The sequence below is a fragment of the Euleptes europaea genome, chromosome 1 (assembly GCF_029931775.1).
Source record: "Euleptes europaea isolate rEulEur1 chromosome 1, rEulEur1.hap1, whole genome shotgun sequence".
NCBI lineage: Eukaryota > Metazoa > Chordata > Lepidosauria > Squamata > Sphaerodactylidae > Euleptes > Euleptes europaea.
In genome coordinates, this window is record NC_079312.1 from 106265117 (window position 1) to 106337205 (window position 72089).

Below are 72089 nucleotides of genomic sequence, written 5' to 3' on the forward strand. Positions count from 1 at the left end.
GGCACTGGCATTTAAAAAATATCCTTTCTGCATCTTTTAAAAAATGTAATCTTACACTGACAATAAAAAAATCCCCTTTCTGCTGAAAACTGCATTTACCATCCTTCCTTGTTGTGGTACATTGTTTTCTTTCACAAAGTAAAGAAGGCTTTCTTTGCAGAAAACCTCCTCCCTGACCATCCCTGCAATCTTTGAAAATAGTGAAAATTAAAACACACACACACACACAAATCAATCATCTAATTGCAATGAGGCATACCTCTTTACGCTGGGTATTCATGGTAGGGTTATCTTAATTAGTACTACTAAAGGAGCCCCTAGAGGAGGAGGAGGAGACAGCAGCAGGGGGTTGGGGCATACACGTCTTGACTAGGGCTGTTGAAAAGAAATTCGGTAAAATTCAGATTCAGCAAAATTCAGCCCATTTTGATTTGGGAAATGCCAAAGTCCGAACTCTCCCAATTCGGATCCGTGCAATTCAGCGTGAGATTCGGAGTTCGGGGGAAAATTTGGCCGTTTAAAGCCATTAAAAACACATTTGCGCCTTTCCGTGGCTTCGGGGGGCATGTTTGGAGGTAGAGGTCCCAAACTTTCAGTGTAGCTTGAGGGGACCCTTCTTGTTAGAACCCCCAAGTTTGGTGACAATTGGGGCGGGGGTCCCAAGTTATGGGGCCCGGAAGGAGTCCCCCCAAATCGGCCCATTGCAATAAAGCCATTACAAACACATTCACGGCTTTCTGTGGCTCTGGGGGGGGGGCTTTTTGGAGGTAGAGGCCCCAAACCTTTAGCGTAGCTTGAGGGGACCCTTCTTGCAAGAACCCCCAAGTTTGGTGACGATTGGGGAAGGGGGTCCCGAGTTATGGGGCCCGGAAGGGGTACCCCCTCCATCCATTGGAATGAATAGAAATAAATAGACCGTTTGGACTCGGAGTTTGCAAAACCATGCAAAGCAACACATGCCGAGTGGTGCCGGGGAAAGACTGATGCAAACCGCACCGTCGCACTCAACCCCAGGCTAGGGGCAAAAAACAAAAGCAGAGCATAGCACATGCTCCCATAGAGGCGAGCGGGCACACACCCTCTGCAGAACGGGCGAAGCCCCCCCTCAAACCAGTACGGCTCGGCTCAACCCCAAATGGGAAAAAAACCGAGGAGGAGGAGGCACGGCCCGGGTGCTGAGCGGAGAGAGACTCGCTTGCCACCGCACAGACTCAACTTTGAACTTTAAAACTTTAAAAACAGAACACACACTCCCACAGAGGAGAGCGGGCACACACCCCTCGGCAGAATGGGCGAAAGCCCACTTTGGCTTCCCCCACCCACCCACAGAAACTGTTCCCCCACCCCACACACAGAGAGAGACTCTGCTTGCCCACACACAGGAGAAAAGGTATAGAGAAAAAAACCCCAAATCAAACTGTGTGGATGTCTTCCAGCAGGAGCACCGAGGAGAAATAAATCCAATCCTATTTTGGTAACCACCAGCAGCTCGGCCTAGTCAGGAATTGGATCTCTCAGCATAACCGCCACCAAATTGGAAGGAAATGAATACAGTCGGGACGGGAGTTTTTAGACTCTTCTCCTGGCCATTTCAAAAGTGAGAATCCCTGCTCCGATTGGCCAGGAGAAGACCCAGCTTGGCCACCATTGGCAGCGGGAGAATGCTGCTTACTAATTGACGGTTATGCTGCTGATTCTGAGCCCCCAAATTTGCCGAATTTATTCGGCGCGCCCCAAACTCGCCGAATTTGGCTTGTCGTTTTCCCGCCTTTTTAAAAATTTGGTTCCATCCGAACTGAAAACCGCCAAATCAGGGGACATTCGGCTGTTTTTCAGTTCGTGACGAACTGAATCGACAGCCCTAAGTCTGACAGTTAAGGTACACGATATGCGTGTTTATGAGCTGTCTCCAGGTCCACAACTTTGATCAGAGTAACTCTTCAGCTTCAAGGACGTTTGCTTTAAAGCACTAGAAGCTGGTTTTGCTGACCAGTGGTGGCACAGGTGGAGGAGGGGGCACTTGATGCCCCCAGCCATTTTCCTGATCCTAAAGAAATCTCAGTGGGAAGTTACTAATATAAACGTGGAGCTGCACATGGGGTAGTGTAAGCAAACACAGTTTGATGCAGACTCCTCTACAGAAATTTCTTGTCTGGATCTTGTCTCCAAAGATGATTGGCTGGGAGGACTTACCTTCTGATCCCTTGCAAGAATCTGATTGGAAGGGAGAAATGTTACTGCCTGGGAAATCAGGAGTATATATATATTAAAAAAGACACCTGAGGCTACTGATGGTAAGCATCCTAATACGAAAACCAACATGGATTTTTTAAGGGTGTTTTTTGTAATGCCTAGTCCCAACAAATATTTGTTACCATTCAGAAAAATCGTGGTAGTTCCCAAAACAGCAATTCTTGTGTACCTTTTCAGTTTGGTAGTTTCCGAATGCACACTCCTAAATGCTGGTACAGCGTTTATTGATATCTATCCCAGTGCAAAGACTTTTATCTCCACTCTGCCTCATGAAGATCTTTGGACTTATTAAAGTACTGCAAAGTCCAAAGTCCAAAAACAAAACATTAGTTTTGTTTTTCACAAACATTATAACAGTATTGTTAACTTTCCTAACAATGTTACCTCTGTTGTGGATTAGGATCCCCAGTGGTGAAATCAGGACTTTCAGTAATCTTGTTTAACTTTCTGAGAAGTGTGCAGTGAAGCAAACAAAAAGCCTACATAATGGGGTTTTGTACTGAAGTCAAATTTATAGCTTGAGGGAAAGTAAAATCAATCTTATTATATATGGCTGACGATCATAAATTTTCATTATCTTGCATGACAAAAACTACTTTAAAAAAGAAAAAGGATTTCCTTTTAATGCCTTACATCAGCAAGAGACTCTACTGTCAGATAAAAGTTCACAACGTTTTCATTTGCCATCTACTGAGCAAGTGGATAGAAAAGCACCCTTCATCCACTTCAGTCAAGGGTGTTGGAGCAGATTTCTAAAACCTTGGCATGGAGCAAATGAAGAAGCCAAGGATCCCGCATTGTGCATGGGGAATTAGCTGTTTGCTATTATAAAAATGAATAAAACAATGGTTGAGTTTTCAGCTGGAGAAAAAGGGAGTCCTAATGGTTTCATGTTGAATATAAGAGCTCTACTAGAACAGACCAATGGTCCATCTAGTTCAGCATCCTGTTTCACACACAGTAATGAATAGTGGTGTGCAAAAAAAAAATCAGGGAAATTTGGATTCAGGTATATTGGGAAGTGAATTTTTTTTTGGAGTCCTTCACTTTCCTGAATACTCATACCAGTATGGGATTTTTGTGGGGGGATCAAAAAAAATTCAGCTCAATTAGAGCCTATGGGGAATTTTCCCGGGTCTTGAGGGGGGGCTGTTTTTAAGGCAGAGTCCTCCAAAAACCACCCGCCGGTGGCAAAGAGAGACCTGGCAACCCTAGGCTATAGGGGAAGAAAAGAATAAATAGGGGGGAGGGAAAATTAGATGTCCCCCATAGGGCTGTTGAGTCGGTTCATCCCGAACCGAAAAACAGCTGAATTTCCCCTGATTCAGCGGTTTTTAGTTCGGATGAAACCAAACTCAAAAAAGGCGGGGAAAATGGGGAGCCGGATTCAGCGAATTTGGGGTGTCCGGCGAATAAATTTGGCAGATTCAGGGTTTGGCGCAGCAGCATAACCGTCAGTTAGTAAGCAGCATTCTCCTGCAGCCAATCAGTGGCCAAGCTGGGTCTTCTTCTGGCCAATCCATTTGAGCGATTGAATGCATGAGCCCAGCTGCTGCACGGCCCAGGAAAAGAAAGAGAGAGTATCTGTTTGTGTGTGTGAGAGAAATCCCCATGGGGGGGTGCTTGTGCACATTCGCTCCTTTCCATGGCTGCAGGGGGTGCATTTTTGGGGGTAGAGACCCCAAACTTTCAGCGGAGCTTCAAAGGACCCTTCTTGCGAGACCCCTCCAGTTTTGTAAACATTGGGTCAGGGGGTCCCGAGATATGGGGCCCGAAATGGGTCCTCCCCTTAATGTGCATTTTTATTCAATTTAAAGCACACATTCTCTGTGGCTGCAGGGGGCGCATTTTTGGGGGTAGAGACCCCAAACTTTCAGCGGAGCTTCAAAGGAACCTTCTTGTGAGACCCCCCAAGTTTTGTAAACATTGGGTCAGGGGGTCCCGAGATATGGGGTCCCCCCTTTTCCCTATTGGGATGAATGGGATCAGTCAATCCTGTGTGCATCTCGAGAGCAGCAAATCCAAGGCAAAACCTCCCGTGCTTAAATGGAATTGTATTGGATTATCCAGTCCTCCCAGTCCCTCCTGATGGAACAGAAGATATCCACAGTAAGACCCCTTTTGGGGCTTTAATCTATAATTTTTCTCCTGTGTGTGTGTGTGTGGGGGGGGAAGCAGAGTCTGTGTGTGTGTGGGGGGGAGGGAGCAGTTTCTGTGGGTGGGGGGGAAGCCAAAGGGGGCTTTTGCCCATTCTGTCTGGGTGTGTGTGCCCCCTCGAGTCTCTCTCTCCCTGGTTTGAGGGGGGGCTTCAGTTGTGTGTCCTCAGGTTTTCCCTCATTCATAAGATCGGTTAGGTCTATTTTGATGCTTGCTCAAAAATTGTTTTCAAATTGTGACTTAAAGAATGCATTTGCCTGGTCCCGAGTCTGATGCAAAAGGGGAAATTCCACCCCCTCCTGCTCCTGATGCTTAGCTAGCATGCCTCTGTCCCTTTCCATGGTTTGCAAACTCCCAGGCGTCAGGTGTTGCTTTGCATGGTTGCAAACGTGTTGCTTTGCATGGTTGTGTTGCTTTGCATGGTTTGCAAACTTCTTCTGTCCCTTTCCATGGTTTGCAAACTCCCAGGGGTCAGGTGTTGCTTTGCATGGTTGCAAACGTGATGGCTTGCATGGTTGTGTTGCTTTGCATGGTTTGCAAACTTCTTCGCACCTGCCCCACCCTTGCTCCTCGCAGCTCAGCTGTTTGTCGGGGCTGGGAGCTTTGAGTGGGCGGCAAGCTCTGCTAATTGCAAATGCACATTAAGGAGGGGGGACCTCTTTCGGGGCCCATATCTCAGCCCCCGCTGATCCAATCTTTACAAAACTTGGGGGTTATTGCAGTTATGTTTAGATCCAATTTCTTCCTGCTTGACTAGTACAGAGCAAACCAAACCAGAGAGAAGAGAAAGGTAAAAGAGAAATTATACTCTGCTGGCCTTGAAGATGCTAGTCTGTGTGGGACCATGGAATTGTTGGTGGTGGAAGACTGGCTGTTTATGAGTGAAGCCTGAATTCAAGTATGTTGGGAAACTGCAAGGGATGGACTGCTCCCTGATGATGAAGTTTTTTCTATTTAATTGGTATTTTTTGAAAGTTGGGAGCCTCAGGGCTGAGAATATGGGACATGAAAACTTCAAATAAATACTGCTACCCATGTGCCAGGTGCTACATAGACCCAATAAGCGCCAGTTTCTTGGCAGACCAACTCACACCATCTATCTAACTGCACTTCAAACTATTCCATCTTAAAATCAACTTTTCTCTAGACCCTAAAACCATGTTATTGGGAATGATACCTGAAACACTGATCAAGAGTCACAAAGCTTTATTTAGCTACACGATCACGGCAGAAAGAGTGGTCCTGGCATCAACGTGGAAACAAAGAGATATTCCAGAACTGGAAAAATGGACAGGAAAAATGGCTGAATTACAGTGATGGCAAGACTTTCCAATTTGCTGAAAGGAAAATCAATGGAAGAATCTCAGAAAGAATGAGAACCATACTTTTAGTATGCTACATTAAAAATATAAAGTAATAGATAGAGTTAACAGGGAATATCAATATTGTTTAGTGGAATAATCAATATAGGTAGAAAGAAGAATTGAAGTAAGAAATAGATATGTCAAGGGTAGAATCAGAAAATAGGTATGCTAAATGTAGAAAAGGCGATAAAATACTGACTCACCTGGAAGATGGAATACACTGGATGTATGAGAATGAATGTAAGTTGTATGTGGTTTTTTGGTATGTTATATTATAAATTTTCTAATAATTTTTTTAAAAGAACTATTCCATTTGTACCATACCATTTATCCGTCCCCTCTTCCCAGCTTGTATGACCAAAGGTTAAACCATAAAACCAATACATCACAACTGATCAAAACAGACAAACCAGTATAACATGACAAGATTAAAAAAAAACAGATCAATAAAATACATATACCTCATTAAGTCTGTGACACATTAAAAATAATATGTAACAATGGGTCTATACAGTTTCTCATAAATCAACAAAGTTTTAGGGAGATAACTATTGTCGGATATTGAGCAACTGCTTGGGTTGTTTCTGGATCAAGATCTGTTTCGATCCAAGCCCTGGACTCCAGTGCGCACTGTGCAAACTCTACTCTAAGGGCACTTCCTGCTACACAGCGAGGCACTCCTGCCATCCTGCACAGGAACTGAAGAAGTGTATGGTCAAGGGTCCCAAAGACTCCATTTAACCAAATGCCTGCTCCAAACAAGATCTGAGGGATTATTTTGGCATTAAATGCCACAATGGCCGCAGGTACATACTGACCTCCTTTTGAACAGAAAAACCTTAAAAGAGCATTTGTGTTGGTCTTAGCAATTTCAGTAGCTGAGTGAACATGGGCTTTCTAAGTGAGATTATAACAAAACATAACCCTTAGATATTTAAAATGATCCACCAGTTCTATTCCCCCCACCCTTAACTGTCCAGGTCTTCTGTCTAAAACAAGGCCTTTTTGAAAAGAGCATTATTTTAGATTTAACATAGTTTACAATTAGTCCCTCTTGAGTGCAATAATCAATAAATGTGTTTAATAACTTACGGAGCGCAACTTCTGATCTAGATAATAGGGCTGTGTTGTCTGCATAGAACAAAGCAGGAATTTCATGTGTGTGGGTGTGTGTTAAGTGTCGTCAAGTCGCTTCCGACTCGTGGCAACCCTATGAATGAAAGTCCTCCAAAATGTCCTATCTTTGACAGCCTTGCTCAGATCTTGCAAATTGAAGGCTGTGGCTTCCTTTATTGAGTCAATCCATCTCTTGTTGGGTCTTCCTCTTTTCCTGCTGCCCTCAACTTTTCCTAGCATGACTGTCTTTTCCAGTGACTCTTGTCATCTCATAACGTGACCAAAATACGATAGCCTGTTTAGTCATTTTACCTTCTAGGGTCAGTTCAGGCTTGATTTGATCTATAAATATCAATATCAATATCAAAACCTTCATTGGCATATAATAAATATTTATTTTATGCCAATAAAGGTTTTGATATTGATTTGATCTATAACCTACTGATTTGTTTTTTGGCAGTGCACGGTATCGGTAACTCCTCCAACACCATATTTCAAAGGAATCTATTTTCTTCCTATCAGCTTTCTTCACTGTCCAGCTTTCAAACCCATACATAGTAATAAGGAATACGATGGCATGAATTAATCTAGTCTTGGTGGCCAGTGACACATCCTTACACTTCATATTTTGAAGGAATTTCATACCCAGCAATTATAGGTGCATGAGATACTAATTATCGAAGGTAAGGGATCATGTCATTTACATAAATATTAAAAAGTAGGACTACAATAGGGACTTACTATGGCTGCTGCCAGACTTGTCCACCCTACCAGGTTAGTAGGGTTGCCAACCTCCAGGTACTCAATATAAACAAAACAAAAGCACTCCCGTGCCTATACCATATGGTTTGGAAATTAGCACGGGTGAAAGGTACACAAATGCACAGAGCCAAGTAGCAAAAATGCAAATGTTAATAAGTGCAAAACATCAAAGACAGCAGTGTGAGACAAATAGACCTAACAGCAGCGACTACACAATGTACACTAACAGCAGTGACTACACAATGTACAATATATACATGGATTATAGAATAACCAGGCAAAAAAGTCCTCTTCTTAAGTCTATCAAAGTTGGTTGGTTCCATGTTCATCTGGTATGAATCCAGTGAATATAAATCCAAAGATGGGGGACGGCCGTTTCACCTTGGTTTCTTCAGCCCCATATTATCTCCTATATATAAATACTTATATTAAAAATATTATCATATCTATATTCACATTGGTACATATAATATAAAATTATTATATACTTACATCCATGTAATGGTAATTCCAGAATATAACAAAGTCCACAAAGGTACACTATTAAGCCACAGCAATGTCCACAGGTTCCCAAGTGGGATACTAGCTTAGTAAAAACCTTCAATCTTTGCTTCCAATTAAATACAAAACAGGTTTTTACTAAGCTAGTATCCCACTTGGGAACCTGTGGACATTGCTGTGGCTTAATAGTGTACCTTTGTGGACTTTGTTATATTCTGGAATTACCATTACATGGATGCAAGTATATAATAATTTTATATTATATGTACCAATGTGAATATAGATATGATAATATTTTTAATATAAGTATTTATATATAGGAGATAATATGGGGCTGAAGAAACCAAGGCGAAATGGCCGTCCCCCATCTTTGGATTTATATTCACTGGATTCATACCAGATGAACATATTAATTGGAACCAACCAACTTTGATAGACTTAAGAAGAGGACTTTTTTGCCTGGTTATTCTATAATCCATGTATATATTGTACATTGTGTAGTCACTGCTGTTAGTGTACATTGTGTAGTCACTGCTGTTAGGTCTATTTGTCTCACACTGCTGTCTTTGATGTTTTGCACTTATTAACATTTGCATTTTTGCTACTTGGCTCTGTGCATTTGTGTACCTTTCACCCGTGCTAACCTCCAGGTACTAGCTGAAGATCTCCTGCCATTACAACTGATCTCCAGCTGATAGCGATCAGCTCACCTGGAGAAAATGGCAGCTTTGGCAATTGGACTCTATGGCATTGAAGTCCCTCCCCTTCCCAAACCCCCACTCTCCTCAGGCTCCACCCCAAAATCCTCCCACCAGTGGCAAAGAGGGACCAGGCATCCCTACAGGTTAGGCAGTATGGTTGTTGATACAGTTCTGTTCACCATGTCACCCCCTCTCAACTGCAAAGACTCAAGGCTGAACTATCTGATGACAGCAGAGTGAGGAGTCTGCAGTGGAGCTAGAAACATAGCCTCTTCCACAATTGCAAAGGCTCAAGGATGAGTTAGTCACATGAAAACTGTTGGGGGGGGGGGGCTGCAGGAGTGCACTATAGCACAGGATGGGACCGTGGAGGTTTTTGCTGCTCTTGGCAGTGGTGCTGGTAGCAGTGACATCCCGTGAGTTCTCTCGAAATGTTGCCCCAAGCAAATTACTTGGGTGGAGAAAGGACCCTGTATTTGAAATTTAGCCATCCAAGGAGAGAGAAGCACTGTACCCTTCAACATCCACTGAAGCCAATGGCCTTAGAAGGGGGTTACTCTGCTTCAGATGGTGCTATGAGTCTTGCAACTAGCTGCCATGAAGTGGGGTGGGAATGTTCCAAACATGTGCTGTTTTCTTTTGGTGCTACTTTAGAGACTGACACTGACCCTGCTGTTTGCCTACTCTTCCAGCGTGTGCATTTGTAGCCAAACGTGTACATGCCACAAGTCCCCCATATGCTCTCTGCCCAAGAAAGGTGACCAGAGAAAAGGCTGCAAAGTAAGTTCTTGCCACTCAAAGGTTTGCATCAGCCCAGAACTGTGGCTGAGGTTAGGTAGAGTGGTGGCTTTACCAGATCACTTCCTATTAGGGTTGCCAGCTCTGGGTTGGGAAATACCTAGAGGTTTGGGGTGTGGAGCCTGAGGAGGGTGAGGTTTGGGGAGGGGAGATACTTCAATGGGGTATAATGCCATAGAGTCCACTTTCCAAAGCAGCCATTTTCTCTATAGCCTGGAGATCAATTGTAATAGCAGGACATCTACAGCCAATCCCTGGGATTTCTTGTCTTTGCCGATTCCAGTCTGGGATTTCTTGTTACCATTTGGGGAGTTGATGCCTTTTGAACTTTGTACACAGGCACACCCCGCCTTTCTGAATGAACTTATTGCGCTGACAATTATTTGATTCCTTTTGAATTTGTTACAAGCAATTGTTTTCTGTTTGAATGTGTAATAAGCATGTTATAAGCACCTAAGGATTGAGTAGTTATCAACCTGTCGAGGTGTTTTAAGAAAATTATTAATAAAAGTATGTAAACAGTTAGACATAGTTGCATATGTATTAGAATTGTTGTTTGCAGTTTCTACTATAGAATCATGGGTTTTTTGTTTGTTAAAGAGACCATCTGAAAGTTGGCAACCCTACTTCCTGACCTCTGTAACAGTGAACACGTTGGGAAGTATCTGTGAGCTGAGGAGAGACTAGTCTGCAATTTACAGCTTCATTTGTGGTTTCCTGGCAAATATTTTGTTCTACTTCTGTAGTCAACATAAGTACTTGCCCGACATTGTGAGCTTGGCAAGGGAACCAAGTAGAATATTATATTTTTCTGGGGCCTCAGTGCCATTAACTAGTTTTTTGCATGCTAATGAAATGGTCAAGGAAAGGCCTTTTATTCCAGTTTCCAACCAAAGGTACGCTTCTGAGTTTACTGGCTGATCCATAAACGGAACATTTCTTGGAGGGAAAATAGCTGTTGTATTCAAAAGAAAGAAAATATGATATCTGGCACACGAAGCCAGTTTAATAAATGTTGTAACCTCATTTGTGGGGACTCCTCTGTTGCCTCTAAAGAGCCACTGAGCTGTGAAATGAGAATATTTCTGATCTTCCTAAAACCAGTGAGGCTATTAGCTTTCTTACTTCTTTAATTGAATTATATTAATAGTAAAGTAAATTGTCATTCTAAGGGTAGCAAAAGAACATTTATAGAAGTTGACCAAATAGCCATAATTCTATCTGCAATTAACTGCCTAGAGTATGAAATGTTTTGTGCATAGGCCAAAATTTCAAAGCTCGGACACTTTATCACTCTGCTCACTTAGGGGAGCAAGTATACATTTATGGTGCTGAATGGTGGAGTAAAGACCCAATTAAGAATTTGAGTTTGTTGCATGGAACTTCAGCCTCCATCCCATTTTCTTTGTGAAATTATGAACTGAAGATAAGCAAAGTATGTGCTTCTGATTCTATTAAAAGTAGTCCCTCTTCGCCACCGGCAGGAGGTTTTTGGGGTGGAGCCTGAGGAGGATGGGGTTTGGGGAGGATCTTCAATGCCATAGACTCCCATTGCCTAAGTGGCCATTTTCTCCAGGTGAACTGATCTCTATCAGCTGGAGATCAGTTGTAACAGCAGGAGATCTCCAGCTAGTACCTGGAGGTTGGCAACCCTATAGCCCCCTTTCCTGCTTCCTTCCTTCTCTCCTTCCCACCCACCAGCCAACCTACTTTCATCAGCCTCTCTGTCTTCAGCTATCCCCCTTTCCCTGCCCCTGGCAGCCTCTCCCTGGGAAAACTCTGCACAGTGCCAGCCACTAAGCAGGCCCAGTTGCATGGGGCTGGGCTCAGTTGCACTTCACTTTTCTCTGTATTCCCCTTCCTACAATATCTATCTTTACTTTCTCCTGGCAACACCCATATCCTCACCTTAGCTTGCTTCCTTCTCTCCTTCCAACATACCAACCAGAGTACCTTTTATTTGCCTCTCAACTTCAACTATAACAATTTAATTCATTTATACCCCATCCCCGCCAGCATGGTGCAGTGGTTAAGAGTGGTGGTTTGGAGCGGTGGACTCTAATCTGGTGAACCGGGTTGGTTACCCCACTCCTACACATGAGTGGCTGAGGCTAATCTGGTGAAGTGGATTTATTTCCCCACTCCTACACATGAAGCCAGCTGGGGGACCTTGGGCTAGTCACACCTCTCTTAGAGCTCTCTCAGCCTCACCTACCTCCCAGGGTGTCTGTTGTAGGGAGGGGAAGGGAAGGTGATTGTAAGCCGGTTTGGTTCTTCCTTAAGTGGTAGAGAAAGTCGGCATATAAAAACCAACTCTTCTTCTTCCTCCCCCCCCCAATGTTGACCCAAAGCGGATGACATCATTCTCCTCTCCTCCATTTTAACCTCACAACAACCCTATGAGGTAAGTTAGGCTGAGAATGTATAACTGGCCCAAGGTCACCCCGTGAGCTTTTATGGCAGAGTGAGGATTCAAAGTCTCCTAGAGATCCTAGTCTCTTACTCTTACCATTACAACCCACTGGCTTTCATTGAATGGCTGCTGTTGAATAGCAGCAAGCAGCAGAGCCTGGGTAAGTCATGTAAGTCACATGGCATCAAGTCAGCCATTGGTTTCTGCCAGGCCTGGCCTCAATGAATTCTCCCTCAAATGCCCTCAAAGTGGCTGTGCCCGCTCTCTCTGCCTTTTACTGACAGAAATCTAGGCTGGAAGACTGGCAATTCTGTTGTGGTTGCTTAGCAATGACCACTGATGGCATTCATTCTTTAAAGCTACCGATGCTGCTTCTAACATTTGAGTGGGGGGGGGTGTTAACCCTCTGTGTTTTTTGTTGGATTTCAGATTTATTTTCTTTGCAAACCTGGGGCTGTTCTCAGACTTATAGAAGGATTTGTGTTGTCTGTCCATGGCTTCAGTCTTTGGATTTAAGTATCCACAGATTTGGCCATGTTGAAAATTCTATATGTTGATGATGCTGATCAGCCATTCAAGCATTAGTATCACATTCATATCTTCATTCTGCATTTTCATTAATATAGTTGCAGGAGGGTAGCCATATTTTCTACAGTGAAAGAGCTAGATTCAAGTCCAATAGTAGATATAAAGTGAGCTTTGACTCTCAAAAGGTTATACCCTGAAAATATTGTTGGTCCCTAAGGTCCTATTAGACTTGAATCTAACTCATTCCACCTTTTGAGGGCAAAAGGTTCTCTCCTTAACTGGCAACCTTTATTGTTTACACTAACACTTCATAGGTTTCATCCCACTGTGACTTCAGAAGCACTTTTTTAAAGTCATGCTGGCTGGAGAAGTTTCAGTAGAATAATCATACCAGGAGATTGAGAGAGGGAGTGCAATTCTATTGATTCTCCTGGACCTCTCAGGAGCTTTCAATACCATCAATCATGGTATCCTTCTGGACTGCCTATCTGGGTTGGGATCAGGAGGCACCATTACACTAATGGAAGCTAGATTTCAGAAGGTGGTGCTGGAGGATTGCTGCTCAGCCCCTTGGTCTTTGGCCTGTGGGGTCCCGCAATGTTCCATCTTGCCTCCTATGCTCTTTAACATGTACATGAAACTGCTAGTTGAGGTCAACTGGAGATTTGGACTGCGCTGTCATTAATATGCAGATGACACTTAGCTCTATCCTTGGGACATGATATTGCTTTAAATAAATGGGAAAGACTATGGTCAAAAGACCTGAAAGGAATAAATGCCCAGTCAGTTCGAGAAAACATCTACAAAATGATGTATAGATGGCATTTAACACCCAAGAAAATTGCAAGGATTTACAAAATGACGTCCCCTAAATGTTGGAAATGTAATAAGGAAGTTGGTTCCTTTTACCATATGTGGTGGACCTGTGACAAAGCTAAAGATTTTTGGGATATGATTTACAATGAACTAAGACTGATACTACAAAAAAATATACCCAAAATACCAGAAATGATGCTATTAAGTATGATACCTGATGACTTGTCAATGCAAAGAAATTTCTTGATTTATGCTACAACAGCTGCAAGACTGCTTTATGCAGCAAAATGGAAAGGGGCAGATATTCCTGGGAAAAAAGACTGGATTATGAAAATGTTTGAACTGGTGGAAATGGCAAAACTTACAGCTACTTTAAACCAAAAAGACAATGCTCAATTTATGGGGGAATGGGAGGCTTGGATGAAATATTGTGAACATGAATTAAAACTGGGAAAAATGCAAGCATATTTTTCAATCTGATCTAGATGACACTTTTAATATTAAGAGCTATAACCATTTATATTAATAGAGTATGTTATATGAAAGTTAAATGAATTTTAAATGGGTTTAAGAACAATTAAGATCAGAACATATCACGTTGGGATAACAATACTTTATTAAGAGGCGGATAGAGGTGGCGGGGAAGTCTGAGAAATTTCCCTTGTTTTTTTCTTTTTCTGCGTAATGTTTATATGTTCTTGATTGTTATGGAAAATTTCTATTATAAAAACCAATAAAATTTATATATATAAAAAAAACACTTAGCTCTATCTTGCACTTCCAGCAAAACTTAGGAAGGCTATAGAAACCCTGAACCCATGTTTGGAGGCACTTTTGGAGTGCACGTGGGCAAACAAACTGAAGCTTAATCCCAATAAGATGGAAGTGCTACTGGTGGGCAGAAGGTCTGACATGGGATTTAAGGTGTCATCCATTCTGGATGGGGTTGTGTTCCGGTTGAAGGAATGGCTCTGTAGTCTGGGGCTGCTCTTGTACCCAGGCCTACAGCTGGATAAGAAGGTAGCAGCTATGGCCAGGAGTGCCTTATACCAGCTCTGACTGGTTAGCCAGTGTCCCGAGTCTGGGTCTCCAGGGACCCCCTCGGGACTTTCCAGTCCACAGCGGAGCCGCCACGACTCGTCCACGGGGGCGGACAAGGGGTCTGGCCGGCAGGAGGAAGGGCTACCTCTCCCGCTCCCTTCCCCGCTCGCTGGTAAGACTTCGCGGCCAGGCGTACAGCCGAGGAGCCGGGCAACGCCAACGATGCCCCCGGAGATGGCCAGGAGCCTTTACCCGCCCCCTACCTTTTCCCCGCAGGGTCTCCAAGGAAAGGGGGCATGGGCACCCCGAAGACGGCTCGACCGGGGCCCGGCCAGAACGGGGCTACCCAAGAGCCGGGAGGAAGTCAGCTGCGCCACGGCATCCCTCCCTCGCCACTTCAAAGATCCACCGGCCAGCTGGGAAGCAGGCAAGCACGCCCGGGGTGGGGCCAGGGGGGACGCAGCATAGATGGCTGGGAGGATAGGAGAGGGCTGACGTAAGCCTCTCTCGTCCCTATATAGACTTGGGAGAGGAGGGAAGCAGGGGGAGGAGCCGGGAACGGAGGGATAAAAGAGGCTGTGAGGCCGAGGCCAGGGAGGAGAGAGCCAGAGTCAGCCCTATTGCGTGAGCTTCTGGGTCACGACACTGGCTTCGTCCGAGGGGGAAGACAGTTCCGGTTCCCCCTCGGAATGGTCTGAGGCCGAGGAAGCCCCACAGCCCTCCTCTCCGTCGGCTGTCGCTACTCAGGGAACGACCCCTACCCAGGCGGGGCCGCTGACAGCCAGCTGTGGCCTTTCCTGGGTAAAAACAATCTGGCCATTCTGGTGCATACCCTGGTTACCTCTAGATTAGATTATTGCAATGCACTCTATGTAGGTCTGCCCTTGAGAAGTGTTTGGAAACTTCAATTGGTACAGAACACTACAGTCAGGATGTTGACTGGGGTGGGTCATAGGGACCATATCACTGCAGGCTTGGCCCATCTACACTGGCTCCCAGTTTGTTTCTGGGATTAATTCAAGGTGCTGGTCTTGACCTTCAAAGGCAAAGGTTTGGGACCAACACATCTAAAGGACTGCCTACTCCCTTATAAACCTCCTTGACGCCTTCGATCATCTTCAGGGGACTTGCTTTGATTGCTTCTGGCTTCTGAGATTAGGCGGGTTTGTCTGTTTTTTCTCTCTTCTCCCTGTATAAAAATAAGTCTGCTGCCAACAGATTCACTTCAGTGCATTTGACAAACTGGGCTCAAACCCATGAAAGCTTCTGCTGCAGTAAATTTGTTTTTGATAACAGTAGGAAATAAACATTTGCTTGTATCACACACAACCAAAGATACTGGCATGGATTTTGTAAGGCATGATTCGTTTTTAAGAGAGGTTTGCAGCATTCAAAATCCTCTTGCATCCACTCACCTAAACTTTAAGCTTCATGAGGTGCTGCCTTCAAAAGAGACAGCATTATTCTCTAGCCAATCATATTGTGTTTACATTTCACAGTTATAAATCCCTTTGCAATAACATTTGCTTCAGCTCAGACTCCTCTTCTAACCCTCGAGTGCTCTCTCTAAATATTCAATATTTAAATTGGAAAGTGTAAGAACACAGTAACCTAAATCCCTGCAACATCTTCAGCCTTGTTCTCCCCCCCCCCACCCCCGCTTCTCTCTGTCTCTCTCTCTCTCTCTCGACAGCAAAGTTTTCAAAGGAAATGAAGCCAATTTACTTTTAAAGTTCAGGGTCTTCTGTTAGCAAACCACCTTTGATGAATCTCTTGCCAGACATCTGGATCTGTTTTCTCATTAGAAAACTCAGCAACAGCTATACCTTTCCCCTAAGTGGGACAGGGATGTGGCAGCCAGGATTTAATAAATGCTAACACTGAATGTCGAAAAAACCTTTGACCAAGGAATATGGGCATTGTGTCACTCTTTTGTCAAGTCTTTTCTATTGGCATGTGCTACTTTCCTCCTCTCTGTCTCTTACAAGAGCAGATCGATGAGAAAAACCAAGAATCCCTGATAAAGCATAAAATGACTACATTTCTATGAGACCAAGAACATATTCTGATCTGTGTTTAAGACTGGAAAGCTACCAAGTCTTTGCAGCAGACACGTGGCCACTACAAGGTGCTCCATGCTAAGAACCCAGGTTCCTGGCATGTGGAGGACACAATATAGAAGAAGAAGAAGAGTTTTTATATGCCGACTTTCTTTACCACTTAAGGGAGACTCAAACCAGCTTACAATCACCTTCCCTTCCCCTCCGCACAACAGACACCCTGTGAGGTAGGTGGGGCTGAGAGAGCTCTAACAGAGCTGTAACTCACCCAAGGTCACCCAGCTGGCTTCGTGTGTAGGAGTGGGGAAACCAACCCAGTTTATCAGATTAGCCTCCACCGCTCATGTGAAGGAGTGGGGATTCAAACCCGGTTCTCCAGGTCAGAGTCGAACTCTCCAAACCACCGCTCTTAACCACTACATCACGCTGGCTCCCAATATAGATTGGAAACGTGTGCATGGTGAGAAGGAGCTTGACCTTCCCACCTCCACATTGTTTTCCTGACCTGAAGCAGCACTAGGAACCTCTGTTTGCCTTGCTGGGGAATCATGCATATCCTGAGGTTTAGCACACGAAGCCTTAAGCTTCCTGACTGTGTGCCACAGTCCCAATGCATATTAGGTCCCTACATATCTGGGAATGGAGTCCACAGTACAGAACCTTTTGTTATGGATAATTTCAGATTTATCCTGCCAATGGATGCTGCCAGTGTCCTTGGGAGTGTGAAGGCCACCACATGTGCTCTGGACCCATGCCTATCATGACTTTGAAGATCTTGTTGCAAAAAGGTATTGGAGCTATTAGTGAAAATCATCAACTCCTTCCTGATTGAGGGGGCTCTCCATAGGCCTTTGAAAGAGGCCGTTATTAGATCTCTGCTAAAAAAAAAAAACACAACTTAATTGGCTAGGAATGAGGTGGCCAATTATAGGCCAGTCTCCAATTTACTTTTTCTAGGGAGACCCTGACTTGGATAGCCTAGGCTAGCTGGATCTCATCAGATCTCGGAAGTTAAGCAAGGTCAGCCCTGGTTAGAGCTTGGATGGGAGACAGCCAAGGAAGTCCAGGATCACTATAAAGAGGCAGGCAATGGCAAACCAACTCTGAACATCTCTTGCCTTGAAAGCCCCATGGGGCCGCCATAAGTCGGCTGTGACTTGACACCCCTCCCCCAAAAGGGGGGAGGTGATAGAGTGTGTGATGGCAGAGCAGCTCAGGGATTTCCTGAAGGATATATCTTCCCTTGACCCACTTCCATCTGGTTTCAGGCCAGGGTTTGGTACTGAGATGGCTTTAGTTGCACTGATGGATGACCTTTGTTTAAAGCTGGACAGGGAATATATTCTCCCTGCTGATACTGTTAGACCTATCAGTGGCCTTTGATACAGCTAACCACTCCATTCTTATCCATCAGCTTGAATATGAAGTTGGTATTACGGGGGCAGCATTTGGTGGTGTCACTCTTTTCTGTCTGTCCAGACACAAAATGTCTTCAACGGAGGTGCAGAATCAACTGGGGGGAATGTATCTTGTGAGGTGCCACAGGTTGACCTGGAGGCCAGGAGCACCTTCTGTCATTTGCATATGATTCACCAACTTTCTCATTAACTAGACTCAGCTGACCTGGCCATGTTACCTGCTCTGAGCCTGGCCTGGCAAGGAATTAGGGTGGGCTATAAATGTAATAAATAATAATAACAATACATGCTTCTGTAATGTCACAATTGCACTGCTGCAACATGCTCTTCATGGGACTGTCCCTGAAGACAACCTGGAAATGACAACTGGTCCAGAATGAGGCAGCCTGGCTGCTGTCATGGGTTCACCAATATGTTGCCCATTTTGAAGAAAAAGAGTTGGTTTTTATATGCCAACTTTCTCTACCACTTAAGGAAGAATCAAACCAACTTACAATCACCTTCTCTTCCCCTCCCCACAACAAACACCCTGTGAGGTAGGTGAGGCTGAGAGAGTATGACTAGCCTAATGTCATGCAGCTGGCTTCGTGTGTAGGAGTGGGGAAACAAATCCAGTTCACCAGATTAGCATCCACTGTTCACGTGGAGGAGTAGGGAATCAAACTCAGTTTTCCAGATCAGAATCCACTGCTCCAAACCACTGCTCTTAACCACTACACCATGGTGTTTTGAAACAGCTACATAGGCTGCCAAGTCTGTTTCCAAGTTCAATTCAAGCCCTTCATGACTTGGGACCCATATATTTGAAGGACCATCTCCTTCCATATGTCCTTGTGTGCCATTTACAGTTATCAGGCAGCCATCTGTTGGCTATACCACCGCTTACAGTGGGCTGTCTAGCATTGACTAGAAACCAGGCCTTTTCCATCATGGCTCTGGCTCTGTAGAATGGGTTGCCTGAAGAGGTGAGAGGGACCCCCTCCTTCCAGGAGGTGCTGCCACGTCGTCCTGTTTGCTAGGGCTTGTGAGGGTGTTTAAATGGCAGGCATATTTTAATTAGGGGAGGGGGGAGGGATTTGGGACTTGCTATTCCATCTTTGGTTTTAGCTGGGGATGTTTTAACTATTATTGCAAGCCACCTTGAGCCAAGGGGAAAGGCAAGATAGAAATGTTTAAATAAATAAATAAAACTGCAGACACATGTCAGCTGAAAGTACATATGTCCACCACCTGTGAATTTAATCCTATGCAGTTACTCCACCCTAAGCCCACTGAAATCCATGCACTGTAAAAGTCATAATGTATACTGCATAGAACTGCATTTTTTTTTAAAAAAAAACCTAATTTAATAGTGTAAAAATATTAGGACTATTCTGCAGTGATTTATATTTGCAAAAACCAGGTGTAGCTTAAAATGCATGTGTGTGTGTGTGTGTTAAGTACCGTCAAGTCACTTCCGACTCATGGCGACCCTATGAATCAATGTCCTCCAAAATGTCCTATCTTTGACAGCCTTGCTCAGATCTTGCAAATTGCTCAGATCTTGCAAAATGCATACTTATGTTGTAAAAGAGAGGCTATGGGCTCCCTCCCCCATCCCACTGAAGAAAAACAGCAGACACTGCCTCTATTAGTTTAGCATACAAAACAGGTTTCCCAGTGGAAATCTTTCTTGTCCCATTGTATTCCTTCAGTAAATGCCTTACTTGTTTGAATTAAGTTACTTATGACACCGTACATTCCCACCCTGCCGCAATTAATCTTTAAAAGCCAGCAGACTTCCATACCTTACCATTTATGGTCACAAATCTCATAACAGGGGAGCTAAGCTTAAAAGTCCAGCTCCGGCAACTAGTGCAAGGAAGTTCTATGTAACATATTTGCACAGCTGTGGATTTGCTGCTTGGTTGCCAGCCTTTCATTCTTTAGGACCTGCCAAAAACCTAAATTATGTCATGATCTGCAAGCAAGAACCCTCCTAATTCCCCCAAGATCGTAAGTATTATTTCAGAAAGGGGTGGGTCCCCTCTTCTTAGCAATCCATAGCAGCGCTATGTATATTTACAGGGGGAGGGAATAGATTTCTTGAACCATTGCTTCTAGACAAATATACAACAGACTGCACGGACGCATTACAAACAAAAATTAAAAGGAACCGGAACAAATGAGCTGAATAATTTTGTATTCATGATGTTAATACCTTTTGAATGACACAGTGGGGAGATGCTACTGTAAGGGACGATGTTCTCATTTTGTTTAATGAACATTCTTTGCTTCAGCAGCTATCTTTTTAAAATGGTTTTGACATATTTGGTATCCAAAGTTCTATTTGTTTTCAGTGAAGTTTGCAGATATTTACAAAACAAGTGGATGTGGGGAAAGCTATAAAGTTCAAGAGAGCAAATTTGCCAAACCTTGTGACAGCAGTGCCCAGAAAACATAACAGAAGAGAATAAAGAAAGAAAAAGATCCCCTCCTTGGCCAAGATTATAATCTAATTTGTGACAGGGGGAGAGACAAGAAGTAACATTACATTTTACATTTTAAGAAGTTTTTCTTCTCTACTAGAGATCTTAACTCTCATAGCATCATTTTCAGTTTTGTAATTAACTGGAACATTAGCTTCTAACCATAATTTATGAATTGGTCTCAGTCATATGATGTGTCAAGTGAATATAAATTAATCCTTTTAAGAGAAGGTGACAATGGAGAAAGTTAATTCGCTCTGTGACTGTATATCTTTCCCTGTTCCATTTCTTGTACGCATCACTCATCTCAATTTTAACAAGCATAGCCTCTCCCAGAAGGACCAAATATGTCACTATTCCACATATTTTTTCTTAAGATACTGATGCTGCATCTGTTGCAGGAGTGGGCTAACATACACTCACACTAGACATGAATTTTCATACAACCATCTCATATCAACAAAATAAACGTTGCAGAATCAATGTGGGTGCAGATATCTAACAGCAACATTATTTGATTCATGGCACCATATAGGATAGTATTGGAGTCTACAGCCTTGGAGGCACAGGTTTAGGGATTCATTTGTGCCAGGATTCACCCCTCCACACACACATCCCTTCCCTATGGCTTAACTCTAGGATATGTTGTCAGAACAGATGGAAATGCTTCTGAACAGGTAACACAATTACCTCACCACTAAGCATTCTCACATGCCAGACATTAATGGAATGGTTTCCAGGATGGCAAATCCAAACATCTCCGTTTCTGTTTCTGTAAATTAATTACTGCTGTACAAGATTCATTTGAAGAGGAAACTGAAAATTTCGTTGAGCATTCAATATTTGATTTAGGGCTGTGTATATCATGTTTATGAGCCCCGTGGCGCAGAGTGGTAAGCTGCAGCAATGCAGTCCAAGCTTTGCTCACAACCTGAGTTTGATCCCGACAAAAGTTGGTTTCAGGGATCGGGCTCAAGGTTGACTCAGCCTTCCATCCTTCCGAGGTCAGTCAAATGAGTACCCAGCTTGCTGGGGGTAAAGGGAAGATGACTGGGGAAGGCACTGGTAAACCACCCCATAAACAAAGTCTGCCTAGGAAACATCAGGATGTGACGTCACCCCATGGGTCACGAATGACTCGGTGCTTGCACAGGGGACCTTTACCTTTATATCGTGTTTACCGAACCGAACATAAACCAAAAAATAGTCATTTCGGCTTTATTCACTTTTTTTGGGGGGCCGAATATTAAAACAGAAAATAAAGCTTAAGCCAGATAGCCAATCGCCGAAAAAGCCAAATAGGTATTCAGTTTTTTGGGGTTTCAGCTTTCCCAAGACTTTTTCCTATGGGAATTTTTTTTTCAAGGAGCTCTGGGGGAGTGTTTTTCAAGGTAGAGTCACCAAATTCACAGCATAGCGGCAAGGGGCTCTCCTTGTATGAATACCAAAGGTTGATAAAGTTTGGGTCAGGGGTCTAATTTTATGGGCCCCCGCAGGGGTTGGCTCCATCTTCCCTAGGAAACTATTGTGAACTTTACAATACTTTCCTATGGAGGGTGGGGGCAGCCCCTTCAGGGGCCCATAAAATTAGACCCCCTGACCCAAACTTTACCAAACTTTGCTGTCCATTTGAGGAGAGTTCCTTGTAGCTATCTTGTGAATTTGGATACTCTACCTAAAAAAATGCTTGAGTCTCAAAAAATATCTCCATAAGATAAAATGGACCCAAATTCTTTCAGTAACAACAGAAATAAAGTGGAATACCAATTTACCGGTATGGGTCTTTGGCTTATTTCAGTTTTCCCGGGGGGGGGGGGGGGATCAGGACCAATAAACCCAAACCCAAATTTTACCAGGGGGAAATGCACAGCCCTAATTTGATTACAACAACAACCTTTATTGCTCATTGACAAAGTCTTAAGCATTTACATTGTATAAGAAAACAGTTTTACAAAAACAGCATAATTAATTTGATTACTGTGAATAATTTAGTCTAGGGGCCAAGAAGAATAACAAAGGATGGATTTTGGGAAAGGCCTTTCTCTATCCAAGGCCCTGAAGAGCCCTTCATAGTCAGAGTAAGAAGAATTGAGCTAGATGGGCAATGCCCTGCCTCAGTATAAGGCAGCTTCATATGTTCATAAAATCCTTTTCAATGCCTCAGCCCCCCACTCCCATTAATGGAAAAGGGACTAGCTGTACAAATGTGTACCCTTCTTTGCTCTTCTGAAAAGAAAAAAAAACTCTAACAATAGATGGGATGCAGAATGTATGCGTTGTATGACAAACATTGGCCAAAGCTTAAATCTGGACACAAAATGCTTTTTACTTAGATAAATATCTAGCAGTTTGGGAATTAATTTCAGTAGTTCACTAGTGTTGCACTTTTTAAATGTTTATTTATCATACTCCTTGTTCAACTTTTGAGATAGTATGGATAACAAATAATACCCAATACAAAAAAGGAGACAATGCAGAACCACTTCCACAGATATCGCATTTTCTTTCTTAAGGTCTTTATGTGTAGCCAGCCTCTCCCCCATATCTCTTTTTGTAGATTCTATTTCATACGAATAATGGAAAACTCGTGTTTCCTGAATTTGTCCACATAAACAAGATATGGATTTTCAGACTATAAATCTCTAATTTACACAGTATGCAGAACAGGGCATGACTTAAAGGACTGTATGCAAAACTTCTGAATGCATATCAAGATGTACAGCCACACTTACTATGTCAGTCCCTGCCTTTCCAACACCTTCTCAATGCTCCCCTCATCGGGGATCACTGGGGCAGCCTGTGATATTCAGTATTAGGAGCTGCAATCAGAAGATGAAAGTGGGGAATCACTCATGCAATTTTCTGGAACGCACATGTGGGTTCCCCCCCCCCCAAGTGAAGCCACAGTGCTGAGAGACTGGAAGGGACTGGAGAGTTGCCAGTCACTGCATAATCACAGAAACACTTTTTCAGTTGGTTGTGATCATAGAAAGCTCTCTGATACTCATTGCTGTCAACTTACAGGGAAATTTCTCCACTTGAGACATGGTGTGGGAGGGACTCCATATAAAGAATACAATTGTCCTCCCTCATATGTTAGTATACTGTCTGGTTCTGCTGTGCCCACAGCAATAGGGAGGAGAGAGCAAAACTTTCAAATCCACAGGCACTTGTAAAGCAAAGGATAAAAACCATGGGCAGATGTGGAAGATATCAGTTCTATTTAACAGGCCTTTTGGATAACTCTTTAGTTATGTTTCCTTTCTCCAGTGGACATGGCATCTTTGATTTCATGTACTTTTAATCTTTTTTCCCACAGAGTTAGCAGAGAAAACCTGCCTCTCAATGTTATCCTCAACACTAGCATCCACATAGCTACAGGAATGTCTACTGCTTCCCAAATCCCTAAGTAACCAAGTATGGTGGCTCATGTCAGACTGTCAAGTCAAAATGAAAGCTACTCCTTAAGAAAGGTCCAATAGTTACTAAGTCACACAGCATTCACCCTCAAAAGGTGTTTTCCCCCCCATGTGAAGGTTTCCCTCCCTGCTCTTGCCAGACCCACAAATCCTGAAAGGCGGATCTAAGAAAGCTCCCTTCTCCCTCAAAATTCAAACACATACCATCAGTTGCCATTTTATCCATAAACCTTCTATTGGTGTTGTTGGGGAAAACCCCTTGTCCCTTTGGGAACCCATGGATTTCCCAAATAGGAAATCCATGGGATTTCCATTGGAAACACATGGATTTCCTTGGACCATTACAGGTTGGGGAAAAGGCACAGGAAGAAAGGCTGAAAGCCATTCTCCACATCCTCTGCGGGGTCTTTCCTCCAAGGAATTCTACTCCAGACATTAACATGCAAGCCAAAGCCACAGTCCTCCAGCTGTGTATATAGTCATTTATGACAGAAAAATTATCATCTACTATTTTGCCTGTCTATGAGAAATAGAAACGGGGGAAGATATCCACTACACCAGGCAGGCCAGGCAAAAAGAGCAGATACTAGTGTTTTTTTCCACATGTGGATCTGTTGGTGATGAATCCTTTCTGTGTCACAGTCCTTCCCAAATGGAAAAATAATAAACTCTCCTTGGTTGAAAACTTTACTGTCTCATCAATCCAGGATACTTGACAAGGAGGGAGAAACAGGGGTAACGTACCACCCTTCCTCAGAAAAAGGAGGGAGGGAGGGATGAAAGAGAAAAGCCACCTCTCATTCTTCAACCTCTCCATGTTTCTGAAGAAGGACCATAATTTGGCATTGGAGCTACCCTCCTCAAACAATTTGCTGATGGGGAGGAAGCCATTCTTCTCTTATTCTCCATTTGGATGGCTTGAGGATCACTGCAGAGAATGTTATGAGGAACTCATATAAAGGATGGACTTACTTTCCCACAGACAAACCCAGAAGAGAAGCACTAAACTGGTTCCCAAGGATTTGGTGCAAACCTCTTCAGTAGTCCCAGAGCTATATCACGAAAGATAAGTTTCTAAGGCTGCTTGACAACCTATACTACACTAGAAATAGTTAGTACTTCTATTGGCAGGGTGTATTGTGTTTAGCTCTCTACTTGCAGTGGATTCAAATACCATGGTAGTCTGCTCCAGGCAGACTTTCTATACAAGGACACTGATCATTGCTATGAATACAGTCAGTGTTTGGAAACAGTGGATTATTGCTAATGCACAATCCAAATCAAATGGGATCTTATGTGGTGTTAAATTAATCGCTTCCCTCCAAAGCAACTGCATCCAGAAAATGCCCTTCTAGAACAAATATGCATCCAATCTCACCGGAGGTGATCAATGAAAACTTGTCAACAATTACCTCTATTGTATTTCAAACGTGCATGCTGTTCAAGCAGCGCTGAGCCAAACACTCTAAAAATAATGGACAAGCCTCATCAAGGAGCAAAGATGTTATGAATCACTGACTTCGTCAGCAAATAAATTGCCAGGTCCTGATAGCCCTCCCACATCTCCAAAAAGACATACTAGACTGCTTTTTACCTAGCACAGTGGTTAAGAGCAGGGGTCTCTAATCTGGAGAACTGGGTTTGATTCCCCACTCCTCCACATGAAGCCTGATGGATGACCTTGGGCTAGTCACAGTTCTCTCCGAACTCTCTCAGGCCACGCGAAGGCAAGCAATGGCAAACCACCTCCGAACATCTTGAAAAAGCTAAGAAGAAGAAGAGTTGGTTTTTATATGCCGAGTTTCTCTGCCACTTAAGGGCGAATCAAACCGGCTTACAATCACCTTCTCTTCCCCTCCCCACAACAGACACCCTGTGAGGTAGGTGAAGCTGAGAGAGTGTGACTGGCCTAAGGTCACCCAGCTGGCTTCGTGTGTAGGAGTGGGGAAACAAATCCAGTTCACCAGATTAGCCTCCGCCGCTCATGTGGAGGAGTGGGGAATCGAACCCGGTTCTCCAGATCAGACTCCACCGCTCCAAACCACCATTCTTAACCACTACACAACGCTGGCTCTCGAGGTCACCATAAGTCAGCTGTGACTTGACGGTGTGTGCACACACACCCTCAAAAGAGCTCAAGGAAGCTTACATGGTTCTCCCTTCCTCCATTTTAACCTCATAAGGAAAGGGGGGGGAAAGAAAGCAACTGGTCCAGTTATCACCCAGTGAGGGTCATCGCAGAGCATCAATTCTAAACCACATATCTCCCGTCCTAGTCTAACACCCTAACAACTATACCACATCAGTTTCTAACGAGTATATCAGTTAGCTAAATCACAACTGGTATTGCATGTTTGCTGCGCTCTACTGGATTTATTTTGAAGCTTTAGTTCCAGGAAAGCAAATATTTGCAGTTTTCAAAAGAATGAAACCAATTATGCAGGTTCCCCAATATGATGTATGTCAGGCTATCACATCAGTAGACCAGATTATTTCTGTTTGTTTCTGTGTTTTTAATAGAGTTAAAGGACAACTGAAGCCGACTCGTCACAGTATATCATGGTGGGGAAAAAGGTGGTGCCAGGACAGAATCGTGGGGAAACCAGGGCACTTTTCCTGGGCTTGGGAATGGTGGCATGCTCAGTGCTGATGTATTTCTTCATTGGGACCACCATTGTGCCAAAATACAAGAGGAGGTAACAGATTGTTTTGTATGCATAAATGTGACTCCTTCGGCATTCAGAATACCCCCCCCCCTGTTATTTTGATACTAGGATACTGTGTTCTGGGTCCTGAGGCAGTAGCCAGTCAAGTCCATTTGGAAGCTTAAACTGCATAACAGACCCAATTCAGCATAGCTAAACAGCAATTCAATTCAGGTGGAGAAGTGGGCTAGTACCTCTCCCCTCCATCATGCATGGAAGGCTGGCCACTGTGTGAACAGACTGCTGGACTTGATGGAACTTGGTCTGATCCAGCATAGCCTTTCTTAGGTTCTTACGCATCTGAAGCAATGTGGTATGTGGGCTGCCCACACAGAGGCTAATATATGACCCCATTTGTGGTATTCTGCTACTTGAAAAGGAGGATTAAAAATAGTCTCCCCATGAACCATGTTACATGGTTCTTTAGTTTTAGGGGGCAGGGGACAAAAATTACCCAGCTAGCCCAGTAAGGTATGTGCAATCCATGCCATGTACATTAAAGGTCTTTCTGGAGAAGAAAAAAAAGCAATTCCACTAGGAAGAAATGCAATCCAGAGACATCTTCGTTGCTAATGCTCATCCAAATTTTATTTAATATTATCAGATATTTCTTAAAAGAACAAAAATTTGAATTCACAATTGAAACTTCAGCAACATTACAGAAAGCAAATATATAACAGTATAAGATGTACAAATTAAAAATATTTCCATATGTTACACAGTGTGATATATATACACATCATTGTATAATATAATACAGTGAAAGGTTACTATAGACATTTAGGTGATCCAGAAAGAACTGTACTTGGCAGGTATAGAAAAAGAATTTGTTTCAAGAAAATATATCAAAGGGTAGTATTTGGTAATGTCTAATCAAGTTTCTGCCAAGTTTTCATTACTTTACCATGACAGCGAGAATAAAGCTCCGCTCCAGAAGCCAAGGCCCACACTGTTTGAGATCTGAAAAGTCATGGTATTTCACATAGTGACAGCCATGACATTTCTAACTGGCCAGAGTTAGCTAACAAAATATTGGATATGTCTGGGGAGCTGTGCATACCTTGGAAAAGGAATCAGCCTATTTAAAATTAAATCTACATGTGCTTCCCTCTATTTCTTTTAAACAGGAAAATCATTTGAATGAATTCTGTGAGTGCTTGCATTAATTCAATATATAACTATTAAACATATAACAATATCCTTTTTAAGTGCCAGATTATTTCTGAGCATGTAGAGTTGTCTCTCCCCACCACTGTTGAACCTTAGCCAGCCCTCATATATCTGGAGTAAAGGAAAGGGATTCCCTCTCTACTGTCATGCTCTCTCTTCAACCAGAGGAAGAGCAGCTCAGTAAAAGTGAGATTGCCAAGGTTTCAGAGGTATCACGGAGGAGTAAAACCACCACTACTCCACTGTGGCGAGCTTGCTCTTTTTCTGGGTGGTTGCATGGTGTCATCTTTGTGGCCAGATTGCTTTCTTTCCAGCAACTGCCCAGGTGCTAGGATGGGATTGCAGAGAAGGATGGGGAGTTATTGAAGAGGAGGGACCCTTTCACTTCCATCCCTGGTACAGGGTCTGCAGCTCAAAGAGGGTCTCAGTGTACCCATCATCCAGTCCCTTCAATATGGCTGTTCCACCTGACAACCCCAAGCAATGGTGGACAGTGGCCTTGCTTATTTTTCTTTAACATGAGGCAGGTGCTACATCGGGGGAACACTGCCCAGAATTAGGTGCCATGTCAAAGAGCCAGATGTTGCTCCTAGGCCACTGAGTATCACCACTCTAATTAATGTACATATTTGCATTCAATTTTAAACAGCTATAATGATATATACAATAGAATTTAGAGCCTATAGAGGAACAGAAAAGTTCAACAGCATTGAATTTGTTAAGTTTATAGCATAACACAATTAACATAGAATCCACACAAAAAAGTTAGCATCTGTATTCCATTGAAGTACTCCCACTGTTGAGTGTGCAAGAGGCAACATTTGAAAATATTAACCAGATTTCAGTTCTGTTCAATGTCACTCCATTTGAAATATGCCACATGACATACCAAAATAAGTATTTTAATACTGGATAAGGCCACATACACAGCTCTGGAAAGTAGGGATCTATATACACCATTTAAAAGCATTTAAAAAGTCTAATTTGTTTTTGCAGCATCTGGACCAAAGAGAGTATATGTGAACTGATGAAAGCAAGCATTAAAAAAAAAGTTCATTGCATATCCAACGATGACTCCGGAGAGGAAAATATCTTTCGTTACCCTTGCCTAGAAGTCAAGGTCAATTTGACTGTCTTGGGACAGACGGTAATGCTGTATCACACAGAAGATACCTGGATAAGAAATAACAAGGTTTGAATGCCATTTGTTAAACACACTTCTGACTCTGCATCTGTAACTCCAGATTACAACTGTGCATATTGCTAAACCCGAACTAGAAATAAGCCAAAAAATAGCCATTTCGGCTTTTTTTAGGTTTAATTTCGTCCGAATACTAAAAACTGAGAAGCTGAACAAAGCCAAATAGGTGATTCTCGAATAGCTGAATAGATATTCAGCTTTTTGGGTTTCGGCTACTTGCCTTTGTCAGGTGCATGGCTCTGTGCCTTCTCCCATTTTTCTATCTTTGACTGGTTTTGTTTGTTGTCCCCTCCCAGGACCCATAGTTGGGGCCCTTTTGAAGTAGGGGTCATGTCATTGGAGCCAACTTGGTTTGACCAACTATCCAGCTCCATCACTCAACAGAAGACTAATCTGGATAGCAGATGGGTCATTAAAAGACTAGGCTCATTCAGTCTCATCCAGAGGGATTTACTGTCCAAGTAAAAGCATCCGCTTCAACAGATGCTGATCAGGATTCTGAAGAAGACTCCCTCACCCATGTGGATGAGCAATCTCCTTCAGAAGAGCCACCTTGGTTGAGACTTCGGCTGGCTTTGATATCACCCCCCCTTATGAAAACATGCTCTCAAACTGAAGGTCGCCCTGAGTAGTAGCTTCATTTACCCACATCATCTCTTGAAATTAGATTTTTATGACTATATTAAGGGACTGTTCACAGGATGTCATTTGCCACCAAAAGAAATGTTTTCTGTGCCTTATTTTTTCTTGCATTTAAGCGGTTTCCTCAGTTTAGAAGCTAATTTACATGGACATCAAGCAACGTGACCCAGATAAAAATGAAGCCCCCAGACACAGAGGTGCCAGTTGGCCCCAGACACAGCCTGCCAGTTGGCTCTTTCCGCCAGTCCTTGGCAACGTTGACCTTCTGAACCTGAAAATGATTGACAGCTTGGCTCTCACAAACACCTAGAGGATGGGGTGACCACTTTGCGGGCCCATAAAATTGGACCCCTTGTCCCAAACTTCACCAAACTTTGGTGTCCATCTAAGGAGAGTCCCTTGTAGCTACGCTGCAAATTTGCTGATTCTTCCTCGAAAAACGCTTCCCCTCCCCCCGGAGCATCGAAACTAAATTCCACAGACTATAATGGACCAAATTTTTTTCAGGATAACCAGAAATAAAGCTGAATACCCATTTACCACAATGGGTATTCGGCTTATTTCGGTTTTCCTGAAAAAGATGGGGTCAAAAAACCCAAACCCAAAATTTGCAGGAAAAGTTTTTTTTTTTTTTTTGCACACCCCTTTCCTTAATATTTCATTGAAAGGGCAGCCCTGATCCAAGAGGTATAGATGATGTAACATACACCTGCTATTCCTGGTTGGGGAGGGCACAGGCAAAAGTTTAGCAGGATGTCTCCCCCGCACCCAGCCAAAGTCTTCTACTACCGGACTAGGTAACACACAGTGAAAGACAGCTTATGCTAGCCAGACAACTGTCCCTAGACAAGTTTTACTACACCTGCACCACAGGGTACAGATGAAAGGTTTACCATTTCTGGTAGAATGCACATCTGCTTGTTTATGCAGCAGTTGGAGTAGATGGAATCTCAGGTAGGGACACATGGATTGCGAAATCTGGCCAGGCAGCAAATAGCAGCACTCCATTGGGATATGTATGTTCATTGTGAGAAATATACAGCCCAGATGGCATCTGTTGATACAGGCTGTCACACAAACATTTGGGCCAGCAAACAGGCTTAGAGCCATTTAAAAGTCTAAGGCTGAGAAGACCGCCTACAAAATAGTGCTTTTAAGTGATTTCCACATGGTCATCTTCCCATTTGCAATTGGGGAAATTAGCAGAGTAGATGGGAAACCTGGTTGGTGCCTCAGCGCTCAGAAATTGTGCTCATCTTTTGCCCTGACCATAAACAACAATATGCATTAGTAAAATTGGCATCTGCTTTGGCACAATGAACAGGAAAACTAGCAGATAAAAGAGGTGAGATGAAAATGCTCACAATAATTATGTATGAATTTATTTTTTAAAAAATCTATCTTTGTATGTTCCTATTTATTCAATAACATCACAGCAGGAGAGCGAACAACTTTAGATTAAGTTCACACAGCTGCTTTCCCAAAGGCTGAACTGACAGACTGAAGAGAAATACTTTTCCACAAAGGGAAGAATAATTTTAGGTTTTGGACCTCTGCTATTATTAGTTTAGATACCATACAGTAACTCATAGGCTAGCAGGAAATCATTCTATTTACATTGTAGATCTAAATTCCCTAGACAAATGAGCAATAAAGCCAATTTCCCTAACGGAAAGCTCAATTATTGCTTCACGAGCAGTGTAAATAGTTGCTTACACATTCTGCCTTGTCCTGCAAAGCACAATTAAGAAGAGAGATGCTTGCCCAAGAATACTTATTCATGATGGGCTTCATTTAAAGCAGTGTGCTGCAATTCTCCATCAGATATTCAGCATTGCAACTTAGTTCCTACATTTGGGAGATGGGTTTTTTAATGTGTATATAAATTACATAAAATACTGCAAGTAAAATACTGCAGTGAGCTTACTGAAGCTAAGCTGAAATATAACATTCAGGCAGGGGAAATCAAGTGTTCTGCATCTATCTCCCAATTATTTGTAACCCATTACATATTGTAGACTCACTTACATCAACATATCAGACAGTGACACACACAGGGCATTCAACATAGCTAGACTGCAGAGTGTTTTATAACTTTCTTTCTCTGGCACAGATCTCTTATTATTTGTATAGCATTTTCCTTATATTCTTAAAGTATTTTCTACACCTCAGTAATTCTTGTTCTAAAATATGGGCACTCGCCAGTTTGGCTCACATCTCATTCACTGGTTGTGAACAGGGAGCCAAATTTTCAACTATTTGTTTGACATGTTACTTCACCGAACTCATTCCTAACAGAGCAGTACAGCATAATTGGCTTTTCCTGCAGCTGCAGCCTTCATTTTTCTATCCCATGGTACTGGAGGAGTTTTTGAGGGTTTTTTTTTTTAAGTAAATACTATTGTGAGCTAACATTTTAATAACCTATGGTCATGATCTCAAAAGTCAGATTTCTTTCTTTGAAGACTCTAGCCCCTTTTCTTGCCAAGATATAAAGGGGAAAGTACAGGCAGCATGTTTCCCTTTATAACTCAGCAAGGAAAAGGGCTAGACTTACTCTTTTTTAAAGGAAAGCAATAATTACAGAAATCATAGCAATAGATTATTACTTTGCAATAACAATTAGCAACTGTCCCAAATATTAGATAAATCATAAAGTAAAACTATGGTAAAAAATCCTACCCTTTAGTTTTAAGCAGTCCTTATTTAATGCCTTTCAATGTGCTTGAATGGCAGTCCTTTGCATGTGTGCAGTTTTTTGGAGAAAACCCAACAAAAACCTGTTCAACAGGTGTTTGAGTTTTTCAATGCTAATTGAACAGACTGGGTGACCTACTCACATCTGATAATTGCATTCAAACATGGTAAGCTTCACGGTTGAACATGTTTGACATGAAATCTGTGGCATGAATGACTCAGCATGTCATCCCTCTAAAGCAGAGAGGCACACTCCTCACATTTTGAATAGTTGTTGTTTAACAGCCACAACAGGATTTCTTTTTGATTGACAAATGGGCGGAATACCGTATCCCCATCTCTTCCTGGAATCCAGTGGCATCTTCAGTGTATCCCATTGACTGATTGAACACCTGCAATTGGCATATTTTGACCCCCTTTTCAAATTGGACTGTTTTTGATGCCATTGTGCTGTCATTTGTTATCCCATGTCTTATTGGTGCACTGTTTGTAACAGAAAAAGCCTTGTATTTATTCATTGAAATTTATTGGTAAATAATAATAGCAATATTGCACAATATATTCATATAAACTTTATATTCACTATTGTACGATTACTTGTTTAGTTCATAGTGCTGTTCTTTGTAGTACTCCCACCTGAAGGGTGGCAACCTAGGGCTGAGAGATAGCCTCTTGCCCAAGGCAATCTAGCAAGCTGATAGTGAAATTGGATCTAGAGACTTGCCAGTTCAGAGTGTATTCTCTTAATCAGCTGAGGTCCAATTTAAAGGAGCACAAAAAAACCAGCATCCCATGCCACTTGATGCACATTTAAATAAGGCCCTCCACCACTAGTTTTACAGTAGTAGCAGACCAGAGACCTAAGGCTCTAATGGATTCTGTGCTTCACACACTAAACAGTAAAGATCTTAATTTAAATTGGAACTTGGTGTAATGGTAGATCACATGGATGTGCAGTTTTAACCCCCTTGGCATAACATTTATGTTGGACCAAAGCTTTCAACAAATAATTTACCCTTTCTCTTGCCACCATACTTGTTATTTCCAAATACATTTCTGATAGCCTGGACTAAATATCTGCATTTGATGGAACTGGTTAAAAATACGTACTCCTGAAGAGGGTGTGTGTAGTGGTGGGGGAGAAATCGCTTTTTGTATGTACTTGATCACAAAGAGCTTTGTGAAGCAGCATCAACGAGAAATGGGGCTTGCCAGTTCTGTGAATTGGCTGGTTAAAAGTTTTGATCCCAAGCTGTGGGGATCATAGGAATGCCCATCCAAGTCACCGAATGCTGCACAGCCCATTCCTCTGAGGCTTCCAGTCAAGGAATGTAGCCAGGCTTGCTCCCCTGGTGAGTGAGTGCTTACAGCATTGAGAAAAGGGGCCAGTGAATGACTCCAGAGCAGCAGTGGGAAGCCGTGAAAGCTTCAGAGCCTGGCTATGGCTGGAGCTCATCAATCACTGTAGCCAGGAGGTGAAGCCATGCAGTGCTATGGGTGGCTGGGAGGCAGAGAGGGCAAAGCATGGCACAGGCTGTCAAGTGAGCCCAGTAAGACTAGAGTCAGGCAGAGAGGTAGAGTCCATCCCTATCGGTTTTGGGGCCTCACAGGGATGATGCAACCCCATTAGAGTTACTAGATCTGGGCTGTGATTACCTGGAGATTTTTGGGGTAAAGCCTGAGGAGGGCAGGGTTTGGGGAGGGACTTCGATGCCATATTCTCCAAATGCCAAAGCGGTCATTTTCTCCAGGTGAACTGATCTCTATCAGCTAGAGATCAGTTGTCATAGCAGGAGATCTCCAGCTAGTCCCTGGAGGTTGGCAACCCTAGACCCCATGCAGTGCCCTCTCCTCAGCTCTGTTCACAAACTGATGCCTGGCAGTGGACTCATTACTAGGCAATTGGTAGGGTTGCCAACCTCCAGGGACTATATAACCAACAGCACGTGGCTCATAAGAAAGAAGTCAACTTTTACTGACTATATCACATCTTATGCAATAAAGAAAACTTATAAACAAACTATATTGATTACAAAAATAGAAAATCAAAGTTTCCCCGTAGGGTTATAATATCACCAAAGTCCGGAGAATGTCCTGATGTGGGTTACGTCACCCTTAATATTAGTCCCAATGTTGAAACGAAAAAGAGGTAAGCACAGAGGCACAGAGAACCCTCAGGGGACTGATTTTTTTCAAAAATGGGGCTTAACCACCCGCTCATAATTTAAGGAATCTGACTGAAGAAGCATTCTGCGAAACGGCCACAGATCTAGAGCGGTCGTCTTTGTTCCGTTCGCCATTTTTGTTTCCTTTCCACACTGGACGGCGGTAGCCTATTTTCCAGGATTATTGTTTCCTCTGCACACCGGACGGCGGCAGCCTAATTGTTATGACATGAGGAATCCTTGAACTGCTTACCTCTTTTTCGTTTCAACATTGGGACTAATATTAGGGGTGACGTAACCCACATCAGGACATTCTCTGGACTTTGGTGATATTATAACCCTACGGGGAAACTTTGATTTTCTATTTTTGTAATCAATATAGTTTGTTTATAAGTTTTCTTTATTGCATAAGATGTGATATAGTCAGTAAAAGTTGACTTCTTTCTTATGAGCCGCGTGCTGTTGGTTATATAGTTACTAGACTTATATTCAGCATAGGTACTTAGTTCAACCTCCAGGGACTAGCTGGAGATTGAAGTCCCTCCCCTCCCTAAATCCTGCCCTCCTCAGTCTCGGCCCAAAAAACCTCCCGCCATTGCCGAAGAGGGATCTGGCAACCCTAGCAACTGGGCAGCAGCATATGCCAGTTAATAAAGTTTTCCAGATAACCAAGTGCCGGATAAACAGCGTTTTCATTTCAAATGCTTTCTTTGAAAGCAGACCATTCTGATCACTCTGATGCTTCGTACTAACCCTGATATCACTCAGTGACCAATTACTAAGTACAAATTTACAAAAGCTTAAAATGTAATGAACTTACTATTTCCTTCAGAGACCCTGCTCTGGGTTTCACAGCCTTAGATATCAGGCATGCCCCTCTTTCACAGAACAGCACTTACGAAGCATTTGCACGGTTTCATCATAGCTACCATTTCAGCACCAAGTTAAAAACTTTTAGTTAATTCTCTATTAATTCTTTCAGGAGTTACCACTAACTGGCATCCTCTTTATGTGCTTGTTCTTGCAGTGCTCCTACATTCCTGACAATCTGGAGAATTACGGTCAAGTTCAAAAGAAAGTGGAAGGTATAAAAACCAATTTCAGAAAGACCAAGATATTCACTTGTTTTTATGACCCATCAAGAGCAGAATCCAGCGTTCTTTTAGAACGACTGTACTCGCCTGATGGACTTGTCGTTGCTTTGATATGGCCAACTTTAATGATGACTGGTGGGATCTTAATTATCGTCTTGGTTAAATTAAGTCACTATTTGTCAGTACTCACTGCCTCACCATACATAAGACGTATATAGTATAGGAGGTATGTAGCATAACATCAGTATTTCATGTTCACTTACCAGCATCTCAGGGAAGCTAGACATTCTCTCACGTTTATACACGGTGGAATAACAAGATGTAAAGGAAACACAGAGTTCCCTACTGTTGGGAGCCACTCAAATAGTATTTCTTGAGGCACACGATTATTTGGGATTCGGCAGACTTGCAGAGACATGACACATTCACATTTTTGGCTCAGTATTATGTGATGTTCAGAAGCGAGGGACTGCATCTTCACATGCACAGTTGCTGAACATGTGTATTTCCATAACATACTTAACCAACGGGTTTACAGAAGCAGTTTGCACAGGCCCTCTTGGCATGGAGACATACCTGCGTTCTTCAGGAAGCTGTTCGATAAACTTCAAAAATCTAGCCTTCAATCACAAGAAACATAACTGTTTCACAAAACATAGGAACAGGTTCAATAGAATTCTTGCAGAAAAATAGGCACTTTTGTTGGATTGAGGTGCTCACTGTGTGAGCAGTTAGACAGCATCAGCTTACCACAGGCAATTCAATATGGTGTATGGAATTAACAGCTTCCCATTTTATTGACTGCATCATCAAGTCATCCAATACCAAAGGAAGGAGTTGGGAACACCACATTTATGTGCATGAGCACACACATACCCATACCCATCTAGGAGTGGGTCTCCCCAGCCCATTAACGGGAGTATAATGCTAAGGATTGAACTGTGTCTTTTTGGCTGATGCTTGGTCTTTATTTGCTTCTTCTTAAAACACACCGTTGGCCAATACTTGAATGATTCAAGAATGATTAGATATTGTGAGTATCAGTCATATACATTTGCATATCATTAACTAACAAGGATTGCTTACAGCCCTTAAGAATTTCATAGTTCCATAAAGTTTAAGTTGCTCTAATTGCATCTCCCTTTGTGTTATTCTTCTAGTAAATCAACTGAATGCTTTTCTCTAATATGTCAACATGATGGATGCATAGCCCTCCCAGAGGAATTCTGTAAGAAGGGGGTAGATTAGGGTTGCCACCTCTGGGCTGGGAAATACCTGGAGATTTTTGGGGCGGAGCCTGAGGAGGGCAGAGTTTGGGGAGGGGAGGGACTTCAAGGCCATAGAGTCCAATTGCTAAAGTGGCCGTTTTCTCCAGGTGAACTGGTCTCTATCAGCTGGAGATCAGTTGTAATAGTGGGAGATCTCCAGCTAGTACCTGGAGGCTGTGCACTCCACTGTACCCGAAAATAATGTTATTTATGGTGCTACATGTCTCTACTCCCATTGTGAAATTTACAGAGTGCGACAGACTAGACACAAGCAGTCTTCTTCAATCCGCTTCACCTTGCGTTTCAGACTTTGGATTGCTCTCATTGTTTCCAGCTACTGTGGGACTTTTCCATTTTTGGATTGTTGTTTTGAGGTTTCCCACGTTGTTTTGTAACAATTGTACACAAGCTATTCCAGTGTATTTCAGTATTGGAAACATATTGCATTATATGCTATTGCATTGGAACTTACGTTGCTTTGTAGTTTGTTATTAAGTGACACCTTCTTCCTATACTGACTTTGTACAGCATTATTAGGTATAGAGGTGTGATTTTTGTTCCAGTACCTGGAGGCTGGCAACCCTAGAAGGGATATATGAATACCCAGCTCTAGTACATGGCTTTCTATCTTGAATCTAGGCACAAAGCCACACATGGCAAGGCAGTAACAGTGGGAGATTTCAAGTTGCTCTCTAAAAGTCTGCTGTTTGAGCCTGCATACAAGGGACGTTCCGTGGAGCAGCTTCAGTTCAACCACATTCTGTCACGACTGCTGCAGAAGCAAACAGTTACTGGAAAAGTCCCTAAAAACCTACCAGCTGCAGCAGCAGAAATGACAGGAGTAAACTACACGAAGCCATTTTGCCAACCCTAAGTTCCATACTGGGCAAAAACAAGCGAGAAAAAAAGCACCACAGACGTGTCAACAAAGGCTTAGCAGGAAGAACATAGAATTCTACACTTCAGTGGGCAAAATACTAATTGGCACCCACCCACATACAAAATCCTTTAGGACTGCAGCAGTTTTTTTTCTTGTTTATATTCAGTGCCAAAAGGAGGTTTCTTCAAAAGGTTGCACGCACATCCCTGCTTTGCCCTCTCACACTTACCCTGTGTAGTACTGACACTCTTTGCCATCACAGCTTTCCCTTTTCTGCAGCTCCAGAAAGATGGGCTTCTTCCTTGGGAAGTTATAGCCAGCCAGGGATCACAGGCACAACATCATGATATTCACACAATCCCATTGGCAATCAAGTTTAGCTGGAAGAGCTTGGAGTTACCTATCCTTTCATAATCGCTCCCTTTCATGGCTTCTGAAAGTCGATGCTACAGTAAAGGTATTTTGTATCTGAAATAAACAAAATCACAAGTAGTCCTAAAGCAGGATACCATGGTAGGTGGGTATCCCACCCCAAGGCCACAACCATTAGTTGTGGTACTGTATGTAATTGGGGTGCAATTCTATTTTTTTTTAAATGCCAAAAGGAGTCATCAGGCACAAGAGGATAAGCCTTACGGTTGTAACCAAACTGCAGCAAATAAAGTAGAACCATTTTAATGAGATGATCCAAAGTCTTTGTGCACACTTGTTATTAAACAGCACCCTTGGAGCAAGCGCTACAAGCAACTCAATGTACTGGCAAATTACCATGATGCACTGCTGTAGCTATTGTCATTACCTGTGCATTAAACAAATGTTTATAGCTTCATTGCTCAGTGAACAACAGCTGTCTATGTGCTGCCTAAAGCCAAACCATACACAGAGGGTTCTACAATGTAGATTCTAACTGGCAGGTCAACAACAGCTGTGGTAAAGACAGATTAACTGTATTTTTGCAGTATACTTTCTAATGAAAATGTACGATTTCATTTTTACAAAGCATTTATTCTTACATGGTTCATGGAGAGTTTTACTTCCAAGCCGTTTTACAATTCTTTTCTTGCTCAGAAGATTAACTATCGCTTTGTACCCCAAATTTACTCCAGCAAGTATAATGCACATGCAGCCCTCCTGACAGGGCAAATAACATCCCCTGCACTGTTCCAGGTCAAGAAAATGGTGTGTGTGGGGGGTCAGAATCCCTTCCTCACCTGATACCACTGTCCCAACCAGAACTGGGTCTCTGGGTTGACCACAAGGACAACATAACTCTGCACTATGGGGCTCAGCTAGGTTCAGATAATGTGCAGCGTGGCCCTGAATGCAGTAAAGAAGTCCAAGCTTATTCTCCACCCAGGTACAGTACTTGGCGTTTGTAAATAGTGTGGCCTCCTTTCCTCCAAAGTTCATTGGCCATGCTTTGGTGCCTTTTCATCCCATCACCACTTTTGTGGTGCTCCAAAATACAAGTCACAATTTATTTCCAGGGTATCCATCTGTGAAATTGGCTCCACTCCTACAGTTCATGTAATACAGTGTCTGTCTTAAAGCTCAATTGATATGCTAAGTATATTTTTCAGATGATTAAGCAAATGCTATTATGTCCCCCCCACAGCAATATCCTATTCCTAAAACTTCCACACAAAGGTATCCAGGACCAATAAAATTCTAGAGGAGGGATCGAACTCAGCAGAGCTTTCAACTGCAGTACCGTAGTTTACCACTCTGCACTATGGGGCTCAGCTAGGTTCAGATTAGTCACTAAAAAAAGGAAAAGTGTAATGCCATAAATAAAATATTAAGTACCAGACAATGTGGACATGCACAACCTATTCTCTGGACAAGAGGCTACTGTTAGGACAGAATATGGAGAAATCGGCCTAAAACGCACGGCCACTTACCGCTGTTTCTGCGCAGGCTCCTCCCTGTTGATTCCCAATTTCACCCAGGATCAAATCCTCGCAAACGAACGGCACTTGATTTGCTGCTGGCCAAGCAATGTGTCGACCCAAAACGAACCTGGATTTGCTCTCGAGGAGCCAAAACATTATCCCTGGCTCGTTCAACCTACCCAGAAGCGGGCCGTGGACACCAGAGGCTGTGGTTGGTCAGTGAGAGTGAATCGACCAATCACCAGGGGGAGGGGGCGTTGCTGGACGACCAGGAAGTTCGTTGCTCCCGCGTTTTCTGTTTGCATGGACGGAGCAGCACACAGTTTCGCCATGGGTCATGTGTACAGGTACTCCCCCGGCCTGGGTTCATTTAATCCTGGCTGGAACGGGGAGGAGCCTGGGCAGAAACCGCGGTAAGTGGCCGTGCGGTTTAGGCCACAGAATAGTTTCCAAATGGCAAAGATGTCAGACAAGGATGTTTTTTATCTCCCTATCTCTTCAATCTGAACATACCACAAGGAAAACAGGATTAGATTTAGATGAAGGCAGAGTGGAAATTGGTGGAAGGAACATTAACAGTTTGAGATATGCAGATGACACCATATTATTGACAGAAAATAGCAAAGACTTGAAACAACTACTGATGAAGGTTAAAACAGAAAGTGCCAAAGCAGGATTACAACTGAATATCAAGAGGATGAAAGTAATGACTACAGAGGAATTACACAACTTTAAGGTTGATGATGAAGAAACTGAAATTATTCAAGATTTTCTAAGGAGTGTGAAAAGTTGTGGATAAACCACCACTCTCTGGTATTTTGTGTGCTAGGATAAACTGAGTCCACGCTGAGTATGTTGAGTATATGAATATATTGAACAACATTTGAGTATTTTACTGAACAACCTGAAGAAACTGTACCGAGAACTAAGTACTGGGCCTGTAACCATTTAAGATTTGAACTGCTCGTAACCAACTAAGCTTTGTGCCTCTCTTGAAGAAAAACAATCAATCTAACTCCCTCTCTGTAAATAATAAACTTCAATTTATATTAATTATTATAAAATCAGTTTCAGCCTCTAAGCCTCTCAATTTTACCTGGGGGGAGGAAAGGGAAGCTTTCTCCTCACACCATCAAAGGTGACAAGGTCTGGGGTTTGAGAAATATTTTTAAAAAACCCTCACAGTTATTGGTAATGTCAGAACATTTTGTTAGGGTTCAGAAGGGGACCAAGGACCCCTCACAGATACCTTTCACCAGAGATGCCAGGGATCTTACATGCAAAGTGGATATTTTACCATGGAGCCACGGTTCCACCCTTCAAACTGTGCACAACAATAAGACCTGCAACAAAAACAGTGGCAGACTATATACCTTCGGTAGACTAGAGGCATCAAGCAGGCTTGTTTAGATCTGTACAGTTTGGAACTGTGCATCATACACCGATATTTGCATTAGGCAAGTATCCTGTACTAATGGGTACAGGATATACGCTGAACTAGATACTTCTGTTTGTGGTTAAGAATTCTGTCATGGACTCGCTGATTACCGTATATACTCATGTATAAGCCGACCCGCGTATAAGCCGAGGTGCCTAATTTTACCCCCAAAATGGGGAAAAATTAGGCACCCGTGTATAAGCCGAGGGTCGGCTTACACAATGCCCCTGCCCCAGGTCGCCCTCCCGCCCGGCCTCCCGGGCCCTCCAGACCCACCCCGACCCCAGTGCCACCCCCTCCCGGGCCCTCCACACCCACCCTGACCCCAGCGCCACCCTAGGGGGGAGGGAGAAGAGCCCCTTAACCCCTTACTCACCGGGAGGACGAGGCCTGCTGATCAGCTGGAGGTGGCGGCAGGGAAGGCGCGCAGGCCGGAGGCGGCAGCGAGGCCCTGCCTGAGCGCAGGCAGGCCCTGCAGGCCTCAAAAAAGGCACGGGGGGGGCGGGGGGGCGGCGGGGCCTGCCTGCACTCAGGCAGGCTCTGCAGGCCTCTCCCAGGCCACAGAGAAGGCGCGGGGGGGGGGGCGGGGCCTGCCTACACTCAGGCAGGCCCTGCAGGCCTCTCCCAGGCCGCAGAGAAGGCGTGCGGGATGGCGGCGGCAGCGGCGGTAAGTTCCCCCTCCCTCTATCCCTCCTCCCCCCTCCCCTCGCCTACCGTATTGACCCGCGTATAAGCCGAGTTGGCTTTTTTCAGCCCTTTTTTGGGGCTGAAAAACTCGGCTTATACGCCAGTATATACGGTACTATGATATCTAGATGTAAAACCTGACTAAATCTTATGCACAACTGTCTTTGTGGTTAAGAACTCCTCAAGTAAGTCATTTGTCTTTGTCTATCAGTGCTCACCATCTGTAAAATGGGGCAAATAAAATTCTGGTTTTCCTTTGCCTCAGCAGAGGCGTAATCTACTGGAAGACAAAGGCTGCACTCAAGGACTCTCTGAAATGGATTTACCAAGTGATTTGAGTAGGGAAACAGGGGAGATTATAAAATTCTGATGAAGCATTTTGTCCATGTTGCCACTCTCCATGAGGAATTAGCCATTTTGCTGCAAGCCAGTTTACACTTGGACTCCATCTTCAGCACACGCTGTTATGATTTTTAAATGCCTGCAACTCCAAAAATTATATTGCCCCTCTCTATTTACCATATGTAGACATATGTTTAGAGTTAAGAATAGAGGATCCTTTTCTTTCAATCCTTATGCACTCCGCAGTGTTTATACTTGCTGAGGGCAATTTTTATTTTATTAAACTTCTAAACATTTTCAGTGTGGCTCGTCTGATCTCCATGACCCATGTTAAGGCTTCTGTTCATACATACCAAGATGAGAAGCAGCAGTCAAGCCTACTCCCGTAAAGTATGTAACTAAGCGCATTAGACCCCCTCGGTAGTGAGTCCTAAGAGAGAGACAAACATGGAGCTGCAGAGGGTAGCTGAACACTAATCTTCAGGTGGGAACCTTAAAATAAACTTGGTTAGTTGATGGCAATAACAGAGAGAGATAAAAGGGGAATTAGGGAATTGAAAAAGAGAAGTGTTATCATAGGGAAGAGACGCCAATAAGGGAATCCCCTAATTCAGCTCCATGCCTACTTTGGGTTCTCCCAAGGCTGATCATAACAAGCATAAGATGTGGTTCCTGTAAAATTCTAGCAACCTGATGGCACTTTCAGCAAAACAAAAAGGAATGGGTCCACTTGAAAATAACCACAACAGCCACTTCCCCATTAAAATATTTCAGCAATGTTTCCATGATTAAATCTGATCATAGCCCTAATGCAAGGAAGGATCCATTCCACAATCACTCTTATCATAATCCTATCATTTCTACAGACACAGCTATCTGGCACTCTCCCAGTCTTTTATCCTCCCTTCAAGATCGTCAGGTAAGGATGTCATCCCAGTAATGTACCTGTACCCTTTTATATTTTCCCACCTAACTGTTAAAACACAAATTGGCTAACAAAATTCAAACTTTCTGGCTCCAATCCAATCCTGGTCTTGAAGCACATTGTCTACGCTGCTTCCAACCTTCATAAATGTTTAAATATAGCCCCCAAATACCCTGATACTTTGGAGCATTCTTTTCAGCTCTTCCACCTACTGCCCTGTCACTCTGCACAGGACCCTTGAAGACTCAGAGCTGGCCTCAGTCTCTGCCCTGCTTTCCTTTTTACTCTTCTCCCAGTCACCACTTTGGTTCACCTGACACCTTCTCCTTCCTACCAGACCTTCCATCCTCTCCAGGAAAGGCGTGTATATTTTATTTAACCCTTTTGTTTACTTTTGTAAGTGTATTACTTCGATTTACTCTGGGGTGTGTGAGTGTACTCTCTCAAATTTTGGTGTGCCTCCTGCTGTTGAATTCACTATATTTCCAAATAGGATTTCAATTTTGAATCTATTGTTCACCAGTTTATTTTTGAGAATCTCCCAGTTCCCATAGCAAAGCACTACCCAAATTTGTGACCCAGGTATACGCCAGAGTGTAATCCCTTAATTAATTTTGCCCAGGAATAAACGTGTGCGTGCTTGACATGCAAGGGAAGACACTCCAAACATTGAGGGTTTTACACCTGTAGGCCATTTGGATAACAGAAGCCTCACTGGAGAAGAGACCCGAAACAACTGCATAACTTTCTTACTCTCATGTGGGCAGAAACAACTGCATTGGATAACCAAAAGGCTGGGTAAAATAAAATCCAATTAAACAATGAGATATATTTATTACAAAACATACATGCAAATATATATTAAAAGGTCACCTTTAGCCCTTATGGCAGAAAATACAGGATTGATGATCTCAAACCAAATGCCAAACTCGTTTCGGCCCCCAGGCCTCCTTCAGTGGTTTAGTTGCAATGTATTATGTGCACATACACAAATTAAACAATAAGAATGATTAGAATCTTGTATCAGCCCGGGTATGAACTTTAAAATGTATTCCCGAAGGACTTTGTGCCTATTAAATTAGATTGTTATTGAAGTATGCTAAGCACACATCCAAGGAATACAGTCTTAATATTTCCTTCTGAAGCAAGCTGATATTACATTCTAAGTGTGCATATCACCCAACTCTTTGGGTGCCCAATAGGGCTGTGCACCATTTTTTCAGTATTTTTCAGGTTCAGCTTTAATAGACCCAGAAACTTAAAAAAAAAAATACAAAAAAAGCCATATATTCCCAGATATTCAAGAATTTTCAGGTTTATTAAACCAGAACCCGAAAAATAGCATAAAAACACTGATGGCTGGGCTTGCTCAGAACTTCAGAGGCAGCAGCAGACCCAGCCAGAAGGTAAGTGAGGGAAGGAGGGAGGTTAAAAATGGCAGCTGGGCCAAAGCAACCCCGAATAATGCCAAAAAAATTCAGCATTATTCAGGATCCACTTTTCAGCTCCCTTTTATTGCTATCATTTTTCTTTCAGTATAAAAACCCTTTAAAAAAATACCAAAAAGGGTTTGTTTGTTTTCTGGTTCGGCTTTATCAATGCACACCCCTAGTGCCCTCCTTTGTTTCGAAGTTGAGCCATTTCCCCCTCTGTTTTGTACAGAAACAACTGCTTATAAGATCCATTTCCCCACAATGCTACTTTGTTCTGGCTGCAGACACTATTTGTATCACTCCTATAATAAAGATGGAAAGAATGTTTAATAACCCTTTATTAACAACAACAACAAAAAGAGGGTTGCAACCTGTTGAATTTGTAAGAAAAACGTATCACTCAATAACAGTAAACAAACTTTAAAATAACGGTGTCATTCTTATAGAGTTCCCCAATTAATAACTGATGTGTTTTTTATTTTGGAGGCTTTATAGTGGAACAGTTCCTTCCCTGCTTTTTTGAACCATCAGTTAAGATGGCATATGCTTCTCTGTATCCCCATAGCAATTACATTTATAGTAGTAACTAGGAAAAAAGCACAAAGTGTTGTTCGTGTATTTGAGATCAAACATCATTCCATATATTTACAAGAGCTCTCAGCAGACAAATTAGTGATTTCGAAAGGACGGATGTATATGGAAACAGATCAGGGTTGGGCTTGCTGGGTAGGATAACAGTGGCTCCATAATCACCCTCACCCCTTGAATATTTTACTTGTTGTTTTCCCCTGTCGGAAGGCCCTGCTGGCTTCCTCTTCCTCACTTTATGTCTCATCTTCAGGCTCTGTAGGGTGCTACAAAGATCAAAATTGTATAAATAAATTTAACTTGGCTGGGTTTAAAGGCATCAGTGTTGGAAGTGAAGGATGAAGCAATGCCCCTTTTGCAGTGAGCACACCAAGACGGGTAGGGGAAAGTAGAATTAGTAAGGTAGACAGGTCAAATCCTTCTGTTTTCCTCTTGTTGGCTGTTTTTAGGGACTTCCTTCCACCTGCTCCTCTTCATGCTTCCTCTCTGACCTCCAAAAAATGCAACAAACATGCAGTCTGTGCCTTCTAATGTTTATGAATGCACAATGTGTAATAAGTCTCATATTGAAGTGAAGCAGCCAATAGCTGTAAGATGAAAGCTTACTCTGCCTGCTGGGAGGTGTAATGTAGAAACAATGTAAGAGTAGCTGCAGTTTAATTGAGAGCATAAGAAACCCATACCTACCAAGCGGATTCCTGTTTATGAATTCTGGCTTCCCTGCAGCTTGCCAACAGTGTTTTATACTATGGTAAATTGATTGGCTGGTTGGCACATTCCCTCAGCTGCTTCAGGACCCTGGCGGAAAAAATGAAATCACTCTTAATGTGCTTCCATTTTGATCTAAGCAGGTCCAGAGACTGATTATAGCTGTCTCTTCAACCCCATTGTAGAGCAACCAAACGAGAAAAGGTCAGTTCGGAAACAGAAACAAATGGAAGTAGAAGTTATGGTTGTTCAGCTCTGTCTGGGCCATGGAGTAGATGGCCACCAGGGCATCATCTATTCCCTACTTTCTTCTGGCAGCTATGGATGCAGGATGTCAGAACTTTCATATGGACAATACAGCTGCTGCAGTTCACTTCCTACAGGCTACTGTTGTTGCAAGGGCTGAGGAATGGGAGCCCAGAAAAAACGCTGAAGCAGTTGCATCAACTTCAAGATCCACTCCTTAAAGCAGTGGTTCCCAACCTTTTTTTGACCAGGGACCACAAGGACTTTTTTGTTCGGTTCAGGGACCCCAAGGTTCAAAATAAAAATTCAGAGAATTTGAAAATAAACTTTAATCATAACTGTTAGTTAAACATTAAACTTAGAATAATATTTGAATATATATATATTATAATAGAGAACATTTAATTGAAAATATTAATTTATTATGGGTTTATAACTTTGTTTCGCAGGCCTTAATTTAGTTCTCGCGGACCCCTGGGGGTCCACGGACCCCTGGTTGGGAACCAGTGCCTTAAAGGGATACCCAGAAGACAGAGACAGGGACCCTCCATGATCCCCATGGAGTGCCAGAAGAGAAAGTTTATAGAGTGTTGGGGATATCAGGTAGAGTCGAAGCACCCGCAAACAGGAACGCAGACATGTTCCTGCACAAGGGGAGCAAATTCCACGCACAAGCAACTCTCCGCTTGAAGGCACAATAACTCTGCTGGGCAGAGGGACTCACATTAATCTTGTTGCATTTCACCTGTATGTAATGTAATGTGAGGGACTCACATTAATCTTGTTGCATTTCACCTGTATTTTTCACTTTGACACACGATAATAAAGATAATTTGCATTCACTAATGTTGTCTACTTCTTATACAAATCAGGGTTTTTTTCCAGTCAGTTTTATCATTTTGAAAGCAGCATATTGAAACAGATTACCATTGCTCAAGCCCTGCGCTATCCGGAGGGCTAGCACTTACACAACGGCTTTTGTGTTCATGGAACCCCACTCTGATGATGCAGTATTACTATGTTTTCAGAGCAATTCTGCTATGTGGTTGTGAATCTTCCAGGGATTATTAAATTGCACACTTATCTTCAGCTGCATGCCAATAAAATAACCACTTATCAGAAAATAGTTTAGCCACCAAATAACATGAAGGGGCTAATAAGGATTAAGTCATACAAGAGGTAGGTATCGTTGTGTCTTCATTCCCATCTGCTCACTTGAAATCTTTAGAGGAAAATTCTAATGATTTTCAGATAATTATGCCAAAGATATCAACTCAGCTCTCATCTTTCATTCATTTGCAGAACAGCAAGACGAATAAAAAAATAAATACAGCACAAAAGTCACACACTGGTTTCTTTCTTTTTTTCCCATTAGAAAAAACCCATTCATTTGTTTCAGGTTCTCCAGCTCTGCATCCTGCAGATACGCAGAAATAAGTGAACAAACTTAAAGAGTAAAATTAGAGTTCTTGAATATAATCAACAAGGTGTGCCAAATCCTTTTAGATTCCTAATTTGCGGAGTTAAATGTCTGCTTGTAAAACAACCTGCGTGTGCATGAAGGGGGGGTCTCAGCAATCCCAGGCTCAGCTACAGCGAAGACACTTGGTCTTCTTTTTGCTTCGCCACACAGAAAATTGCCTGTTGTGTTTGATTTTCACAGGCAATAAACAAATGGGAGCCAAAATTGCATCTACGGTGGCTGCAGCCACAACGTACCAGTCTTGTTCACTTAAGCAGGTAACGTTCTTCATTGCCTACGGGATTAGCATTCAGAAAAACCACAGACTCTCCAGGATCTCTCCCTCGCCCCCCACGCCGCCGCCCAAATATACAAGAGCTAATTATCACAGCAACACTATCTCCTCTTCCTGATTCCTCGCAGCAATTGAAAGCTCTGTGGTTTTTATTTCTGTATTTTAGGGTTGACTGGAAAAGGTGTAAAACCGGCCTGAGAACATTGCTTCACAGCTACCAAATGTGAAAACTTATATATTTAAGGTCAAAATTAGAGGCTGATTCAAGGGCAACAAAATTCCTCCGCAGAAAGTGCTTCCGCATTAAGGAATATGTAGATTTGTCCCATGTGTGACTGTAGCACATTTGGTAACATATATCTTCACAATACAAACTAATGCACATGTAGTTAACATGCTACTTCCTCCTATATTTGTATTTCATTTTAAAATGTGTATGCCATCACTTTACCACTTGTGAAATAATAATCAAAATCTGAAACTCCATTATTCCTTGGCTACATTAAGGATAGACAACTATGCTATTGTTTGTTTCTTTCTGATTTTGTACATTGTGGTTGTGAGCCTTTTCACACTGTCAATTTTCCTTGCTGGCATCCACAGTTGGTTTGGTTCTTTTTACACCATCAGCACAAATATAATGTTAAAATTGCATGAATTTAATGGGAAATTTCACAAGCAGAAACAGAAAATGGAGCAAAACTGAGGAATAAGAGAAGAGTGAAGACAAAAATGGGAGCTTTCAAGCTGAAACAACGAGGTTGCAGAAGTCACTACCATTCTGAACCAAAATGACCACTGGATATTCTAGGTGAGTATCTGCAGTCCTAAACCGAGTTACTCCAGTCTAAGCCCACTGAAATCAGTAGGTTTAGACTGGAATAATTTTGTTTAGGATTGCACTGTCAGAGTACGTGCCAAGCTGATCTGTAATTCTGATTTTTATGGAAGTGACTACTGTATCTTGTGGCCTTAGTACAATACGATATATCAAAGCCAATAAGTATGTCAATATAATTCATTTGCCTCAATATAATGACAACTGGAACTGGTTGCCAGGAAAGCATGCTTCAGCACAGCAATGATGCTATACATTTTTTTTCTGCTGCAGACTTAATTCATTAGCATAGCTTCAATTCTTGACTGGCTGAACTCATTATAAAAAGGAGGGATTGAGGCTAAACCAGAGTACCCAAGAGTGTGGTACCTGCAAGTACTTACTTTCACTGGTGCCTGCCATGCGTTTCAGGAAAGTAGTTGGGGCCATTGCGAAGGCAGAACCAATGGCTGGCTGCCTTCATGCAAATAAAGGAGCTTTTCACTTAGATCCTCCCCGCCACTCACTGAAGAAGGAACCATGATCCTTTAAACTGATCAGCTGTTGTTAAGGCAGTGGGTGTTAGGGAGCGCCCTTTCACCCTTTGATCCTCTTCTGTGTATGTGGGTGTGTGTATCCCCCTTGGGCTTCTTCCCTGAGTGTGTGTGTTCATATTCCCCAGACCCCTTCCTCTTCTGTATGTGTGCTTGGCTTCACCTCCTGTGACAGCTGCTCTCCATCCTGCCTCAAAATACCAAAGGTACCAGTAGGTTCTAAAAGGCTGGGGACCTCAGCCTACCTTTAAGGTAGGGTTGCCAGCTCCAGGTTGGGAAATACCTGGAGATTTTTGGGGTGGATCCTGAGGAGGGCGGGGTTTGGTGAGGGGAGAGACTTCAATGCCATAGAATCCAATGGCCAAAGCAGCCATTTTCTCCAGGTGAACTGATCAGTTTCAGTTACCTTTAATGGCATGATAATAAAAACAGGTGAACTGATCTCTATCGGCTGGAGGTCAGTTTTAATAGCAGGAAAACTCCAGATAGTACCTGGAGGTTGGTAACCTTACTTTAAGGTAGGGCTTCCTATAAGTGAAGGAGCATCTATTTCATATTGTGTACATGTGTGATTCTTGAGGCTCTAAGAAACATGAAGCTGGAATGGCATAGGCAATACCTGGGCTGTTAGACATTCCTGCAGGAATTAAAACTGAGCACTACAAATTCTAGCTGAAAATATATACAGAAGGCAAATTAGAGCAGTACAAGGAGGCCACGTGAGCATTATTGTCACAACAATAACGTGATATGAAGAAAGTTTGACTGATGCTGATACTTGAGAATCCCCAGCCTACAAAAATGGTCACTGAACACAGCTGCATTTTCACAAGGCAAATTTAAATTTACTGCCAAATTAACACACTTTTCTGACAACCATGAATTCCACTTCAAGTTTGGTTCACAGCCAGTTCCAAAAAGTCTGTTAATGAAGAGGCCAAAACTTCAGCCCTCCGGCCAAAAAGCAGAGACTTTTGGCAGCTAAAACTAAAACAGTAAAGTTCATCTGCTTAGACCAACAGACAAGCCACAACAGAATACCGCATAGCATCTTGACCAGAGTGGATCTGCAGAAAATAGCCATTTCTGTGCTTTCCCCTCATTTTTTCTGTGCTAATTTTCTGAGAAATTTCAAAGCAAAAGTAAAATTCAGAATTCACATTTTGAATCTCAAATCCCAGCTCAAGGTTGACTCAGCCTTCCATCCTTCCGAGGTCGGTAAAATGAGTATCCAGCTTGCTGGGGGTAAAGGGAAGATGACTGGGGAAGACACTGGCAAACCACCCGGTAAACAAAGTCTGCCTAGTAAACGTCGGGATGTGATGTCACCCTATGGGTCAGGAATGACCCGGTGCTTGCACAGGAGACCTTTACCTTTACAGACTGATGGCATCTTTTTGCCATTTTGGGAGGCTTCACATAACAGAAGGAGATTAAGACTGGGAAGGGCAGCCATGAAGGAGCTAGAAAATATTTTAAAGTGTAAGGATGTGTCACTGGCCACCAAGACTAGATTAATTCATGCCATCATATTCCCTATTATTATGTATGGGTGTGAAAGCTGGACAGTGAAGAAAGCTGATAGGAAGAAAGTAGACTCCTCTGAAATGTGGTGTTGGAGGAGAGTGTTACGGATACCGTGGACTGCCAAAAAAACAAATCAGTGGGTTATAGATCAAATCAAGCCTGAACTGACCCTAGAAGCTAAAATGACTAAACTGAGGCTATCGTATTTTGGTCACGTCATGAGACAACAAGAGCCACTGGAAAAGACAGTCATGCTAGGAAAAGTTGAAGGCAGCAGGAAAAGAGGAAGACCCAGCAAGAGATGGATTGACTCAATAAAGGAAGCCACAGCCTTCAGTTTGCAAGATCTGAGCAAGGCTGTCAAAGATAGGACATTTTGGAGGACTTTCATTCATAGGGTCGCCATGAGTCGGAAGCGACTTGACAGCAACACACACACACACATAACATCTGTGAGAGAACTAGAGAGCCAACATGATACAGTGATTAGGTTTGAGACTAAGATCAGGGAGATCCAGATTTGAATCCCCCCCCCTCTGCTATGGAAGCACACTGGATGACCATGGGCCAGTCTCACACTTCTAGTCTAACCTACCTCTCTAACCTACCTGGGTTGTTGTGAGGATAAAATGGAAGAAAGGAGAACATTGTAAGCCACTTCGGATCCCCATTGGGCAGAAAGGTGGGGTATAAATGAAGTAAATAAATGATAGGTATAGCTAGGGTTGCCAACCTCCAGGTACTAGCTGGAGATCTCCCGCTATTACAACTGATCTCCAGCAGACAGAGATCAGTTTATCTGGAGAAAATGGCCTCTTTGGTCATTGAATATGGCATTGAAGTCCCTCCACTTCCCAAACCCAACAATTTGTGACTGGATTAACTGAAAAATATGGTATAAGTAGTATAAACTGACTCAAATCACATGGTTTTGTTTGTTTTATCACAAAAGGATTTTGTGAGAAACTGCAAAAAATCAATGTGTAACAACTCTCAGCAGCCATGACAGTGATTAGAAACATAGAGGTGGAAATACCCTTGAGGGTCATCTAGTCCAACCCCCGGCACAACACAGGAAATTCACAACTACCCCCCCCCACTTCCTCAGTGACCCCTGCTCTATGCTGAGAGCTTAACTAACATGAATGAAATACTGTGTCACTGCAATGGATTTATTTTTATTGGGTTCGTTATTGGGGAGAATCTTCCACAGCTGCATTCTGCTATTTATTCTTAAGAAAGTAAGAGTAGAGCAGATCCTCCTGTCACCTATGATTTCAATTATTCCGCTGGCCCAAAGCTACCAGCATCCACCCCCAACCAGCTTGGCAGAAAACAACCAGGTAACATGATCTTTTTTTGCCCAGCACTGTCAGGTCTAGTTAGGTGGCCTTCGAAATCATAGGACCAGATGACAGCTGGAGAGATGCCCAAACACTCCACTGTCTCAGGTGCCTAGCCATCACCACAATCAACAGATTCAATTAGCAATGCCTTTTCCATCTTTTTTACAGCTGGCCTGAACTCAATTTATGGAAGCTGAAAAGAACTTCTGAAGGAAAATAAGTAATTAACACCATAAATGAAATTATTTAAATGGCTGCTTGCCTGCACTGAATTTATATGCCACTGATTACCACATTATAAAGATTACTTCCAAATCCTAATGTCATAGAGAGTCCACCCTCCAAAGCACTCATTTTCTCCAGGGGGACAGATCTCTGTTCTCTGGAGTCCAGCTGTAATTCTGGGGTATCCCCAAGTCCTAGCTGGAGGTTGGCAACACTAGGCCTGGCAGCAACCCCTGGGTGACATGATACTACTTTGCTTGCATGACTCAGCTAGGCCTGGCTGCTTGCTACGTTTCAACAGCAAAGACCCTATGAAAGCTAGTGTGGTATAGCAGTTAGAGCTTTAGAGTAGGTCTGGGAGAGTCAGGTTTGAATCCCCATCTTGCTGAGGTGGTAAGGAGATAGGGTTGCCAACTCCAGGTTGGGAAATTCCTGGAGATTTGAGGGGTGGAGCCTGGGGAGGATGGGGTTTGAGGAGGGCAAGGACCTCAGAAGGTCTGCTGTGATTCCAGGAGAGCTACTGCCACCACTGCTGCTGTGGATGGAAGGGAGGAAGCAGGTGGAAGGCCAAAGGGTGACTGGGGGGGGGCAGAGAGAGGATGGGGTGGGGCGGCAGAAAGTAAGTGACAGATATAGAGGAGAAAGAGTGAGAGACTGAGAGAAGTAGGGGGAGAGGAGAGGAAGCAAAGGTGGAGGGAATGGGATAGCTGCTCCCGCAGGTTTCTTGCGGGTCTCTACTTGTTGTTATTATTTTATGCTAGTACAGTGTTGGTTTTGTGTGTGGTTTATTAATCAACTCTTTTTATAATCAATTTTAAAAGCTTTTCTTTATGTGGAATTTTGAGAGAAATTGTTTGCTAGAGTTGTGAATGTGCCGACATTCTCTAGTATTATTTCTGTTTCCATCCCTAGAAAAACAAATATTAATCTCTCCTTTAGAAATTCTTCTTGTCCCTTACTCTAGGTCCCAGTGGATATTCTTACAAGTTGATTCTTGTTTTACACACATACCCAATTAATTTTTGCATGCTATTCCTCCCTTTCTCTAGAAAATTAACTCATTTATTTTCAGGAACCATTTTTTAAAAAGTCATCAATATGATCGACTTTAGATCAGTCATTTAACTTTGTTTCTCTTTCCTACAAGCACAGTTAAACATACCTTCCTTCTCCTTTCAGCTGGAATTATCACCTCCTCCAAATTTCCATAGATAAATTGCAGAACCATCAGATGGCTAAATACTTTAATGGTGAACAAACCTTCTGTTGCTGTAATATATTCTTTTGGTGCTTTCATACATGCCGAATAATCCACTTTCAGTCCACTTTCAATGCACTTTGCATCTGAATTTTACTGTGTGAAACGGCAGAATCCATCTGCAAACAATCGTGAAAGTGGACTGAAAGTGCATTATTCAGGATGTGTGAAAGCACCCAATGTCTCATCCCCATTGGCCCCCACCTCCATTACTAAACTGGGCAATTTTGCAGCTAGGCATTAGCCATCATAGATAAGTTTCATGTCTTCCCATTTTATGACCACATCTGCACTTGCAAAAATAAATTAATCTCCACCCAGCATTATGATCTGATCAAGATGTTAGAAAGCAAACACTACCAGGCAGCAGAGATCACATTGGAGAATTTATCCTTTATCAGTACAGTTGGTATGCTTTTACAGCCCACTTGTCAAGGTATCCCTTTTTTTAAAGGATGCTGTAAAAATAAAGTGTTCATTTCAACAACATGAGAGAATAAACTACAATGACCGTGATGATATGAGAGAATGTTGAAATGGTCTAGACCAACTAGCAGCCATTCACATTGCCGTAGGGTTGCCAGGTCCCTCTTCGTCACCGGTGGGAGATTTTGGGGGCGGAGCCTGAAGAGGGCGGGGTTTGTGGAGGGGAGGGACTTCAATGCCATAGAGTTCAATTGCAAAGCAGCCATTTTTCTCCAGGTGATCTGATCTCTATCGGCTGGAGATCAGTTGAATTAGCAGGAGATCTCCTGCTACTACCTGGCAGTTGGCAGCCCTACATTGCCGTCAAATTCAAATGTACATCTACTAATACGTCAAGGTGGTTGTAAATTTTCATTTGTTCCCATGCAATTTCAATTATGATTCTTCCTTTAAACAATAGCAGGCAGTCTATGGTAGTGGGGGAAATAGAGGATAACTTTTTTTTCTTCACATGGACAGATCCATAAAGCAACCCAGACTATGGATGTGCACCTAAGGAAAAAACTGTATTTTTCAGATTTGGGTTTTAGGGAGGGCATAAATATAGGTATTCTGGGTTATTTGGATCCCGCAACACCTTTCCAATATTTGGATTTTTAAAATTTTTTGAAATGTTTAAAGACCATCATTCCCTATGGGGAAATCTATCGGGGGGGGGGGGGACAGTTTCAATAAGGGGTCAATGATCCCTTTACAAGGAGGTACCAAAACCACAAGAATATACACCCACATATATGTGTGTGTGCATTTATGCACACAAAAATACACACAGTAGCTCAGCAAGTGATTTTTGGAAATTAATTCTAAAGGTAGTTGTGTAACAAACAGGGTCCAGAATTAGTTTGATTACCTTGAACAAGAATGAACATATTAAGGAATACATGATAATCACAAGCCAACTGAAAACAATAAATCCAACAGTCTTTTGTATTTCCTCAACTGTACTTAGCACCAGCTCCGGAAGGTAAAACAAGAATAAAATTCCAGTACTGAAAAATAAGTGCCATTCTTCCTCTCTGTAATGTACATTTTAACAAGGTTTAGAATCTGTCATTATAGTTCCAAAAGCATAGTTTAACAAGGAGGAAAAGCAGTTACCAGCTCCTCAATGTTAATGAGTAGAATTTTGAAATATTCTCTGCAAATGCAGAGTGAATTTTCTTCCTTTTAATCTACTAGGTAATTAATATAGATTTGTAGAAATGGACCACCATTTCCCCCCCCCAGAAGGTTTTGAATTGGCAAGTATCCTATTACCATCCCAATTTGCAGATATTATCTCTGAACAGAAACCTCTTGAACAAGAGAATTACACAGAAATTATAATGACAAAAGACTACAAGTGAAGACGCAAAACCTCCATAATGCAGATCTCCTTTGCAGGTCATCTGGGACTCACATATAGATAGCAGTGGTCTTGTAGCAGAAGGGGGTCAAATAGCTAAACATCTGACCTAATACACAGGCAAATCCTGGAAGTGACAGGACAGCTTGCCCAATGAATCTGGGACTAGCTAAAAGGAGATAAAACTTTTTGTACTCTCCCTATCATTCTAAACTCACTATAAAACAGACCTATTAGGCCAATTCCCACATGCACACTCGCCACTTGGTAACTTGCATGTGTTGCTCTATGTCAGGCAAAAGCTCAAACTCAATGCTTTTCAGTGCAGTTGGTTCCCATACTCAGCTGCCAATCATTAAAACCTAGGTAATCGTGTAGAAAATGCTGAGATCTATATGCAGATGAGAAGTACTCCTGTAAATTACAGATCTGGGAGTAAGGAACAAAGTCTAAATAAAGGCACAATTAATTTCTTCACAGTAACCTTAGGATTTAGGCAGTTGCTTCCATCAAGAGGGTTCTACCAGTGCTTAGCAGTCAGCCACCATGCAGCGAAGATACACAAGAAGTTTACTCAGAGGATGGATTGTTATCAAGCTCATGCCAGCTATCAGAGGTTCCCTGAGGCCTTAGAAACAGTGCAGCACTCTCTTGGAGGTCATACAAGAGCAAGTGGGCTGGAACTGAATGACTCTAGCCAATGGCTGCCCCTTCACCTTCAAAAATGCAAACTTCTAGGGCATGCCACAAGGGTCAAATTCAAGTAATCTGCCATTTTAAAAGCCTGAGTCTGACTCTTGGATTTGTTTTAATGGGGCAGCTATAGTTTACCACCAGTTAGGAAATTTTACTTTATTTTGTGGTATTGCTTCTAAGGAGTTTACGTTGTCTACAAGATCTGTGCATGTGTACAAATACGCCATGAGCACTCAAAATGAAAAAAAGGTGATTCTGTTCTAACAGGGAGCTTTTATTTTATCGTTGGACATGTTTCAGGTCAGATTTGATTATTGCATCTGACTGCAGATCCCTACAACTTTCCATTATGTACATAACTCTATGCAAATATACACATATACAAATACCAAATATACTGTGGTAAAATTTTAAGATCAGACTTGTCAGTATGAATTGCATATTAAAATTGGATATACAGTAGAAAAAAATGCACAAGACTTAACCACAATCAGGTTGATGAGAGTTATTATGAAGCGATTCTGAGAACACTGGCTAGTCTTTAAATAGTTATGGCATATATGCCGCTATGAAAATTTACAAGATTGCACAAATCACCAAAAGGATGTTTTCACACATCACTGGGAACAATTGAGCAACTGGTAGGAAGGACAACCACTGTAGAACAGATGTCCAAATGGTCTTTTGGTTTCACTAAAAATTCTCCAGAGTAGGCTTAAATAAATGTATTTTAGGGACAGGTTTGAGAAGATTTGTTTCAACAGCACATTTAAGCAGACAGATGAGTCTATCTAGGTTCCATAAATTTGGTGTACTGAGTATTTCCATTCAAATGTAATTCCTGGTGATCGTCATTGATAAATGCAATGATTATTTTGACCAACAATCCTTGTCACCTGAAACATTATTCCCCCCCACACACACACTCACTACCTGATCACACTGATTATTTCGAGTGTTGAAACGTGCCAAGGAGAGACTAAGAGCCCAACCATAAGCACACTTCTAAAGGCATCAAGAATTGTTCAAGTTAGTGCTTCTGAGTAAGCTTGCTTAGGATTAATACTATAAAATGCCAATAGCAATCGACAAGTGAGTTCTTAAGCTTCAAACAGAGCCAATTCACAGGCAAAACTGGCTCCCTGCAAAGCCTCTTGATCTGTCCTTGGAATGCGATGAGGAGGAAGAGGAGGAGGAGTTGGTTTTTATATGCTGATTTTCTCTACCACTTAAGGAAGAATCAAACCGGTTTACAGTCCCTTCCCTTCCCCTCTCCACAACAGACACCCTGTGAGGTAGGTGGGGCTGAGAGAGCTCTAACAGAACTGTGACTAGCCCAAGGTCACCCAGCTGGCTTTATGTGGAGGAGTGGGGGAACCAACCTGGTTCAGCAGGTTGGAGTCTGCCGCTCATGTGGAGGAGAGGGGAACCAAACCTAGTTCTCCAGATTAGAGTCCACCTCTCCATACCACCACTCTTAACCACTACACCACACTGGCTTCATTCTTAATATGAAGAATGTTGTGTCAATTGTAAATAAAAAGTATAAAATGGATGGCAACCTGCAAAGTTAACAAAAATGGTTACAGCTCTTCATCCTTAACAAACACTGATTCTTGCCTTAAAACAGATACAAATTAGAAAGAAAAAAACCTCTGCCAAATCATTACAGCCTTATATGTGAAGAGGTCAGGTCACACATTACAACATCAGTATTAATGCAACCATATTGTAACCATGGATAGCTTCAGCAAGATCAGTTTGAGACTTGGAACCAGATGTGCCCTTGTTCTGTAATTTTAAGATTTTTGGTTGTGGTTTGGTTTCTCCCTCTCAAAACACATGTGTTGGTAAATGGTAGGTAACTCAAGGAGAGGGGGAATCAGAAGAACACACACATACATCAGTCTTGACTGGTGCACGTACATGAAAGGCAATCTGATCCTGAATTCTAGACCTGATCTCAAAACTGTAATGTAATATACTGCTAGTGCACAATCTCCCCCTGTAAACTTGTTCCCCTTGTCTTGCAATTTCTTGCCAATTTTGCCTTAACTTTTTTTTTTCTCCTAGCAAATTGCCATCAGGTAAAACTGCCTCAGTGGAAACTTCCAGCAGCATCATTGTTGTGGTTGGAATGGCACACACTTCTGGGCTGTTTCATGCATGAATCAACAAATTTTGGTTGATCAAAAAGCCAAGCACCACAGCAAAACAAAGCCCTTTATCTTCTCTAACTGCATATAAAACTAACAGGGAATAAGTTTTCTTGCAAAGCAAGAAAGTGAGCAAAGTAAAAAAAGTGAGCAGATTACTACAGATAATGCACAGTCAGCTCTCTTTTAATTCAGTGAGTTAAAGGAAGCTAATTGACTTGTAGACCAAGTGGATTTCCGACACAATAAGCCTGTGGGCACAGTATATTCAAAGCAGCACTAAAAGAAGCAGTTAATCAACTCCATTGTTCAGTTTTCATTACAGTCATTCACACAGCTCATTTTTCACTCCCTCATTGAGCAGATGACCCACAGAACCAAAAGCCTTTGATGATACCTTAAATGGTGTGGCTTATCGACCACATGTTTGTCTCAAACAACTTAAGGAGATCTTGCTTTTCTAGTATTACATGCAGCAAAAAGAGTATGTCTTGATTAGGCCGGGGATTCAGATGAACACATAATGAGGGTTCTATGATTCTGGCTTCATCTACCACTGATGGATGGCTGATGTTTACATAAACACTTCAACTCTGTTGTTTTTTAAAATATATAATTTTTATATATAGATGTTTGATTCAGTGATTCCTTGCTGACCACCACTATCAGTTCTGATGGATCCTTCCAGGTTCTGGCGCATAATGCTATACTTTACTGCAGTGATGCTTTTCAAACAGCCAATTTGTCTCTGAACAGTGTGCATCATGCTATAATCATTCTGAACTTGGGAATAATGGGGTACTTCGGCAAAAGAAAAGTACCTCAAGTTAATGGGCCAATGAGATATTTAAGAGCTGATTTGTATCCATAAACCCTAACACACTCGTCCCGAAAGGCAGATGGGCATCTCTGATATAAAGAGAACACGGTAAAGTGTATTTTAAAAAGGAACAGAGTTTAAGTACAGGTAGGGTTGCCAGGTCCCTCTTCGCCACCAGCAGGAGGCTTTTGGGGCATAGCCTGAGGAGGTCAGGGTTTGGGGAGGGGAGGGGCTTCAATGTCATAGAGCCCAATTGCCAAAGCAGCCGTTTTCTCCAGGGGAACTGATCTCTATCGGCTGGAGATCAGTTGGAATAGCAGGAGATCTCCAGCTATTACCTGGGGGTTGGAAATCCTAAATACAGGGTCTGTTATCATCCTTGGAGAGAGAGAGATGGAAGCTGAGTTTTCTGTTCTTGCTTGATCAATCTGAAGCAGAAATACACAGGATTATAGCACTTTGCAGGGCACAAGCAGAAGGATACATAGTAGATCAGCTTTGACGGTGTGTACTTTACATGATCAGGGACACATATCTAAGAGGATATTGCCCCACTTTCCAGTCAGAGCCCACCCCCACACTATACAAAGTCATGTGTAAGGAAACTACCTCTTACCCCTTTGCCTATAAGATTGTTAGCTTAAAGGATATTGTTTAAATTAGGGGGTCTTGGTCACATCCACACATTCTTGGACTATCATTGCTGGATATATACATTTGTGACTAGATAGTCCACCCAAGAAAACCCCATCACAAAATAATTGACATAGCACAATAATTGTACAATATCTAACAATGTGGATGCAGCCCTTAGTGAACTGTCTGAATGTTGGGGTTTGGATGAGGCTGTATCTTTCCAAGATGTGTCCAATAATTGCCCATTCCTCCCCTTTGCCTCTACATTTTGTCATGTATTGGATAGTGTCTTGTTTATCCGATGTAAGCACAGATGGGAAGTAGGTCTCAGTCACCAAAATAAACGAAGCAATGACAATATGGAGGCAGTGGGGTAATGTGAATATTTTGGACAAAGAATACATTTTCTGAAAATAAAATAAGTTATGCAGCATTAATGGATATACGGCTCCTATTTTGAGGGTAATCAATATGCCTAAACAAAGCATATCCTGGAACAGTCACAGTATTAAAATGTGGGTGTCATAACTGGTTATGTCCCCAAAAGGCATTTAAAAAAGTCAACAAGTGTAGGCACAATATTAAACAACTTCAAAAAACCCTACCTCCATTTTAAAATTCTTAGAACAGTTCTGCTTCTGTTGTACAGCAGATGTTTCAGAGAAAGATGTGCTGAATATTTCAGAATAGCAATAATGAATGCTCACACAATTTGCTAAGGGGAGCTTTCACTTGGCTTAAAATTAAACTGCAAACTAGCAGTTGCAGGAATACATTAACACCACACTTCTTCTGGCATTCAATTAGTTCACAACAGACCTGTTTATTTTTGTATTTAGACACGGTATATATCTAGCAAAACACAGGAAATCATCCTTGAACCTGGCATTTCAGTTCTCTGTTTACTGGCATGAACAGATATTTCATGCAGTTAAAGAAAACCTATCAGGAATACAGACAGATTGTGCACTGAAATGGATCCTGTCCCCAGTCGAAAATCAGCAAGCTCTTTGGTGTCAATGTGTACGAGAATAAGAGCAGTGAGCACTTATATTTCCAGTGGAAGATGTGGAATCGTGTAGAACACTGAGATGAGTTTGTACCAGAATTTAAGTCATTCCAACAGGTCATCCTAATTTAGCTCATAATCACAACAAGGAAAACATACATATGTTTAAAAAAACCCAAACCTATAGCCAGCAGATGTGTTTTGTCTGGAATATTCTCATGACCATACCAGTATTATCTGTATCATATGAATAGCTTCAATTACATGAAACTCTATAAACTGTGTATGCATTCAATGTGTGTGTGTGTGTGTTTGGTTAAAGATGTATTTTTAAAAGTAGGCATAGCCCACCCTTTAACTTCAAGTATTCACCTTACTCAAACAGCCAAGAGATAGGGTTGCCAACCTCCAGGTAGCACCTGGAGCTCTCCCACTATTGCAACTAATCTCCAGGAGACCAAGATAAATTCCCCCGGAGAAATGGCTGCTTTGAAGAATGGACTCTATGGCTTTATAACCTGCTGAGGTCCCTTCCCTCCCCAAACCCCACCATTTTCAGGCTCCACCCCCAAAACCTCCAAATATTTCCCAACCTGGAGCTGGCAACCTTACTGGCAACCCTACCAATAGAACTGAATTTTGATCAAAACTGAGCATTGTTCTAGTTCAGAAATGAGAAATCAGGTGATTCATAAGCCTATGCAATGCATTGTGTGCATTAAGACAAGGTAACTTGCCCTTTATCTTAAAGCCATTTAGAAATTGCACAGATCTAATTTGGGAGAGGGGGAGATTCTGGATCTCTGCCACTTTTCTCTAGTATTTTCTGACCATATAGATAGGTCAGAGGCACAGACATGATTTGATTTACAGTATTTTTGATCTTACTGTGTGGAATGTTATTGACAGTACGACTCTTAACTAGAAAAAGTGATTAGGACCAGAAAATCAGATTAACCATTTTACTCAAAGCCATGTGCACAGCCATTGTTATAACTATACAGTTTACGTGTTTTAGAAAACCCACAGAGCCAATGATGCTTGCCTGCCATCTGATTAAAAACCAGTTTTATTGGAATTTCATGCCAGCGAAAACTATTTCCATCCTACTCTGAGGATACCAAAGCTGTCATTCTGAATACCCTCCTTGACTGCTGCCAGTGGTTATACCGATTCCATTAACTTCCAAAACTGTAATTGGGGGCATCTCTGGGCTCGCATTAGGGAACAGGGCCAGGCATTTGAAGCCTGGTCTTGGCATGTGCTGTGACCTTGTGCTTTTAAGCTACAAAGGTACCCACAGGTAACTAGCTGCATGCAATTAAAAAAAAATACCCTCAACATTTCTGCTTACTTAGGGGAGGGTAGTAGAGACAATAAGACTAACTGATCCATTTCCTCGACAAGGGGACTAGATCCTGGGGTATCTCATTCAAGAGGGAAAATAAATCGGTCTGCATCTACAAGGGCAGTGCAGTTACATCATACCTCCTTGGCTTGTGACAAGGCCTCTTTTCCTCATGCCCAGCCATACTTCAATCCCTGCCATGCCAGGCTTTGCAGCACAAAATAGGGCAGGCACAGCTCTGCAGCATAAATATTTTACACTGGTACACTGCAGCCATTCATTGCACAGGCATAGTGTGTTTGTGGGATTCTGGCATGCCCAGACAAGTGTATGCAGTGGTAGATTCTGCTCCTGTAGTGCTTTGTGCAGATCCAAGACTCACACTGCAGACCTAGCTACAGGAAAGCAGGAAAGAATAATTTGAGCAAAACTCCAGCATACACACTGGCCTTTTATGCAGGGATATCTCCTCGCTGTCAACACCGGTTACTGCTTAGGGGCTTCTTTGATTATACATTACTTTCCCGATTGTCAGAGGTCTCCTCGCTCTCCCTGCACATTCTGCCCGTGTTTTCCAAATGCTGTTTTAGCCAGAATCTGGAAAATGTGGGCAAAATGTGCGGGAAGAGCGAGGTGACCTCCAACAGTCAGGAAAGATATGCATAATCAAAAGAAAGCCCCCAAGCAGTCGTCAGGGGTGACTGCGGGGAAACGTCCCAGCATAAAAGGCCACCAAGTCTACACACCTAGTCTCATCACTTATGTCTTCACCAAGTTAGAATTCCCCCAGATCTTACATGCCCTCAACTATAGTAAAACTTGCATTTGGTTTAAATTAGCATCAGAAATAGAATTATTAATCTAGCAAGTAACAAGATGAAACCTAGTGGGGCCTTCATCACAATGCTCCTAATCCATGAGATATTATGTAGTCTTTCTGATTTAAAAGTATATCCAACAGAAATCTATCCAATAATAATATGATGAAGAACTTCTATTATATAGATATAATATGGCAAAAAACATTGGTTGAAAGTAGTGGTCATTGGCTGAATAAAAAGGTCATCAATAACAATCACATCACACTCAGTCCTCACACACACACACAAAGCGGGTCAATGCTTTTCAGTGCCTATGCTCTTAGAATGGACCCCTTCCTGAGAAGAAGTATGTTATCTTATTCAGTTAGACACCTACTAGACGACTCAATGCTTCTTACCGAAGTAAGTTTTCTCTTGAAATGCTCCAATAAATTATGAAAAGGGTCTTACTCCAAGTCACTGAAAGACTGGACAATTCTACCAACTATTTTGTCAGATTGCACAGAGAAGCCATTGAAATTCATAAACATCAGCACAGCTTTAACAGAAAAGAAGAGAGTTTAAGAATGAATAAGGCTTGGCTTCTTGTCCTGAAAACCTCCAGACTAACAAAGACTACAGTCCACAATAGCCATGCATATTAGCTTTGGATTTCACACATTAACAGATCACTTCAGGATACAATGGTTCCATATTAACATACCACACCCTCATTAGCACATTATCTTGATACTTACAGGACAATGATTAGCACATTACCTTTGATACTTTTTGCAGGACAATGATTCAGTTCAAACCCAACCCCTTTCTGACTATATATTATTCTATCTGTTCGTTAGAGAGATCTCTGACTCATGCTCAAAGAATGTTCAGAGGTCTCTCTGTTAGCTAAAGAAATCTCTGTCGCATGCTCAGAGGATCAGCTCCTGGTCTTCAGCTTTTTGAAGGGCTGGAGAGACCTGTGTGAAGGAAGCTATAGGTTTTACAATCTCCATGTCTGTCAGGACTGGGAGACCTATATAAGGCTAGATAGATCTTAGTGAGGACTCATCAATCCCTGCCAGAATCAATGAGTTCTCAGTGTTTCCATTTCAAATATGGAAAGATCTAAACTCTTAGACTCCACACAAAGGTTGATTGATTCTAAGACTCTCCATCTTATTCATAAGATGGAGAAGTCTGCAGGCATTCAGTTCAGATATCCAGTCCTAGCAAGGGCTGCCTATCTTGAAAAGAATCCCCCTTTTAAAGAGTTTTCCAGTCTCACAGGAAGACTTGTAAATGTTAGAGAAATCTGTAAGTACCCATTCCACACAAGGACTGAATACTTAGAGAGACCTCTTTAGGCAAAAATGTCTTAACCCATATGGAAAGTCTGAGAGCCTCAATCCACGCAAGAATCAAGGCTCAAAGTCTTTACATCCCAGGTAGGGGATGGAGAGATCCATTCAGGTCAACGGGTATCAACCTGTTAGGAGCTCTAACTCTTGGCTAGGAAGTTCCTCCTTATATACCTTTCAAGATCAGTATCCTTTCCTACCCTTGACAGTACTTGGTTGGATCTGATTTTGAGATTGTTCCAGTGCATCAGCACTTTTGGAACTTGGAGCAGCAATGTTGTTGCCCTCACCTTGTAAGGATTACCAGTTAGGTCATTTGCTGACCTGGCCATGTACTAAACAGTCAGTTTATGGCTTTATGATATTTCTTAAAATATAACTTTTCCCAGCATTCTCTTCATGTTAAGAATACGGTTAATTTGACTCTCTTCTTACCTCTGAATGACCTTCTTAACTTTAAAAGGACTTAAAACTTCACATAAAATCACATTGTGACACATCATTACATCATTGCTCACAGTCAGCAAATATTATCAGAGTACAGAGCAAAAGTCAGAAACACCTTGATACTGCCTGCGTTTCAGTGGAGAACATCCTGGAAGCTTCCGCATTGGCTTCAAGGTCACTCTGAATATCCTCAGAAACAAGCGCCTTTCTAAGAGGGCAATCAGTCAAGGACGGAGTTGCTAACCGAGCCTGTCTCACAGGAACACAGGACAACCTTGACAAGAAGCTGAGTCACTTCTTTTGAGAGTCAAGATTCTGAAAAATCTATTTTCTCCTTACATATGAAGTCTATATGGATTTCAAATGGGAAAATTCTATATTCTTTCTTCGTTTGTGCATTTGCCCATGACACCTATGTAGACAACACTGGAGACATTTTCGTTTTTACCTCATAAGAGTACTTGTAAAAATTGGTACTATGGGGAAAGAGGCAGGGATTGTGCTTATGTAAGGTGTTAGGTGCACACAAGAATCCCAGGCACTCATTTATCACTATTGTTGGAATATAGTACTGCAGCCTTCCAAAATCTTCTAAAAATACAGAGCAATTTACCAGGCACCAGAAAACAGGGACAATGGGAGGGGGAATCAGGCTTGGTTTCTCCTACATTAGCATTTTACACAGTTAGTTGAAGATTATTTCTAATAGAAATGTGAAATCGCAAGTTACTGTCCTGACTTGGACTCACAGAAGGCTTTCCACATCACAAGCGCCTACAGATTCTATTAGATGCCTGATCTGGGTCAAACTACCCTCATTAAAATAGCAACTGGTGAAACACAGTCTTCACAGATGAAAATTGGATTCGCAGCAATGTTGCAGGTGCACACTGTGATTAATATTTATTTCTAACACTTTTGCCTACCTTTGAAAAAAAGTTAGATGGTGTCATGCACCCCACACTCCCAATGGCACAGAATAAGCACATACAGATATTGTAAAGTAAGGATAGTTTTCACATTACAGTTCCTACAACACAGAATAGACTTAACGTTACACTGATGGTTTCTTGCATCAAACAAAGGCTGGGCATAATGTAAAATTCATGTGTGCATTCCCATACTTCAGCATACAAGTACCAGGTTTCCCAGCTGTGCATACACATGTGTATTTCACCCATAATTTTCAGGAGCAGTGTGTTTATACTTGAGTCGAGCCCAGTAGCATCTTGGAGACAAGCAAGATTTTCAGGGAATAAACTTTCAAGAGAGCTTTGACTCTTGAAAGCTCATAAACCCCAAAACTCTTGCTGGTTTCTAAGGTGCTACTGGACTCAAATTTACCTCTTCTACTGCAGACTAACATGACTACCCTCTGAAATTGTATTTATATTTGTGTTTTCCTACAGAGCATTTGTACTAGAGCTACCCTAACCTTCTAGATCAGGAAGGTGTTGCACTGTTAATTTAGTGAACATGCTGGTAATATCTGGCTACTTCACAGTGCTCATTAAAGAACTTTAGGGTCTAGAAGACTGCTGGGATGTTGGTGGCCACTCTTATTTTGCTCGCATTTTCCTGGTTATATTCAATATCCTAAAAAATGTGGTCCTTACTTTCATCTATCTCTGTGCCTTCCCACTTTGGGGTGTGTGCATGAATAGCGGATATCATTTAGCAGTAGACTTTCTGCTCTGTTTATTATTAGGGTTGACCTCCTAGGATTTGGGAAACCAAGATTCAAGTCCCCACACTGCCATGGAAGCTTGCATGGGCCATTCACAACCACTCAGGCTAATGTAACTAACAGGGTTGTTGTGATGATAAAGTAGAGAAGATGAGAATGCTGTAAGTCACTTTGGGTCCCCATTGGGGAGAAAAGCATGGTACAAACCAAGGATATAAATAAACATCTTTGTGAAACAACATCATACCTAGAACTTACTGCTCAAATCAGGGTTTAGAACCGGAAGTGCCGCCTCACAAAGGGCCTTTACCTCTTAGTTTGAGTGGTAAAGCGGTCCTTTACCACTCAAACTAAGAGGTATAAGGCCCCTCATGAGGTGGAACTTCTGGTTCTAAACCGAAAGTGACGCGCGTGATATGCACGCACGCATGCACGTTTGCCCGCCAACCCTCATGTGGTCGGCGGGCAGAAGGGTAAATTGCCGGGGGTTTGCCCGCCACCAGCGGGCACCTGGCAACCCTACTACATAGTGAATTTTCCCATCAGTGTCAAATAGAGAAGTCAGGCCTCTAGGAAATGTAGGGGTGTATGTAGCACTTTCCAGCTCAAGTTCTTGCACCTCCAGCCCAGCTTGCCTGACTAAGCCAAAGGCTCAAAATCCATTAAAAATCCATAAACTGCTACTATTTTGGTTATTAAATACTTTAAAAGATACCCCCCTAAGTTTCTCATAGAGTCTGCAATGCAAAGATTGACAGTACTTTTTACCATATGTGGTGGAACTGTAAAAAAAAAAGTAGTATTGGAAAGAAATACATGCTGAAATGCAGAAAATTCTAAAGACTATATTTCCTATGGAAGGAATAATGTGGCCTTATAAAACCTCATTTTAAAATTAAACATTATTATGAGTACAATACAGGAAAACTTTTGATTTACTATAAGATGGATACTAGAATTATTTAGAACTATTAGTACTTTTACTGTTATATAATGTTGTGCTACTCTGTATTACATAGAAGGCATTTGCTTGCTAGCTCGTTTATTGTCTGTTAAATTATTAGATGACTTAAGGATTGTTATGATTTCAAGACTTTAAGATCAGACTACATTAATCAAAATTTCCTTTCTATATTCTTATTTCTCTACTTTATGTTCATATATATATATATATATATATATATATATATATATATATATATATATATACACACATACACACACACACACACACACACACACACCTAATTAAACATTTTTTAAGCTACAATCCATTTCCATAGCAATGTGCTCATTAATACACCCATGGATTAATAAACAGACCACCTAAAGGTACCGTATATTCAATCACTCTGCTTTTATAACACCACCACTAGTACATAAACAAAAAATTATTGCAGGTATGGGACAATTACGAATGCAGTTATCTATCTAGATCCTTTTGAGTAAGCTACAGTGAACCCAGTAGGATTTATTTATGAGTGAACATGCACAGCATTGGGCTACCATTAGCAAGCCTTGATAATCAGTCACCATTTGAGAAGATATGAACCAGCAAGTAGAATCTACTTCTGCTAACAACTGCACATTACAACAAACAATGTATACATTTGGCTTTGAATTACTTGTAAAATCCTTTTCTGAAGCAATGCCCTTACTAGTGGTGCTTCAGTACATGAGCAAACGAAGTGCAGAACAGAAAGCAGGGGGGGGGGGAAACCCCACAAATAAATTTAGGAAAGCATGCGGACAGGCTCATAAGACATTTCAGTTTTAAGATGAGTGATGGCATACCCACACCCAAACTTCAAATCTATAAGACGACATGAAAACAAAGTTAAATTACTGAGAGCCACCGTGGTGTAGTGGTTAACAGTGGTGGTGTTACCCGAATTGCTCTTTGAATGGGGAAATTAGCTTGGGCAATCGGTAACTATGTATTTATATAGTGAGATCACAGCCAACTATACTAGAGCCCATATTCTGTGACCTTGGAATGAAGACAGAGGCAAATAGATACCAAATTAATAGTGTTTATGTATTCAAGCATTCAGTGGTGCAACACACAAACATACATAGAGTCTAAGAATTCAAAGGTAAGAGAGAGAGAGAGACGGTTGCCAGTGGCAGGAATATTTTCACAGGATATACGATACCTTCCTGTAGTCCAGAATTCCATAGGATCAGGATGAATATATGGGGGGGGGGATGGGAATAAATAGAGGGCAGGGGTAGCCCCCTGCGTACTCTAGCATGGCTGCTCACTCCGGCAGAGTGGCAGGCTGTATGAAATGGGAAGCCCTAAGGTAAAACTATGGGTTTGGGCCACCCCAGATATACTGTTTTTCTGGGGGCGGGGAGAGGGGATTTACCCCTCCTAGGTTCCCTGGTGACAAAAGGTGACAAAAGGATTAATGGCTAGCTGCCGGGGTGGGGTGGGTGAGAATTTTGAAATCTATTCTGATCCCAATGGCTTTTGCAGCCCAGGAAGACACCAGGAGTCTTGCTAATGAGCTTAATGGTCTGAAACAATAGGTGCGATCTTTGCTAATGCCCGAGGATCGTTATCTCAATGTCTCTGAATGGCTTTGCTTAAGCAGTCTGATGATGCAAAGGGGATGGGGGGAAGAGGACTGCGTGTGTGCCTGGACATGTCTTGCAAATGACAGCCTTCTTGATACTGGGTCAGAGAATATGGAGTCCCTCTGGTTTTCTCCAAGAGGCTTCTCTGCCTGTGGCTTCTTCCAGTCAGTCTCACTCGCTGGCACGGGAGCCCTCCCCATAGCATTTTGGGGCTTGGGGCACGTATGGAACAGTGGTGGCACGCATCTGTTTGGGTTGCCATGACCAGTCCAGGAGATTGGCAACCCGTATGCTTACAGTAGTTTGAAGTGTTGGACTCTAATCTGGAGAACCGGGTTTGATTCCCCACTCCTCCACAGATGCTAATCTGGTAAACTGGGTTGGTTCCCCACTCCTACACATGAAACCATCTGGATGTCCTTGGGCTAGTCACAGTTCTCTCTGAACTCTCTCAGCCCACCAACCTCACAAGGTGCCTGTTGTGGGGACAGGAAGAGAAGGAGATTGTAAACCAGTCTGATTCTCCTTAAAAGGTAGACGAAGTCGGCATATAAAACCAACTCTTCTTCTTCTTCTTACTTGGACTTCTCATCTGGGAGAAAACAACATCTAAGAAGACAATGGATCAGAGCCAGTGTCCTGTGAGGGCTGTACAAGAATCACCAGTCTTCTCCTCCTCCCCTGTAATATTAACCAATGCTTATTTGCTAGCCTATCTGTTTCTGATGCAACAGACCTCCTTATGTTGTTGTTGTTAAATGGAATCTTTAAATTTCCAAATATGGAGAGATGAGCTGGGGAAGAAGTAAATTATTTTGATGCCTCAACTGGAGTTTAAAGGAAAGCAAAATTGATTTAATAGGAGAATGGTTCTTCAATTTATTTCTCTTTTTAGGCATAGATAGTGGGCTGGCAGTTTCCACTAGAGTTGCCAACCTCCAGGTGGGAGCTAGGACTGTCCTAAAAGCTTAAAAATGTAAACACAGATCTAGTGTCACCAATATGTATTGTATGATTATTTAAAGGGCCAGTTCACAGGAAACATCTGATAAAGAGCCCACCAGGCAGCATCCACATTGGGGAATTTAAAATATTTTGTTTATACAAAATATCTATACCCCACCTTATCATCCCATACTCAAGGTCACTAACAAAACAGTAAAATCTGCAAGGCCTTAACTCATCATAAGCATCCAGCAACATAACACAGCATTTGTGGTTAAATTAAAAATGCACGAATTCTAAATGCCTTGAGCAGGTGCAACAAACCCAAGGATGGCAAGGAAAAATTCCTGGCTGGAACACACAGATTCCCACTTGCAAACACAAACATAACAGGGTAAATTTACTGTAATAATCTTTATATGCGGCTAGGTTACCATATTAAAAAAAGCCTTGAAACTTCAGCTGGTTTGAAATGTGGTGGCCATGATATTGTCTGAGGCTAAATACTGGGACTGTATTATCCCTGTTGTTAGCCGAATTGCTCCTTTATATGGGGAAATTAACTGAGCAATCGGTAACTATGTATTTTTATAGCGGGTTCGCACTCAACTATACCAGAATCCGTTTTAATGAGACCTTGAATAAAGACAGAGACTAGGAAGTCCAAATTAAATAGTGTTTATGTATTCAAGCATTCAAATGGTGCAACACATACAGAGGGGCTATGAAATCAAAGAGAGGAGTACAGAGACATTTGCCAATGTGGCAGGAGATTGTTGAATATATTTACGGTATCCAGATGAGGTGTTGTCCAAATGCACGTAGACTAAGACAGATTGAAAGTTAAAGCCGAGATGGGGGCAGGGGTTCCCGTGGACTTGACCAGCAAGGCGGGAGGGAGCGTGGTTGGCTGCGCAAAACCAAACCAACAGAGTAACGGCAAAGGTGCCAGGAAAGACCTAAGGTGACTAGAATGGGCTTGGGGCACCCCAGTTATACTGTTTTTCTGGGGGAGGGTAGAGGGGTTTCACCCCTCCCAGGTTCCCAGGTGACAAAAGGTGACAAAAGGATTAAGCTGTGGCTGCCGGGGCAGGGTAGTGAGAATTTGGAAATCTATTCTAATGCCAATGACTTTTGCAACCGTGATGAGCTGGAACTTCTCTGCTGATGAGATTAACATACAGGAACAATGGGAGCGATCTGTGCAAACGTCCTGGGGTCGCTGCTGCTGAGGTGGAGGAATGACTCATCTTGATATCTGGATTGCTGCTGATGACCCATTAAGAGGTGGATGTTGCAAGGGGGGGTGCTTGACACTGACTTCATGACATTCTGCTTCTCATGACATGGCTGCGGCTAGAATAGAGCCTATACAGGAACATGGTTTCCCTCTGGTTCACCAGAGGCTGCCCCTGCATCTGCTCCCTAGCTGCTAGCTGCACGGCGCTCGCAGGAGCGGCCGAGTCCGTAACTACGGAGCGCGCAGCGACCATCCCATAGCGTTTGGGGCGGGCGCGCGGCCAGCGGAGTAGTCAAGTGCCAGCACAGCGGGTTGCCAGATCCCATCCGGGAGGTCTGGGCAGGCCCGTATGCTATCACTGTGCTGAAAAAATATGTACTGGCTGTCCATTTGGGTCCATGCACAACTGAAAGTATTGGTTCTTATCTAATACCCTAAATGGATGAGGGTATGTAAAGGACAGTCTCCTCTCATACTGTCTAGCCAATGAGTCGAGATAGTCTTCCCAAGCCCACTCTTCTTGCCTTGTAAAGACAGGGCAACAGAGAAAGGGCTTTTTTGGTGGATGTATAGGGTTGCCAGGTCCCTCTTCGCCACCAGTGGGAGGTTTTTGGGGCGGAGCCTGAGGAGGGTGGGATTTGGGGAGAGAAAGGACTTCAATGCCACAGAGTCCAATGGCCAAAGCTGCCATGTTCTCTAGGTGAACTGATCTCTGTTGGCTGGAGATCAGTTGTAATAGCAGGAAATCACTGGCTAGTACCTGGATATTGGCAACCCTATGGATGTACCTTGTCTATGGAATGCCCTTCCCCTTGAGGTTCATCTGGTACCTATTCTACTGACCTTTAGGTGCCAGAAGAAAACACTGCTCTCCATCCAGACATTTAATTGCAAGGGTCCATCATTTTTAGTTGTGTTTTTATGTCTTGCTCCTAGCCAGGCTGCCCCTAGGTTGTTTTATGGATAGTAATTTTAGTCTGCTAAACATTGTTTTTCCCTAGGTTTTTCCCCCCTAGGTGGCTCTACTCTTGTGTTACGGATGGTTTTATTGTTGATCTTATTCACATTTCTTTATTTTAATGATTTTCTTGTTTTATTTTCCTTTGTGGGCTGCCTCAAACAAATCTCTGGAGAGGCAGCATACACATTT

At 42.4% G+C, this 72089-nt stretch overlaps 1 protein-coding gene across 1 annotated transcript; it reads left to right on the top strand.

Moving 5' to 3' along the window:
* Positions 1–26374: 26374 nt before the first annotated feature.
* Positions 26375–35707, top strand: KCNMB1 (potassium calcium-activated channel subfamily M regulatory beta subunit 1). Its single transcript, XM_056866994.1, has 3 exons — positions 26375–26511; positions 28687–28882; positions 35423–35707. Exons 1-3 carry the CDS (start codon positions 26375–26377, stop codon positions 35705–35707), a joined length of 618 nt encoding a protein of 205 aa, XP_056722972.1.
* Positions 35708–72089: the final 36382 nt, after the last annotated feature.

Coding starts and splice junctions, on each gene's coding strand:
- KCNMB1 (XM_056866994.1), top strand. CDS start 26,375: ATGGTGGGGAAAAAGGTGGTGCCAGGACAGAATCGTGGGGAAACCAGG. Junction 26,512..28,686: donor GTGCCAAAATACAAGAGGAG/GTAACAGATTGT, acceptor TTGTTTTTGCAG/CATCTGGACCAAAGAGAGTA. Junction 28,883..35,422: donor CCTGGATAAGAAATAACAAG/GTTTGAATGCCA, acceptor TTGTTCTTGCAG/TGCTCCTACATTCCTGACAA.